General features: G+C 44.1%; 2 protein-coding genes and 1 long non-coding RNA gene across 5 annotated transcripts; 2 read left to right on the forward strand and 1 right to left on the reverse strand.

Annotated features, from left to right (window-relative positions):
* Positions 1-2874: 2874 nt before the first annotated feature.
* C3AR1 (complement C3a receptor 1) lies at positions 2875-9117 on the forward strand. 2 transcript variants are annotated; one of them, XM_079991673.1, is made up of 2 exons: positions 2875-3885; positions 6710-9117. In XM_079991673.1, the coding sequence occupies exon 2, from the start codon at positions 6743-6745 to the stop codon at positions 8135-8137; it is 1395 nt and encodes a 464-aa protein (XP_079847799.1). In that variant the 5' UTR covers positions 2875-3885; positions 6710-6742; the 3' UTR covers positions 8138-9117. The 2 variants fall into 2 exon arrangements, with proteins under 2 accessions (XP_079847799.1, XP_079847798.1); XM_079991672.1 differs by having other exon boundaries at positions 2876-3885; positions 6740-9117.
* A 4192-nt stretch (positions 9118-13309) lies between these two features.
* Positions 13310-44985, reverse strand: FOXJ2 (forkhead box J2). Of its 2 annotated transcripts, none has more exons than XM_079991623.1 (11): positions 44520-44985; positions 28753-29108; positions 27317-27391; positions 26467-26535; positions 24910-25050; positions 24444-24639; positions 21983-22303; positions 20239-20340; positions 19870-20070; positions 18115-18213; positions 13310-15709 (listed from the first exon to the last, which is right to left on the reverse strand). In XM_079991623.1, exons 2-11 carry the CDS (start codon positions 29083-29085, stop codon positions 15630-15632), a joined length of 1617 nt encoding a protein of 538 aa, XP_079847749.1. In that variant the 5' UTR covers positions 29086-29108; positions 44520-44985; the 3' UTR covers positions 13310-15629. The 2 variants fall into 2 exon arrangements, with proteins under 2 accessions (XP_079847749.1, XP_079847748.1); XM_079991622.1 differs by having other exon boundaries at positions 24444-24642; positions 44520-44984.
* Positions 44986-45648: 663 nt separating this feature from the next.
* On the forward strand, positions 45649-46982 carry LOC307224717. The gene is made up of 2 exons (XR_013842716.1): positions 45649-46277; positions 46317-46982. It is a non-coding gene; the product is annotated as an uncharacterized lncRNA (long non-coding RNA).
* Positions 46983-71587: the final 24605 nt, after the last annotated feature.

Here is a 71587-nt window from a genome sequence, read left to right on the forward strand (position 1 = left end):
TAATGAAGTTCAAGATTTTAGCCTGGCTGTGATTGTTCTCCCTGAGCCCCCAACCTTTTACCTGCCACAACCCCCTCAGCACACGACGCGTGCCGCTCTTGGGCAGTCGGGGGTCTTTCTTTAAAAACGTTTAATTACATCACCATCATATTATTTCCACCCCACCCCAATATAAAGCTAGCATTACAAATCGGAAGGATTCCCTTTTCTCTGCTGCCGCCTGGATTTTCATCAGAAAAACCTCACTTCAGAAGGAACCTGAGAGTTTCACCCCCAGAGTTTCTGTCTCTAACAGAGTATTATTGCTTCTATAAAAATATCAAACCAAAGTGGTGGTTTTGAGTTTCAGTCATTGGCAGATGGGATTGGGCTTGTCTGTATCACTAAACTATTGCATAAAATACTGTGTATGCTTTTCATTTCCAAATAAGGGTAATTGCATAGTGACCAACATCACATCTGTGAGCTTCTCTGCATATTATTTCGTGTTTTAGCTAATATCAGTTGAACTCCTGTTAACATTCAGCTATGTGTGTGGAAATTGGCTCTATCTTACTCCAAAAACAACCAAGAAGTATGCCACAAATAGTTTAAATGCTATTTTTATTGTGTTTTAACAGATGTGACCAACATAATAGTTTTCTCTGGAAGTATAATTTAAGTGGGGAGGAACCCCCAGGGAATTTTTTACCCCCAACAGTTTGTCATCTGTGGACAATCTGGACTCCCAAGTTTTTCGGGGGGGGGACTTATTTGTTTGCAGGCGGGTCTTCTGCCTATCATGATAATGATGGCAGAGGCAGCAGCAGCAGTGAGCAGAATTTTGAGCCACCCGCTTGAATTTAACAGTTCTGCAATCCTAATTGTGCCAAGCCCATTCCCAACACACACACCCCGTGTCCAGGGCAGGAGCAGCATAATTCAGATTGTGGTGTGAGTTCAAGCTGATGGCCCACATCATTGATGAATCATCCATCCCCTTTCTGAGACAGGCAGCCCTCCCCTTTTGCTGGCAGCACCGATGGCTGAGCAGCACTGCAGAACACAGCTGTGCACCCAGACTCTCGGTGTCACTCACTGTCTTAATTAAGTCACTCCTGACCTTTGCACACTGAGTCTAGGGGTGGCATCATTAAGATGGCGGTGCATGAGCACATGGGCTGGAGCTATACTTAGCACCACTACCAGGTTGCTCCCCACCCACCCAAGGCCTGCCTGACAGGCCAGCCAGGCTGGCAGCATCTCTTCAGGAGCAGCAGGGAACCTGCGTGACCCTGCAGATGATGCTGGACTCCCAACTCCCAGCAGCCCTTGCCAGCGTGGCCAGTGGTCAAGAGTAGGGGAGTTGTAGCCCAGCCCACAGGTTAGCCATCCCTGCATTAGGGACTGCAGATGCATGTTTTAGGATGCACACTTCCGTTGGGGGACAGGGGACAAGGTTGGCCAAGCCTGATGAGTCTTACTGCCCCCGCCGTATGCACACAAACGCATCCAAACTCCCTCCCAGTAATCATTTCAGGGTTAAGACTGGCAACTTGAGGAACGGCTAAGGGAGCTGGGCATGCTTAGCCTGGAGAAGAGGAGGTTAAGGGGTGATATGATAGCCATGTTCAAATATATAAAAGGATACCACAGAGAGGAGGGAGAAAGGTTGTTTTCTGCTGCTCCAGAGAAGCGGACACGGAGCAATGGTTCCAAACTACAAGAAAGAAGATTCCACCTAAACATTAGGAAGAACTTCCTGACAGTAAGAGCTGTTCGACAGTGGAATTTCCTGCCAAGGAGTGTGGAGGAGTCTCCTTCTTTGGAGGTCTTTAAGCAGAGGCTTGACAACCATATGTCAGGAGTGCTCTGATGGTGTTTCCTGCTTGGCAGGGGGTTGGACTCGATGGCCTTTGTGGTCTCTTCCAACTCTATGATTCTATGATTCTATTCTATGAACTTGGGTTTCTGTTTTGTTTCTTTAAATGGGAGTGGAAAGCAGACTGTGGTTATCTCCCAAGAGACCTCTCTGCATTTCAAAACTAAAGCAGAAATAAAGCTGCCTTTCATTAAGTCCATCATTACTGACCCTTCACATGGAGGAATACAGTGGTACCTCAGGTTACAGACGCTTCAGGTTACAGACTCCGCTAACCCAGAAATAGTACCTCGGGTTAAGAACTTTGCTTCAGGATGAGAACAGAAATCGCATGGTGGCAGTGGGAGGCCCCATTTGCTAAAGTGGCACATCAGGTTAAGAACAGTTTCAGGTTAAGAACAGACCTCCAGAACAAATTAAGTTCTTAACCTGAGGTACCACTATACCTGATAAGCTTCCCTGAAAGACAGTAGGGAAATCACTCATATTACTTATTGAATATGATGAATGGTTTCTTATTAAGATTCATTCCAAACCACGTTCTGACCTGGCTTTTGGGTGAAAACAGACTTGCAACAGACCCTGGTGGATAATGTGTGCTGGGGACTAGGGTGGTGACCATTATGTCCCCACCTGTCCAGCCTAGGTGGTACAGAATGACAATGACTCCAATCCTTCCTTGTTGGTTGGTCTCAGGTGGTGCTGGGTGACTTCTATTCCACCCCATGGTCTCTTCATGGATAAGGGTCCCATCTTATCTATGATCCATCATGCTCTTCAGCATCTAAACAAAGCCAACCAGAGGTTTAGGCAGCGATGTCACCAATATGCAGATGATAGACAGCTCTACCTCTCTTTTTTGCCTAAATCGCCCATGAAGGTTGTGGACCACATGAACTGGGTGCCTGAGATGGATGAAGAGGAAGCTGAAATTTAAGCTGGGTAAAAACAGGTTTTGACGGTTGCTACTCTGGATTGAGCTCTTATACAGGAACACCTTCTAGCATCTTAGACTTTATACCAGCTGTGAACCTAATTAGAGTGGCTAGGACAGGATAGGAACCTCCAAGTTAAGACTGCTATTGTGCCCTATCATGTAGGGCTACCTATGAAACTACAGCTAGTGCAAAATGCAGTTACTCAGATGCGAACAAAACCAGGACACCTGAACATGTGACACCATTTTTTGCACCAACTGAACTGGTTACCAATAATAATTATTATTATCTTATTTAAAGCCCAGGTTAACTTAAAGGCCACCTTTACTTGTCTGATGCTGCCCATATGCCACTACGGAGGTCCTGCTCTTCTACCTCCTTACTGAGAAGATTGGTTAGGCTAGAGAGTGTGAGAGAGAGCAGGGCTTTCTTGGGGGTGGCCCCAGTAATGGAACTCCTTTCTGTTAACCTACACTTTGCCCTTTCAGTCTAAGCCTTTAGAAGGAACTTGAAAGCACAACTCTTTTCAACTGCCTTTCTTTGAGGGCACAAATGGCTTCTGCGATTCAAAGAAGTGTTTTGTTTCATTTTCAGATGGCACCTGCATCCTTATAAGTTACACACATTGCATCTTATGTATATTGCTTTGTGAGGGCTTGGCCTTAAAGGGCACCTTATAAATGCTTCCAATGATGAAATAAATAACTTCACCTCGTTTAAAAATGGGCTTTTGAAGTGCATTTATTCCAAGCAAGTTCTGATGTTCTGCCATTTAAGCTATATGGCTGAAGCGCACCCTTTCTCCAGAGTGATCTCTGCTGTTTTGCCTTAAAAACAAAACTAAAATGCTCTTAAAAGTTTGCTCAGCCTTATGTGGGCACTCTCCTAATCAGAACAATCAAGAAAATGAACTAGCATGTTCTCCCTGTAAAAGTGATTAGAAGTGCAATCTGCAACTTCCTGTCCAGAGCTGCCTTTTCTTCTTCCCCTATTCTTGACCCAGTCGGACAGAAGGAGCTGGTGACCAAAGACTGCAGCAGCAGCAGCAGCAGCAGAAACTACTGTGGAGCCAGTCCTACAGCAAAGGTAGGCGTTAGCTGGGGCAGGAGATTGGGGTTGAGGGCTCCTATATGAGACATATAAGCTTATAGCCAGGATCTGGAGAGGGAAAATAGAAAGTATTGAGTGGGGTGGATGGGGAGAAAAGCAATTCATCATTTTTATGAATTATTCATAGTTGGTGAGCTCTGTCCAGAATAAGAGAGATCTTATCTAGGAGTTTGCTCTCTTTTTTGAAAAATCTGAAGAAGGGAGAGCTGCTAAGGAAAGCAAAAAGCCACCAAATGCGCCCCCCCCCTCTCCTAATAAAAACCAATAAGGATCGAGTTTCCAAAGGGGTAGCTGTGCTTGCTGTTTTTGCTCCAGCAAAAGAGCCACTTTAAAGACTAACAAAAGTATGCTGGTATAAGCATTCATGGACTACAGTTCACTTCATCAAATGCATGGTATGGTTATCTGTGGAATCAGACAATAGTCCATGAAAGTTGATGCCCAGACAAATGTGTCAGCCTTTAAGGTGCCACAAGACTCTTTGTTTTTAATAAAAATCAGTAACTTACAATGCACAGGCTTATATTGTGTGAGACATGCTCTGGAAACTAAAACTGCTATATCAGGGACTACAAATCATGACCCCTCTTGTCAACTCACTTTTTAATCATTAAAACAGTGTGCCTTGATACTATTATAGTGTAGTTGCAATATTTGTCTGATACTGTCTGCGTACTAAAAATGTAATAAAATAAGGGTGTGGATGCACAGCCCTTATAACCACACAATCATTGACTATGGATATGTGCCCTGCTTCAACGACTGCAGTTTTAATAGGTCCATAGTGCTAAAAAAAGAGTAGTCCCCAGACCTGTAAGACAAGGAAACTCTTAAATTTCTGAGGAAATCCAGGTTCTGAGCCCTCACGGTTGTGAATAAATATAACAAATGGTTACAAGAGTGCTACTGTCAAAACTCATAAGCAACCAAATGGTCTGTACATATTCTTTTTTTATATATTCCATCATGTTTGGGGTGGGGCTTTCATTATTACTGACCACAATTGTCACTGCTGCATGGCTGACACATTGGTTATACTGTAATTGCAACATCGCACACGTCATGAAAATATACAAGAGACAAAAATGCTGTCCACTCACAAATTTTCCCCTACTACAAAGGGAACCACATCATTTGCAATGAGAAAAAAAGGAACCAAGCTCAAGTCATTATAGAAAAGGATTTATACACTGAACCACCACCACCAAGCCTTTCAAGGTACAGCCAGGATTATCATAGCAAGCAGGTGCACCCTGGGGGCAAGGGAAAGCCCCTGTCTCACTGGAGCTTAATGTAATTTCCTGAGACTGCTGCTGCTGCATGGATGGGGAGCACATCCAATTCCCTTGCACTGGGCTTCTTTAAAGTTCTGACTAATGCAGACATGGTTACTGATCCCTCGAGTTGGGGCAAATGCATTGGCAACCCCACTCCTCATTCTGGTGATGTGCATCCATGTAAGCAAGCGGAACAGGACAGTGCAGAACTAGCCAGACCACAGAGGTCCTTCATCCTATTGAGATAAGTTTGTTCCAAGAGTATAGAAAAAGCCAGGCCCACATTGAGATGGGAAGGTGGCTGCCTCGATTTCTAGACATCATTAAAGAGTGGCAACAGGCAAGATAGTATTATTTAATTAATGTGTGTGCACACCTGCAGAGGCAGTGGAGCCACTTGGATTTTATGGCACAGGGCAAAGATGTCTTTTGCTGCACCCATGAAGCAGGGAAGAGCCCTCGTGTTCTTTAATCCTGTACAAGGAATAAGGGGTAAAGCGAAGAAGGCTGAGATTGCTTAGCACAAAAAATCTCCAGGGTGGCCACTAGTTTTGTCACCATTTTGTGAGAGAGATTAAATCACATACCAAAAATTTAGGTTTGCACAATTGCAACTGGGGTGCCATTAATTCACTTCTTTGAAAAAAGAAACCTGGACATTTCCCAGTTAGGAAAGTGACAGACACTAAAAATTTGGGATAACCATTGATTCATGGAAGTTGTACAACATCCCCATAAAAAAATTAGAACAGAATTCCACCCACCACCCAATTACTGGAGAACAGGAAGACAACCATTCCCACTTATTAGGTTATAATTAAATGAATTATACAAGAGGACACCAACCTGTTGGTCAAGGGCCTTCCACAAGTTTTGGGTTCCTGCCCCTTGTGGTCCCACCCTCTCATCCTCCAGGTGTTAACATCATCTGAGTTTGCACACTTTTTCTTGATCTTCCATCAAGTGCAGCAATACAATAAGAGGCTTATTTTGACCTTACCTGCCAAATGAATCTCACTGCGTACAAGCAACAAACCAAGAGTTAAAGCTTTCCCTGGACTGCACTATTTTAGGCTGCAGGTGAAGGGTTGAATATTTGAGTTCTCTCCCATCCTAAATAAATTCACCTTCCTGCATGAAGGAACTGCTTCCACCTGTAGCCTGAAGCAGTTTAGCCCCCCAAAATATCTTGCTACTGTACTTGACTCTGCTGAACGTATGAACTATCCCTAGCAGGGTTAACCCCAGATACGTTGCTGCTTGAAGTGGAACATCTAAGCACCACTCCTTCCCACTAATAAACAAACAGGAGGTGTAAGTCACTAGGAAGTTCTTCTGCACAAGTGTGAATATAATAAATGGGAGCGATGCAAGAGCCCAGGGTACCCCTGCAATGCTCCCATGCATTTCAGCAGCAGCTTGTGCTGGATAATTTCCCACTGACTGTGGCCTGATCTCTGAGGCTGCAAACTCTCCTCATTTAGAACAGCATCTAAGAACTTTGGCTTGTTTGCATTTTTCAGGCTTTTCCTCCTTTCTTTTCTTTTTTAAAGAACATGCCTCCATTCATGGCTAATGAGAGTTTCTATGAATCTGAGGACTCCTTCACATTACAACATATTGGATCTCTGCTCATCTTCTCCGTCACCTTTCTCCTGGGCCTCCCTGGAAATGGCTTGGTAATCTGGGTCGTTGCTCTGAAAATGAAGCGAACGGTGAACACGGTTTGGTTTCTGCACCTTGCCGTGGCTGACTTTGTGTGCTGCCTCTCCCTGCCTTTCTCCATTGTCCACCTGGCGCTGCATCAGCAGTGGCCTTTCGGGTGGTTTTTCTGCAAGATTATCCCGTCTGCCATCATCTTCAACATGTTTGCCAGTGTCTTCCTCCTCACCACCATCAGCATCGACAGGTGTCTTGTGGTGACGAAGCCTGTCTGGTGTCAGAATCACCGGACAGTAAGGTTCGCATCCGTGGTCTGTGGTGTTACCTGGTTCCTAGCTTTCATTATGTGTTTTCCTGCTTTCTTCTATCGCGAAATCTCCATTGATGAATCGGGCAATGCCAGGTGTGTCTACAATTGGCACGGTGAGGAATATGAGGAAGGATGGCCAGATTATTTGTTTCCCAGCAACGAAGAGTTTTCTAGTCAACGTCCTACCTTTGTGGCTAGTAGCTATGAAGATATTTTCACAGACAGAATTTTGGATGTGTATTCTGAGTACCATATTCTTGATGCAGACAAAAGCAAGGCTTGGTATTCCAGCACACCAAACACTCTTGGCACTAATAGAGATACAGATTCATTGACGGTGGAAGTCACCAGCCCAAAATACGTGTCACACGAATCTTCCTACCCAGCTACTGCCATATCCAATGTTATTTATTCCGATCTTCCCGACTATTTTCTTTTTGGCAATTACTCTGGCAACCTCCCGATTAGCAATGACTCAGTGGCAATGCCCTTTTATGATGAGCTGCCAAGCGTTCTTGTGTCCATTACCGTCACCCGAAGCATCTTTGGTTTTCTCCTCCCCTTCGGACTCATGGCTGCCTGCTACGTCCTTATTGCCCGCAAGATGCTCAGAAACCAATTTGCAAAGTCCCGTGTGAAGGCTTTGCGGGTGATCCTGCTTGTGATAGTCACTTTCTTTCTCTGTTGGGCTCCTTATCATGTCATTGGGGTGCTGTATCTCCTGGCTAACCCCAGCACAGCACTTTATGAAACACTGGCTTTGTGGAACCATGTTTCCACAGCATTGGCCTATGCCAACAGCTGCATCAACCCACTTCTTTATGTCTTTGTGGGGAAAAAATTCAGGGAAAAAGCACGCCAGACGGTGCAAGGGATTTTGGAAGGGGCGTTCAGTGAGGAAGGAACATGCTCCACTGCCTTCTCCCAGGAAAGAAGCAAGTCTACAGTTGACCATGATATTGATGTTTCCGCCCTCTAAAATGGAGCTTCCAGGCAACTAAACTGTCCTTGCTACTGTGGATTCTTGACTGGCACAGATGTGGCCACTTTGAATTAGTATCTGGAGCTCTTGCATATGCAGAGAGAAGCCACACCTTGTGAATCCCCTTTGTGCTGCGGTGTGAGGGGGTCAAGTGAAGTTCTGGGTTACACCACAGAAGGGAGATGGGGACAACTGCCTATCTTTGCAATATGTGTGGTGGTGGTGGTGGTATCCAAATTTGTCAAAAAATTTCTAGCACTGCAAATGTGCCCTACAGTATTACTTGACTTGTTATATATTTTTTTTCCTGTTGATGAAAGGAAGTAGCATAGCCATGTATGACGAGCCAGAATAAGCTTTAGCGGTGGCACAGAAATCTTGCAAGAAGTGTCAGCAGCTTTGTTTTGTAAGTGGTCTGCATTCACCAAAAACAGTCAAAGAAAACTGGACGCAGTGCTTAATTTCTAAAAGCAAAGCAGGGAAGAGGTAGGCAAGGGTTGAGCCTACGTTCTGCAAGCAGATCTAGGAGGAAAGCCCCTTTGCTTAACTTTAGGTGGGAACGGCTGCTCAACAGAAAGGAAAAGGTAGTCAAAGGGGTGGTGGTGGTCAACAGGCATGGCTAGAACCTGCAGAACCAAGCCAAATAGTACCTGCAGACTTGAGTATCCTGTCCATTTTCAGGGCTACTGGAGACTCCATTCAAAATGTGCTTATTTCCAGAGCATACCTTAGGGGCTGCCTAGTTAATGAATTCTCTCCTACTGCAAATTCACCCAACCTGGGCACCTTTCCAGAAGCACTGTAAGGCCTACATTTTAGTACTAGCACCGGGAGAGTGAGTTAAGAGAAGTGGGGTACAATTTATTCTGTTCAGCTGCAGATGCATTGCTTTTGTCCCAGTTTTTTGCTGTTACGTATTTGGATTGGGGTAGGTTGCAAACATGTACTAATAAATAAGTTGCTTTTAACCCTCTGAATTGACTTTTCCCTCTTCACATTTATCCTATAGTTACTCTCCCTTCCTAGCAACACTAGGTGACTTTAATTTGGAACCGCTTAGTCCTTCTGCCTCAATACTGGGGGGGGGGGGGGAGAGTGTGTGAGAGAAACCAACTAGGGTGACAGAGAGCCTGAGCACCCAGGAAGCAGCCTGGCTCTATCAGTCTCCAGGCATCTCAATAGCAGAACCCTTACAGGCAATTTACACCAAAAGCCAGATCAGAAGACCCAATAAAGACCTGGACGCTGCGTTGCTCTTAGTCTTTTCTCTCTCTATTCCTAAGGGATGGGAGGTTGTTTTTCTTTTCCATCCACGGGTAGAGGTAGGAGGAAGTGGCTCCTTTCCATCTTCTCTTGAAAGCATTGGACAGAGGCCAACAGAGCAACCTCATGATTCCTTGTTGGGGAGGAACTTTCTCCTTTCCTTGACAAATCAAGGGAAACTGCAAGCCAAGCAAGAACATAAAACTATGGTTTAATGTGAGGAGGGGAGGAGAGAGAGAGAGTTCACTGAAGATATAAGGCAGGGAAACTATTCCTTTCCCTTCTCCATAAGGAAGTATTTTCAGTTAAATCTCATCTCTGTCTCTTTCAGAAATATGTGAAGGGAGAGAAGGAAAATTCTAACTTTCATTCCTTCTTGTGGCCCTTTTGCCTCCTTCCCATCCCCTTGCTGTCTTGTTCATGCTTTGTTTTTGGTTATGCTATTCTGTAAAATGTACCCTATGTATTAATAACACACCACTATTACAACAGGGAATTACAAGGATATATTCTATTATGTGTATACAAAACTGCACCTAGCAGCTTGGTGATCAAGCTATTAAGGATGGCCTTGAATTGAGTGACCCCTCTGCATCAGGCAGGGCATAGGCAAGAAGCTACTATTTCTTCCCCACCCGTCCTCCAAGGAGGTCAAAGTCATGGGCATCCCTTTAACAACAACCCTGAGAGGTAGGTTAGCTTGCAAGATAGCAACTGGCCCAGTCACCCAGTGAGCTTTGTGGCTGAGGAGACATTCAAAGCAGGTCTGCCTGGTCAAAGTTTGTTGTAACCTTTGAATCCAGCAGCAGGACAGATCCAGTTGGGGCTGCAGATGCACCAGCTAAGGAGCCAACCAGGAACCACTGTGCCTGAGGCTGTCACACAGGAGCCCCATAAGAACCTCCTGAACCACTGAGGTCTATAGGGACAGGCCCTCGCAGAACACCAGGAACCAAATGTTTCCCACAAGTCCTAATCGGTCTAGTGACACAGGGAGGACACCAGGCTATGGGACAGAGGAGTTTCTGTCTACAGGCCAGGTGGCTGGCCCTTCAAGTGTCTGAGGTTGTCTATGGGGGGCAGCACCAAGAAGAGGCAGTCTGGAGGCAGAGGCTTAGGCCTCACATAATGGGAATAAGTCTGACAGAGCCTCTGTTAAGTGTTCCCCCTTGAGATGGTTAGAGAACTCTGTGCCTGATCTACATTTCTTGACAAATGAGTCAAGAAAATGGACTAGGCCACTGTAGGACATGCATTTCTGGATGCTTCCCTGCATTTGAAAAAGAAAAATGAAAAAAAGGTTCTAGCTCAACCCACTCTCCAGCAGTTTTCTCCTTGCAAGGAAAAGTAACCTAGGGAAACATACAAAAATGGCGCTCCCTCACTTGGCCATTCTAAAATGATGCAATCCAATCATTACCACCTCATTTGTTGTGTGTGTACACCAGGCCCACCAGTATGTAGCAGATATACCTAAAAGGAAAGGTTTGAAGAAAGCCTGTTGGTATGCATGTTGAAGAAAAGGGGGCTACAGAAGCCTTTGCTCATGCCCTGGAGAAAGTAGCTAAGTGCAAAACATGATTCCCTTTGAATGCTGCAGGTCTGATGAAAAGCCCTTTGGGCTCAAATTGTCTATTTCTAAACTCGAATCAGCAAGGAAGTCAGCTGACTTCCATATGTGCATCATGCTCCACCCAATCACTGCACCCAGCCTTTCTCAACTATGCTCAAAAGACCAGTTCCCTTTTGAAAGTCAAAGTTGCTCAATAAATAGCATAGCTCAGCAAAAATAATGTGCCAAAAAAAAAGTCTCCACTCATGACTTTTATTTTGGATCACACTCCGTCACTCCTTTGAAACAAGGAAGCACCCATCACTGACTAATCTAAAAGTTTCCTGCAGCACTGGACCTGAAGGTCTTTGAGCTGTGAAGTTGTACTGAATACAAGAAAATTTAAGAACAAAAGTAGATTCCTGCACTGATGGCTTCTAGAACTCCTGACTGCTGATAGGCTCTTACATCAACTCACCCAACAAAATTTCCTCTACTGAAATTTACTGTGGTGCAATGAATACTGTTAGTGTTGGATCATTCAGCAATGACCCTGGGCACCTCACTCTCTGAACCTCACACAGTTGCTGTGAAAAGAAAACAGGGTTAGCCCAAATATGTTGCCTGAGCTCCTTAGAAGAAGGGTAGGATACAAATATCAAAAACAAACAAATTTAAGTGATTCAACTCAGTTTTAAAATATCTTGGTAGGGCTGTTTCTACACTGCGATTAAGATCTGTTGCACCTAGCCAAGGCGGTGTTAATTACATTATTAAAAAAACCAAACTTCTGGACTAATAAGGTCCTAATTCTATGTCCTAGAACATTGATCCATAATAAATATTTATAAAAGTATGTAATCCTTTATGATAATACAGACGACTTTTAACTCACCAGGGGGTAAGGCCAAAATCATGTACAGCCATATCTTGAAAGTTGAGCAGCTTAGTTCCCAAACGTTTTGGCTCCCGAACGGTTTGCAAATTATTTCCTGCAGCCAATCAGAAGCTGCGCTTTGGTTTTTGAACATTTTGGAAGTCGAACGGACTTCCAGAACAGATTCCATTCGACTTCCAAGGTACGACTGTATAGTCAAAACACATTGGGTTCAACAGTGAGTAGAATTGCCAAAGTCTTTTTTCTCCATACATATATATATTGCCAAGTGTGTAAAGCTGAATGTGCACAAGTGAAACGTGTGTATGTTGTGAGTTACCGGAACTAAAAATCAGGGCCATCCAATTAAACAGAAGGCAATAATTGAGGACAATGTAAAGTACTTCTTTACCCAATGCATAATCAGTTTATGGAATTTACTGCTAATGGCTGTCCGCTTAGGTGGCTTTCAAAGGGGGCTGGACAAATTCATGGGAGAATGATTCTATCAATGACCACTAGTCATGATGTCTGTATAGAAACTCCATGACCAGAGCCGGCATGCCTCTGAGGATGCGCAAGAGAGAGCTGCCGCCTTCATGCCCTGCCTATGGGCTTCCCTGAGTAATCTAGCTGGCCACTGTGGAAATCAAGATGCCGGAACAGATGAAAGTTAAACTTCATCTGCTCTCATAGAGCTCTGTCTAGGTTTGTAATTTATCTCTGTTTACATAAGTTATTCCACAATTTGGAAGAAGGTACAGGGTTATAAAGACTAGGACTAGCTGCCTGAGAAAGTTTCTATCCAAATGCGATTTTGGTTTTAAACACAGTGTAAAGTAGTCTCTATGGGAGTATACTGTATTTAATTATGGGGTATCAGAGTTTTTAGGGGGCTAACCAGGTTGGGATATCAGGATTGTTGGTTTTTGAATGTCTGATGCAGATTCTTTCAATTTCGTTGTTCTGTATGGGACAATGACAATAAAGATTATTGTTTTGTATCGTATTGTATTATTCTGTATAATTTATTCTGCTTTTACTAATAATGAGAAGGAGCAATGCAAGGGCTCTCAAGCCACATCCCTAGTGAAATAAACTATTTTCAAACACCTTCCTGGATTCTAGGATTTCAGCCCCCAATTTCAATAATATCTTTAAAATCATAACGGACAAAGCATTTTTTAAAAAGAAAAAGGATGCAGTGTTTCTCAAAACATTGAATTCTGCACTTTCTGTGCTCCTGCAAAATTCACCGTATAGACACTACTCTGCACGAAGGGATGGCTTTGGGCTCTGGTTGTAACATGAGGTGGTACAAATGTAAGGAATAAACTGGAATCAAGCATATGTAAAATGACAGGCTTTGTTTCAGTAAGAACAAGGCTGTATTTCCTTTGTCCAAATTCCAGCCCAATGATGTGAGTTGCACCTTACGAGTTGCCACAGACAAATTAAAACAGGGGCACCAAAGGGATTAAACCATAAACATTCACTTTTTTAATTAAGAAAGCATGCAAAAAAAAATAAATCTGTGAGGCCACACCCCTCTCCCATCTCCTTGACATAAAGCATTGTGGGCTGCACTGAAGCGGGGGGGCAGGCGAGGAATCTCTCTCCGCGGCAGGCAGGCAGGCAGGCTGGCCGGCCAGCCCTCTGTGCTGCTGACCCTTGTTTTTCCAGGACAGGCTGTGTCAGCTGCTCACAGTGCAGAATTCCAGTGCTGAGTCTATGACTTCATGTGTCCATTCCAATACTAACCCACTTGAGAATGATGCAGTTAATTCAGAGGCATAAGGGAGGATGTGGCTAATTTGCACACTGACTGGCATATATTTACATATGCAAACAAGGCGCCTTTAAATACCTATAGGAGTGATCTTTTATTCCCTCCACCTTCTGTGGATTTTATTCTTCGAAAACTTGTAAAAAGCACCAGCTGGCATCTGGAGGAGAAGTCATCTCTACAGCGTGTTCCACAGACACTCGCCAACAAGAATCTCCTGTTCCTGGTCACATCATTCTCATCTTGGGACAGTGTAGACAACCATCAAAACTCCTCCAGGAATTCAGCTCAGGGATTTTCCACTCCTCTCAGTACACACAATGATGGCCCCATTCCCCAACAACCAAAAATTCCCTCCCTCCAAAATCCAATGGAACAGTGAGTTAAAAGCAGTGCTACAGAACCTTCCCACCCTCGGGCACAGCACTTTCCTATGATGTTTTTTGCTTCCAACTTAAGTTTCTTCTTCACACAAAGCAGGCTTGCAGCTGAAAGAGTATGCAGATTAACAAGAGGTCTGGCAAAAGAGAGTCACACTAGAAACTGAAAACAAAGCAGCAAAGAGGTCACCTAGCCAGATCCAGTTCAAAATTCAATCCTACACTGGCACCCTTCTTCTTCCTTGTCTCCTAAGGACTGCCATACAACTGAACTTCTGCCCTTCCTGACCCCACGTGACTTGGAAGGGCCCTTCCAACTTTCCCTCCTATTCCAGCTATACACTTTCGGCATCTTCTTCACAGAGATATTCCACAATCACTTAGCCTCTACCAGAAAGCTTTAAACCCTCCACCCACCAAGCTCTGCTCAGCATTACATTCCTCCTTTCACCTTAAGTTTATCCACGAAACAGGGACCACCAGTTGCTTATTTTATATAAGGCAGACAAGACACCCTCAGCTCTTACTCTTGCATCACAAGCCACAACACTTTCTAGAGAATTGAGAGGAAGTCAAATTCAGGAGTTGAAAAACAAAACCTTGCAGGGTAGAGAAGTTACTTCTTGATTTTTATGTCTTATCTGCATATTCAAATAAGAGCCTTACTGCATTATGAGAGAAGGCAGCAGGAGGGGGGCGGAACTGTGATAAGACAAGCCCTGAGGATTCTGGTTCGATCTTGGTACCCAAGCCACATGATGCGGATACAAGCCAGACCTGTCAAGCTTTCATCGTCTGCCGAGGGGGAAAGTGCAAAATGGCAGTGATTGAAAAAGGCAGTGTAGAAAAAAGGTAAAGGCCCCCATCATCTATACCAGACACTCAGTCCCTACCAAGCAGCAGACTCGTAACCACAATGTTTCAGCTAGAGGGAAGTCCTCACCTTCCACTAAGGCAAGCCTGTCTCTGTCAAACTCCAATATTCCAGCTCTTCTCCACACCCAGAGCCTCATATTCTGTGCACTTGTTAATCCTGCTGCTCCTGCTGGTGTGAGAAAGTTCACAGACCTCCTTTCAACGCCGGTCTAACCCTCCCCTCCCCTCCCCCCCTTTACAACATTTAAGAAAGAACATAATTATTACAGACTTTCAAGATTCACGGGGCTCTCTCACTTTTGTAGCCAATAAAACAGAGTCACTGGCCACCTTGAAGGGAAAGCGGGATTGTTAAAACGCAGGTGATGCAGGAAGAGAAAGGTGCCCTCAAGAATTCCTCCTTCCGAGGTCTTCTCATGACACCAAAAAACAGTTTTCCTACCCTCCATCCCACACAGGGTGCCAGTAAACACATAAAATCCGAAGCTGGAAGATGGAGCAGAAGGGCTGTGCACTATTATTGATGATGATAATAATAATAATAATAATAAAGAAGAAGAAAATAAGGTAAAACAGGGAGCGCAAGGAAGGATTATCTTCGGCAGCATCTTGCGGCAGCTTCTCTGGCGGAAGTAGAGAATATATATCTATATACAGGCAAGGAAAGAGGCTGGAGGTGCTGGTCTTGTGATCCAAACCCCAGACTCCCCTTCCCATACCCTACATGAGGGATGTGCTATCAAGTCTGTAACTTGCTAGGTGATCAAATCCCAGTTGAAATCATCAGGGATTTCCTCATTGGCACCTGGAGGCGGCCGTGGAACCAGATGATGACCTGAATGCATTGCAGAAAGGAAGAAAACAGGAAACAAGTGGTCTGTTATGTAGAATTCTTGATAATAAACTACTATGATCATTACAGAGCAGCTCAGTTCAGTTGAAACTCTGCACATGCCCCCAAATGGTGTTTTTGGCTTGGCCCTGGTGGCATATGTGAGACTGTCAACATATTCAGGCCCTTAAACAGGAGGCTGCAATTGCTTCAATTAATTCCGGAATCCAATGTCATATCTAATGCAAGCAACACTTTGTCTGTTATCTCTTGTGAGTGAATGGATTGAGCCTAAAAGCATATCCTGCATTTCCTGAGAGGGCCAAGCTGAACCATTTTCCAGCAAAGGTGAGATCACCTCATTAGAATGAGATCTGAGTCGTGGACTTTGCTTTAACCCTGTGGTAAAACAGCTGGCATGACTTAGGCAGACCCAGGAAAACACATTACCTGTGTCTTTCTACTATAATGACTCATTGCGAAAAGCCTGGTTCAGATTGAAGTGAGGTTTACTGGTAAGTTTCCCCTGTTACTGGATGTATACTGTATTCATAGTTTGTACAGCCATTTGGGATCACACCAGAAGGCTGTTCTGCTTTCAGATGCTCTATAGGTGGGTGTCAGAGCTGCCCGAGGTCCCAGCTCACAAAGGACCAACGCCAGTCCGTTGTTATATATAAAAGTCTTTATTGAAGTGCAGTTTCGATTTCAAAGCCGCAGCGCGCAGCTCTACGTCTTAAACTCTAGACCGCTGAAGCTCCGTCTGAGTCTCCTCCCCCCAGACACCAGTTTAAGACTCTAGCCTTGCTCCACCTCTTCCTTTGCTCTTTCCTCCTCTGGGTCCGCCTGTCCGCTGGGGTCTTGCCCTTTCTAGACTCTTCTGACGCTGAGTCCCCTGAGTCTTCCCCCTCCCTCCGGCGGGCTTTAGGACCTGGTTCCCAATCCGGGTTTTCTGCTGTGCCGCGCGCCTGTACATTTGAACTTGGCGCGCGCGCCCAACCGGCAACCTTCCTCCTGACCGTTACACTGCTCCTGTCACTGCTTCCCCCTTCGGAGAGGCTAGCTGGACCTGACCTCCCCTCCGTTCCCTCACTCTGCGATGGAGGCGTGGCCAGCCCTGATTCATCTTCTCTCCCTGCTGGAGGAGAAGCTGGCCCTGATACATGGGACTCTTCCCCCCCCACTACGCTCTGGTGGAGGAGCTGGTCCTGATCTCTCGCTGCTGCTTTGGGAGTCCCCGCTGGCCCCTTGCTTCTGGTGTGTCCCCCCTGGGACCCCCCTTGCCCTGGCCATCGGCGCCCCCCTCTGGGAATCTTCTGATTCGCTGGAGAAGCTCATGGAATCTCTCGGGCCACTTTCATACTCTCCTCCGCTGCCCTCAGATTCTTCCCCTTCGCTCTCCATTTCCTCTCTCCCCTGTGCCTCTGCTCCTGAGCCCCTGACAGTGGGTGTGGAAGATGGCTTTTCTCCCTGTCATTAATTTAAGTTAGACCCTTTCCTTGTCTCAATCTTCTCCATACTCCTTGTATCTGAACTGTGTTTGTCATTTTCTTCAGAATTATTCAGGACTCCTTCATGCAGAGGCCCCTTTCCCAAAGGATAATTTTTTCTATGTTTAAATGAATTGAAAGGTTTGAAAGAACCCAGGATAAAACTGGAGATTAATTGCAAGGAAAGAAGCATTTTGACTAGACTCTGCAAGGCCCTGGTGGATTTTGTTGTCCGGTAGGTAAGAAAGAGAGAGAATGTCTGCAGGGACACTGGGTTTCACTGGAACTAATAAGTAAGTCTGCTCAGCTGTAGACTACTAGCACATTATAGACAGTGCCCCTCTTGAGTTGCAGTAGACAACCCAGTTTTTCACCTTTCCAAGTTCGTTCAACCACATGACAGGTAAATATTAGCACCTCAACTTTTGTACTTCTTTCTATTTTCTGAATTTCCCAGTCCCATGCACTTTTAGTCTTTGCATTCTACACCTGTAGAACAGTGGACCCTCCAGATACGAACTTAATTCGTTCCAGGGGTCCGTACATACCCCGAAAAGTCTGCATCTAGAGGCGCTGCTTCTGCACATGCACGTGGCACGATAGAGCGCTTCTGCACATGCGCGGTGAAACCCAGAAGTATACACTTCCGGGGTTGCCGCATTCATAACCCGAAAGTTACGTAACACAAGTGTCCACTGTAGTAACTAAGCATTTGGGCCAAGCAATGTGTGGGTGGTTTAGCCTGTGTAACTAAGCACCTAACTCAAACATTTGCTAGAAATCATCTGCATATGTTTGGGGAAAGAGATGATAGCAGAAAGCAGATGATTTATACTTGCCAGCTAGACCCTGGAGCAAGCCAGAAATGAAATTATTCAACTTTTTATGTTCAAAGAGTATCTCAAAACTCATCCTTACCTGGACGATTATACCCTGGCGTGTCCTGGGTGGAAATCTGGTACATTGGAGATGGCCCAGAGTAGAGATGGGGAGGCTGTGGCTGACCGTAAGAGTTCACTAGCAGAGAAAAGGGGAAAAGAACCATCAATAGCCCCAGCTACCTGCTTGCAACCTGGAAACACAAACGATTAAGGTGGGATATGTGACTTCTACACATGCTCTCAGGTCTTCCTATAAGTTTATCTGTAGCATCATCTGGGATACAGAAAATCAGGGATGGTTTCTATCATTCAACTGGTTTGGCTCCTTTGCCAGATATAAATATGAAAAACAATTAGCAACTTTCTCAATACATAAAAAAATCAAAAAGATATATGTACAATTTGCATTTTCTACAAAACACAGATCTGTTTTTGGTTTCAGTTTTGTTGTATGTGAATTCATGTACCTCACTAGCCATGGCTGAGCACTATAGTTACAAAGTTGACATAAATTTGCTAGATCAACTCTTAAAGACTTCCTCTTTTTATCTTAATGCTCTTTTAAAAGCATACTAATTCAGCTTTGCAAAGAAATCCACAAAAATTACTAGCCCACTAGGCCAGTTCAGTAATTTTTGAAAACTGTTACAAGTCTTTCATTGTATAATTAATTCCATCATGGATTAACTGGAGGCATTTCTTACAGGTAAGTGGTTATTTACAAACCTATGCTACTCATATGACTTTATAACACTAGAGTAAATGTGGTGGGGTGCAATTTGAGTCGAAGAGGTAACAATATGTAGATGTTTTCACACAATGTGTCATCAGATCTCTATCCATGCAACATAATGAGCATGTGCAGCCCAGTATTCATATTTTATGGACAACAGAAGACTCTTTGGAAATGGCTGAATTGTGGAATAAATTCATACCATGCAATCTCACTCTAGCAGTGAAAAATGGGGCAACCTGAACATCCTTTGATAACTGCAAATATGTCTTTGCATTTGTATAAGCTCTGTGAATTCTTCTGATTCTTTTCAGCAAAGGCTTTCTTTCTTATCTCCATGTGTTCTATGGGTGACTTGTGAATAAGCTTTTGCAGAATGCTTTCTTATAACTTGTTTTAAAACCGCTGTGTGTTGCTAAGAAGTGGTCATCAGGTCCCTGATTGTTTTCCTTGAGTCTTTCACACTAGTCAGAACGATAAAAGCTGAGATAGGCTGATAAACTATGTCTTGGCCCTTTTGAAACAGACACACATGCACCCATTCATGAGGTACATTTTCATCTCTCAGTAAAACACAGTATTTCTCAGTATGCACAGACACACACTTGCTAGCTGTGTAAAGTGGCAAAGAACTGGACATGCTTAGCCATCCATCCTATGCAAATCTGAGCCTACCGTAAGTGGGGGAAAACTCATTTATGGTAATGGCAGTTGCCAACATTGCAGCATGTGTTTGCTACCATCTTTGCATTGCTCAGATATACTCTGGGCACTGAACATTCAGAATTTTTGGCGATGGTACAGGCACCTCAAACACCTCAAACTACACTCTTCTCCCCCCCCCCCCCCGCATACTAAGGGATCAGGCAAAACAGATCAAGGTAAGGGAAAATCTGAGAGACGGAGACCGGATGTGACAAAAACATATGCTTTGTTGAACCTTTTATCCCCATCCCTAGAAATGATGCCACGTGAGGGGGTGTGGCTACACCTCTTTGATTCTGTCTCACCTACTGTCCTGGCATGGCAGGTCCCCACCCAGAAAGCCCTGCTGAGTACCTTGGTTCATGGGCTGCTCTTGTTTGCCACTATTCATGGCACAGGACTCGGAGATTCGGGGAAGCTGCTGTGGGCCTCCCAGGTGAGGGAGCTGACCGGTCTGGGTGAGAAAGTGATTGAGGGAGTCACAGAGGTTGGCAATGTGATGCTGATCTAGAGTCCAGTTCTTACGCTCAGCCTGGCGCAGACTCTCCATCAACTCTGCAGGGGCCAGAGAAAGAGAGAGGTAAGAAACTAGGCGTCACTGTTCTCTACTCTTGCCAAAGAGATCCTTCTCTATATCTCTACTTCCCACTCTAAGCCTTTGAAGGGCCCCTTTCCCCCTCTACCAGAGTGAAGGGTGTAAGGAAATAACATAACATGACCCACCTGAGAACTGGGAGTGCTCAATGCTAGACCAGTTCAGCCGATTCACCATCTTGAAACTTTCTTTTAGGGAATCTATGTTGGAGCACCACTCAGGGGGAAATGCTGAAAAATGGGGGGCACAAAATAGTCAACAGGGTGTACCCCCATACCTTATATTAGACACCAAATACATGCCTAATACATTTATCTCTAAAATCCTGAACTGAACAACCTACCTCCTCATGACAACGTAACTCTTCTCTGTACCCAGCCACTCCCTGTTTTATTCATTAATTCATTCAAAGCTTTCCAAGCTCCTTTTATCATCAATAATGGCTTACAAAAATTGAAGCTAATAAAATAATAGATATAAACACAAACACCCAGCAACTAAAAGCAAAATTTAAAGCCATCTAGTCTAGGGAACCACCCACTAACAGTGCCTCAGTCTTATCTGGATTGAGTTTCAGTTTGTTGCCTCCCATCCTGTCCATTATCAAGGCAAGACACTGGTCCAGCACTTCCACTGCCTCACGTTCGAATGTAAAGGAGAAATAGAGCCCAGTGTCATCAGCATACTGCTGACAAGGTACTCCAAACCTGTGGATAACCCCACCCAGCGGTTTCATGTAGATGTTAAACAACATGGGGGATAGGAGTGAGCCATGCAGGACCCCACATTGAAGGTTCCACAGGGCTGAAAAACATTCCCCAAGCAACACCCTCTGGGAATGACCATCCAAGTAGGACTGGAACCCCCGCAAAGCGGTGCCACCCACCCCTAGTTCGGACAGTTGCTCCAGGATACCATGGTTGATGGTATCGAAAGCCATTGAGAGGTCAAGAAGAATTAACAGGGACACGTTTCCAAAGCCGTTTCTGTGCCTAAACCCCAACTGAAATGGATCTGGAAAATCAGTTTCTTCCAAAAGTGCCTGGATATGGTCTGCAACCACTAGCTACAGAACCTTGCTCAGGAAAAGGAGATTAGCAACTGCTGTAGTGAGTTAGATTTTCCAAATCCAGGGAATTTTTCTTCTGGGCTGCCACCCCACCACCCCAAACTTCTGAGGGCAGTGGAACTAGCAAGAAGGCCCCACTGCTTATCTTAACACCTGAGAGGATCTGAAGGGAAGAAGATAGTTTCAGAAATTTGGGGCTCATGTTGTTAAGGGCTTTAAACGCTAATGTAAGCACCCTGAATTGAACCCAGAAACTATCTGGCAACCAATGCAGCTGTTTTAAAACAGGGATTATATTGGAGTTCTAAATGGAACCCCAGCTGCATTTGGATCAATTGAAGTTTTCGAGTTGTATTCAAGGGCAGCCCTATGGAGAGTGAATTGCAACAATCCAGTCCATAATTTACTGTGTACTGTGACTGTATCATCTCTGTCCAAAAGGGACTGGAGCTGGTGAGCTAGCCTCAGCTAGATATAGGCACTCCTAGTCAAAACCACCTGAGCCTACAGTGATAGTGTTGGACCCTGGAGTAAACCCAAGGCCCAGTGCAGGGTACAATCAAGAGAGCTGCAGTCAGTTCTGACTTCCTGCACAATGCAGGCCTGCACAAGTGTGTTTTTCCACATTCACACTTGACTATCTTTGGTGCACTGCTAAAAATGTAAACTGTGATGTGGCCCTTCATGATTTGCTCAGAAGGAACGTGCCAAAAGCTCCTCAACTCCAAACTTTCAGCCTTGCCTAGTCCATCTGTCCTTCATTCAATGAATATTTCTGTCAGTTTGCCCACTCTGTAACTCACCAAAGCTAGCATTATTCATGGAAGCTTGTGATTGCTGCTGCTGCTGTTGTTGTTGCTGCTGCTGCTGTGAATGGGAGTGCGGGTGGTGGTGCTGATGCTGGTGATATCCTCCATGCTGCATTGAAGAGGGGTGAATGGACATCACAGGTGGGGGGCCATAGCTGTCACCTCCTTGCTGCTTGCCACCCTGGGATGGACAGCCTTCTGAGGTTGGAGTGTGGAGGGGGGGTGCAGCTCCCACCGAGGAGGGCACCTGCTGCTGGTGGTACATATAGTAATTGTGGTTGGAGGGCTGCATGTCACCCAGGAGGGAAGAGAAATCTGAAGGGAGGATTAAGAGGAAAGTATTAAAATGGGTGGCGGGCCCTTTTTAGCCTGGAGGGCCACATTCACCTGTGCCCAGCCCTCCAGGGGTCACTATGACCACCCACTCTCTTATCAGGTACATGCACTTATGCATACACACACAAGACACACACAGGCATATTATGGCTCTCCTTCTGATGACTGGCAGAGGGGGCAGTGAACACCTCTATCTGGGAACTGGGCTCTGCCCACCCCACGTTTTTTAATCCCTATCTCACCATTTTGCTGCGGCTGCCAACATTGGCAAGGTCTTGGACAGCCAGAAAAAACTGTGTGCACGGGAGGGGCAAATCACGCCCTTGAACTGAGGTTAACCACTCCTGCATTAAAATACACAAAGGTAGCAGAAACATCAGTTCTATACCTTTCCTAGAAATGAGGAGAGTACCCCAAATATTATAAAACAAGCCATTAGCACTTCAGTGACCACATTTCTAGCAATGTTCACTAAACAGCAGCTTAGGTCCAGAATTTTTCACCCCTTTTCTACGCGAATAACACAAAAGACAAGATTAGCTTCACGAGATGCTGCCCCCCAGTGGCTGTAACTGATTAACAGAATGCAAAGTACTCTGGAGTAGGCCTGGGCGATATATTGATATATCGCCCAGGACTGTTATGAGGGGCAGACCGCAATGATGGCTTCACTCAGTGGTATATTGTGGGTGACACTGCTGCTTCCAGAGACCCTCTGCTACCAGCACCCAGCACGCCAAGGGAGCAACAAGCTGCAGTGGGGCTGCTCACCCGCCCCGCCCCCCACACCAGCGAAGGCAGAGGGAGTCCTGCAAACGGAGTCCTGTCAGGCTCCGTCACAGGGCTCACTCTGTCTTGGGGAGTCATGGGGCTCGCTCAGCTGGAGCCTTCCTGCCCCTCAGCTGAGCAGCAGGCTGGGGCCAGCTGCCACTGGCCCTAGGGTGAAAGTGTCTCAGCTCCCGCGGTGACAGCTGTGGCAGTTTCACCCAGTGCCTCGCAGGCTGGGGCAACTGCAGCTAGTTTCAGCACCGCCAAACCACAATGTTTAGCTGGTGATACACCACAATGTGGATCGCCCAACCCTACTCTGGAGTTGGGAAACAAGTACCATATTTCACCAAATGACCATCGCACCCTGCTTTTTCAGTCCAAAAGCCAGGTTACCTTTCATTGCATGGTATAATTCTGTTTGTCCTGCCACTTAAACAGAGCAGCAATGTATTCACCAGTGGGATATGGATACACATTTTTCTCTTGCACATTGTGCATTGCAAGCCACAAGCTTAGCATTCTCAGTGCACATGTCAGTATACTATACTGCATTTCCATAGGTGCAAGTGAAGTGTGCAGACGGGCATAGCTGCCTTGAGTGAGGCACATGATATGATAAGACCTGCATCTTCCTGCGATAGCTTAGTGATAATAAAATTTAGTAATAAGATTATTGCTTCACATAATGGTTGCACCCCACTTTGGGGCAAAAAAGGCATAAAATTCCCTATACAGGGAATTACGGTAATCTTTCTCTGCAACCTATTTCTAGCTATTGATCTTTCCCCTTTCCCTACAGCATAGGCATGTCCCTAACCCAAGAGGTCAGCTAAAAACACTCAATCCATTATTGAGCATATAGTTCTGTAGCAATTTTTAATTCAGTATGCATTCTACAAAAAAGGAGGTTTCATTGAAAAAGGGACATAGGATTTCTCTAGAGCAGGCCAACTTCTTCAGTTGAGAAGGGCTCTTAAAGTGCAGGGGCCTCATTCTAGCCTCAACATCAGGAAGAACTTTCTGTCAGTAAGAGCTGTTTGGAAGTGGAAGGGACTCCCTTGGGAGGTGGCGGGCTCTCCTTCCTTGGAAGTTTTTAAGCAGAGGTTGGATGGCCATCTGTCATGGATGCTTTAGCTGAGATTCCTGCATTGAAGGGGTTGGACTAGATGACTCCCAAGGGTCCCTTTTTTAAGTCTACAATTCTATGATTCTAAGTTGATTATCTGGGGTGCAGACACCTCTCCCTCCCTCTCCCTCTCCCTCTCCCTCTCCCTCTCTCTCTCTCTCTCTCTCTCTCTCTCTCTCTCTCTCTCCCAACCCCCCAATCATACCTGGCACTGTTACTCACCATGCTGGGATGAGGAGGATTTCTCAAGCATGGATTTATAGAGATTTCGGAAGGACCAGCTCAGGTCCTGGAAGTTGATCTCAGAATAGGAGAATTTCAAGTCGTTGCTGTTACTGTAATGTGGAGGTGGCACATCTGGACCTTCACGGCTCTGACCGCCAGCCACTGTTGCTGCCACATCCACAGGCCCTGTGCTCTGCTGAAGATAAACAGGTGTATTAAATAGAATTCTAGCCTTTTGAAACCAGGGATTGTATATGTACAATTCCCCCATTTTCAGAGCTATTAGCTCTGGCCCACACCCAAGGCATGCCACTGTGCCGCAGCTCATTTCCCCTTCCCTTCATCACCCATGTCCTTTTTTGCTTTTCAATAGCCTTCTCCCATTTTCTTCCTCCCTCCTCCCAGCTCCCCCTCAGCAGCTGCCTTGTTCCGCTGCTTCTCCCTCTTCTTATCCTCGACTCACCTGACTGTAATTGCCAATAGGCGGTGTGCTTTGCAAGGATAGCTGCTGGGTAGATTCGGGGGACAGCGATGATTCTGCCCCAACAGAAACAGGCCCCCGGGGGCTCTTGCTTGCCTCTTGCTCTGGGGAATCCTGGGACAGCTGAACAGATGGAAAATATGCGCATAAGAAACACATGGGCAGAGAAGTAAAACTGCAGAGAAACAACTCACTCTAGAGTTGACAGAAAAATGATAGGACTAGATAGGGGCAAGTATGGCAGTCAAGGGGAGCGTCACCTGCCACGCAATGTGCTAGAGCACTAGGGAAATTAAAACTCCATGTCTAGTGGTTAAACAATGGACTCACATGCGGTGAGCCAATTTAAGATCGCCAGCCAAGACATAACTATTGAACGAACCTCAGAAACCTCTTGTGAAATAAACACATGAACTTTCCAATTAAATAAATTTTATGTGATTAGTTATAAGTTTTAATTGATTAATTAACTGATCTATCAATTAAATCTGCATATGGGTTAAAACAGTGTTTCTACAGCACAAAGCACTTTCTTTGTTTTTAGATGAGGCGTGTATGTGTTGTAATAGGCATTTCTGTGCATTGTGGCACTCGTCACGGTCCTCCATGCACCAGTAGAGGTTTAGTCGTGCTGGTCAGATGACCCAGAAAGCTGTCTGCAGGCAAACACCACTCCCTCAACCTGAAAAGTGAGATGAGCGCCACACCCCATAGTCTTCTTTGAATGGACTTAACTGTCCAGCGTCCTTTACCTTTTAACAGGCATCTTAGAAGAGGCATCCCCCACACCCACTGAACGCAAAAAAGATGGAATGCTTCTTTTAAGCACTTGTACTAAAAATAATATTTATAAAAATTAAATTGCTGTACAATTAATTGCAGCATCTTTTTGGGTGATTAAGTTTTTTAATTAATTAATTTAACCCTTTAATTTAATGTATTATTGCATATTTACTCTAGAGCCAGTCTCACTCTGTTTAGTGGGGTTTACTCCAAGGCATGTGTGCACAAGAATGCAAGCAAAACATTGCAGCCCTACTGAATGATTTAATAAATCTATGTTGTTTTTGGAGCAATATAGCTAATACAGTTATTAATCATTAGGTTAATAATTTAAAAGAACAAAATTAAAGTCATTTAAATTAAGCACATGTGTATAATTTATTATGTATTTTGCTATTTAAATAATAATAATTCTGATTCTGCTAATAATGGAGCAGGCTGAGGAAGAAAGGGCAAAGGGGGCAAGGCACTGAAGCCTTTCCCTCCTTTGGCTGCTGCAAAGCTTATGCAATTCTTCTCTATTTCCAAATCTCAGCAGACATTGCTCATGCACTGACAAACATTGCTTCAAGCCCATAAAGGCTACAAACTTGCTTTTAAAAAAACATGAAAGTGAAGGCTCGCAGAAGCCTGAGTTTTATGACCAATGCATTACTTCTGTGCCATGTAGGATCATGCCCTTTGGAAAAAGTGGATCTCTTAATCATCTCACAAATGCTTTGGATTTTGAGGGTAGGAATGGGGAGCCACACTCACATCGTCATCTGGTGGGTGACGCCTCTTCCGGGAAATATCAGGGCAGGTATCTATGGTCCAGTAAGAACCCTGCAAAGAATAAGATATACTGGTGAAAGGAGTATAAAACCAACCCTTGATATCAGCAATAGCAACAGCAGCAGTGCAACCCATAATACAAAAGAGCATGCAGGTTGCCACAGCTTATCAATTACTCTTGCAGCACAAGACAGGTCCTTTCTTTACATTGCAACATCATTGCAACATCATCCTTGATACTTTTTTGTGATGTCACAATCCCAATACTCCAATAAACTCTTGGGAAGAACAGGTTGGACCAGAACAGCAATTCTGATGTAAAAGTATGAAAAAGAATGACCAGGGCAGAAATGCAGTAAAATCTTTAAAAAGTGATGTTTTGCTCCTGTTGCAGGATAGTTCTGGGGTCATGCACACGCATATTACAGTCTGGGATACAAAGGCCCACTGCTTTCTCTTAGCTTTCCCAAATGTGCACACACCGAAGAAGTCAGAGCTATTTCATCCACAGTAGAGTTTATTACTTATTACTATTAATATTACTATTACTGAGAGATACAGAAGAACAAAACCTGAATTTTCTTTCCTTGCTTCTTCAGCAGAGCAGTAAATACCTATGCTATACTTTTACACAAACCTTTGCTCTAGCCTGGAGTAGGAGGAGCAGAATTTTCAACTTGCCTGCATATTTTATGTCCTCACTTAATCTGTTCATTCACATTAGTCCAATTTCTGCCAAGAGCAGGAGTGAGGGTTTAGAAGTCAATGCAACATTGGTTTAAAAAACACCTCCCCACCATGATGGTCAAATGTCTAGCTTGATCCCTCTCACCTTTCCAGGGTCGTCCCGAGGGCGAGGCACTTTTCGAAAGCATTTATTCAGAGACAGATTGTGACGAATGGAGTTCTAGGGAGGGAAAAAATGACATAGCTAACAGGCAGGCTGCTCACCCATGCCCTTATCACCTCCCTAGCCCAAATACTGCTGCTTTCCCCTCAGCCAGAGTTCCCAGGCACAGGTATGGTGGTTGTTGTTGTTTTGCCACATCGAGAGGGGGGAGCAGGAGATGGACTACTGGGTGGGATGGGAATGATGTGGCAGGCAAGAACAGTGAGGGCTAAGCAGCCTCTTTCCACCTACTACCACAGCTGTCCTGGAAGTCATCCCACCTGTGGTATTTTGGAGAAGCAGCAGCCAAGCTTCCAACCCCAAAGAGCAGTTCCAGTCTCCCCACCAGGATGCAGATTTGCATCTCTTACCTACACAATGGGAAATCCTGAACAGAGAAAAGGCAAGGTCTTCTCTTAGAACCAATGTTCTACTCCAGGGATGGGGAACCGTAGGCCCAGAAGATGGAGGCATATGTGACTGAAGAAACCCTTAGATTTTGTGTTCCTAGAAAGTAGCCTGCTGTGCATTTCTCTGCCCAATTCTTCCTCTGGCCCTGCACATCCCTGGCAAGTGGCCTCTAGAAGGTCCCCCATGAAGGAACTGAGCAAAGTGCAGAAAGGTCCCCCACCACAGCTCCTCAGACAAAAGCTACAGCACAGACTGCCTCACCGAACCCCAAAAAGCTAAATATCTCCTTTACTCTGCAGGAAGAATTAAGGCTGCATGAAACACATGTGACTAATCTGCAGCACACAGTGGTAGTTATGGCGTGTACCTCCACCTACCTCTAGCATGGTGAAATGCCAGGGACTGCATATTTGCTATGGCCAATCGCATGCTCTGATTTAGCCTGTGGCACAAGCCCCAAGAAGGCTGGCTACCACTGGCACAGAAGAGAGCTTCTGACTCGAAATAGGAATGTGTAGCTCATATTCCACCAAACCTCCTAAGTGGAGAGTATTATTACCATCTTTATCTGCATTGAACTAGAAACTCTATTTATATATGTACTTATTGCTGATGTTTTTACTGTTGACTGCTTCAGGATGTTTCATGGGAAGAAATTAATAAATGAAATCAATGCTATCTATTTTAAAGATACAGAATGGACTTCAAGCGTATAGAAGAGGCATGGAGAAGCTGAAGACTGAAACACTCATATGGGAAAGTTTCACCTCCCCTCTGGTCAAAATTTAGAATGTAAGTACCTTGAGGCGGAAATTTGTTTTTGTGTTACATTCAGTCTGTAAAACACCATGCACATTCATGGCGTGATCATACAATATAACGTTAAATGGGAATGGATTTTCATAGGAGCAGAAGCTGGAACTTCTGCTCCTATGAATGAACTTCTGAGAATGCCCAAGTCTACTTACCTTCCACCCAATGCCAGCATTCTTATAGTAGGGAAAGTTGTCACAAATCCAGCGATAGATCTCACTGAGGGTCATCTTCTTGGCCGGGGATGAATTGATAGCATAAGTGATCAGAGTGGCATAGCTGTAGCGCGGCTTCCCATCCTGGTGGACTGCGGCATCATCTTTGCTCAAGGTGGCATTGGGGTCAGTGGGGGAGCCAGGAGAGCACTTCCGACCGGCCCCCGGGGGACCTGACTGGGACGCACCCCCTAATTTCTCAATAGTGGCTCGCAGAGTGAGCTGTGGGAGCCAATCAATGGAAGTGAGGCTGCTTTCCAGATCAGAGGCCATGATGCTGGAGGCAAAAGTGTCTACTGTGGAGAAAGAAAGAGATACAGATAGATGGGGCTGTTGAAATATGATCACATTATATGTTTTTTTTTCCTCCTACAAGGAAAAAAACCTCAGTACGGCCAAACAAAAGCTGCATCACCAATAGCTCAGTTTCCAAAGCCACAGACATTACTGCATTTGCTTGGTTATGTGTAAGAACTACTGTATATAGGTCAGGAACAAAGATGACAACTTTCTGAGCCAGACTTAAGAGAAGTTAGAACAGGCTTGTATAAAAGTCACTCTTTTCCTTACCTATGGAGAGTAAGCTTCCTCTCCAGGCAACAAGAAAGGGAAGTGCTAAAGAAGTTGAACCACAAATTATTGCAACATGCAGGTGAGCACAGGTAAGCTCATAGAAGTTTGTGTGGGTTAGTTACAATGCATCATAGTCACTTGCCCATATTTGGACATTTAAATTGTATTTCTCAGTGATGTTCTGGATACAGGCGGCAACCATTTTACATGGGGGTTCCGTTCCTGGCCCCCACGTGCATCAGTGCAGAACACATAAGCCCACCCCACCCCACCCCATTAAACCACTGCCCCCATTCCACCCTCTTTTGGGTCCAAAAGGACCCATGCGTCAACTGGACATGCAAAATGGTCACTGCCTGTAAGTATTGTTTTGTTCCGATGCATATCATGACTGCTTTGTTTTACAATTAAAAAGAAGGGGGGAAATACCCCCACCACTCTTATTACAGTGCTTCTGACATGATAGGAGTGAAATATGCCTTGAAAGGTTAAGCCACCATGTTGAGTGCACAAGTCCCATGAAATGAGCAGCAGCTACACAAGAGCATTGCCTGCTAGATTCTACCTCATGAGCTGCATCTGTCTGGCTCTCATTCTTTTGCCCTTAGTGTTAAATAAAATCTACTGCTTGAGGCAGGGATAGCACTCATCCAAAGATTCTGAGATCAACTCTGCAACCTGTGCTATTACCCAGCTAATTTGGGGGAAGGGCACCTCGATGGAAGAAAAGGGATAGCTCTGTAACAACACTTCTCTCCAGTACAGAACTTTCATATACATTTAAAAGACTGGCAGCTAACAAGCTCAGCTAACAGATTAATTAATAAGCAGACAAGTAGTGGCTGAATGACCACCTGGAGCGGAAGGTTTAGTTTACCTTGCAGGTTATTTCTCTTGTGAGAAGTCCAGCTGAGGCTAGGAAACACCCATCAGAGAATGAACATGACAATTAGTTGTTTCTTTTAAAAAAAACAGGTATTCTAGGATGACAGGGAACAGTTGCCCCAATCCAAACATGTATGCACTCAATGTATTCTACCACTACTTTCACAACACAAAATGAGCCTATCTGGTCTTGAAGGACTTACACAAGTGTTCAACAGTACTTGTTCCATTACGCTCTCAAACATGTATGCATCTGCTAGCTTAGACCCGCTTGTCACACTCATAACCTTTAACAGTATTTCACATATGTTTTATCAGTAGTCTTTACAACAACCTTAGAATGGTGGGCTGGTGCTACTGCCTCTGTGTTAGGGGTACATATAGTGAAAACACTGGTCAATTTGACAGTACAGTGGTACCTCAGGTTAAGTACTTAATTTGTTCCAGAGGTCCATTCTTAACCTGAAACTGTTCTTAACCTGAAACACCACTTTAGCTAATGGGGCCTCCCGCTGCGCGATTTCTGTTCTCATCCTGAAGCAAAGTTCTTAACCCAAGGTACTATTTCTGGGTTAGCGGAGTCTGTAACCCGAAGCATCTGTAACCCAAGGTACCACTGTACAATGATGTATGAATACCACTGGCCAATCATTATGTATACCCCGTGAGCCATATCAGCATTGAAGTAAGTTACTATAGGATTAAAAGGTTTATGATGATTTACCAAATCATAATTTCAATGGTGCCAAGTTCTAAAATGGTCTAGTGGGGCTCAAGTCCATCACCCCTAATTCCCCTGTCAGAGGCAAATGCCAATTTTAAAACATACGGTATTCAGGTAAATATCAATCCAAGCCTATTGATATCAGGAATGCTATCTCATTAAGCTAAATATAATCTCTTTCCAACAAATTATTGTAATAGGGTTATTTCTCTTACTAATTCCCCATAAAAAAGCCAAGGACATTCTTGACTTTTCCAGGATCTAGAAGCAGTTTTAGCTTTCAATGTTACAGTATTCTTCCTCTAAGTCGGAGAAGCTGTTTCGGAAGGACTGAAAGGGAAGAGCAGAGAAAGCAATTGATAGCCCTTGCAAACAAAGAAAGAGGTAACCCTTAACCCACAAATAAGATTACATACACATGACAAGATTTGAGGGGAACCAAATCCTTTGCCCTCTACCACATTCTGTGGTTTTTCTACATTTGCATGGATTTTAGCATATATACAACCCTGTTCACAAGGCAATTTGTGTGGTTCAGAAAGGCAATGGGGGGAAAAATAAATATGTCGCTACCTTTCAGCATGAAACAACTAACACATTTCAATGTAAGTGCCATTTTGCTATTGCTCTCCAGAAATCGTGGAGTGCAGTGACTAACATGTGTGACCTTAGGGTGAAAACTGAATCCAGCCCCTAGTCTCAGATTCCCTGCACTGTGAATGCCACTGATTGGTAGAAGGTGGTATTCTGCTTGTCCTGCTCTTCTGCTAAATTCTTTCATCCTTGCCTCATCCTGCCATGGCAAGCCATGCCTCTGAATTCACACAACAGGGTTGGAGAAGCTTTTCACATGCAGTGATGAAAGCATTAAGGTTATAAGCAGGACAGCCAGCCAGGTGCAAAACAGTAGCTGGGGTGGCAGAGCCCATTCAAAATAATGGCTTTGAGGGGAGTCAATTGCCTACTCCACCCGACAGGCCACACACTTGGATGACCTGGACAAAGTACAAACTATACCTGAGTTACTATAGACCAGGGATTTTCAAATTCTAATGTGTGGGGGATGAAAAACTTGTGTTGTTGCTATAGTTAAAAAATTGGGAGTCAGAAATCCTTGCTCATCATTCAAGAAGCCATTGATATATCCTGATCTACCTCCTGCCCACCCCGACTCTGAAGCGTTTTTCTAAAAAGCATTGCTCAAAAAGCAAGCAGTGTAGAAGTTCCAAGTACCAGATAGCTTTATCTTCTTAAAGAAAAAATTCTTCTCATGTTCATGAAAAATTGGGTATAAGACTGAACGTTACCTTGAAACACATTGTTCCAGGTGGATGATAAAAACAAGACTCATCTCTCAACAAGACACATCAAGTTACACTTGCTTTTTATTGTTATAACCTGCCCTGGGACCTTATGGTGAAAGGTGGGTAAGCAATCTAATAAATCAAACAAACAAACCCTTACAAAATATTACATTTTGTAAATGAGTCAATTAACCAAATAGCTCTACACATTTTACCCACTATCTATAAACTTAATCCCAAATCTTCTTTCTTAACTGCATTTTCTAATAGTTATTGGGTCATACAGTAGCTTGTCATCTCTTCAAGTTTTACAAATACATATACATACTAAAAATATAATATTTGACAAGGAAAATAACTATGGCATCTAAACAAGGTGAATTTAAAAGCGAGAAGGGGAGAACACATGGGGTAAAGGACAAGCATCACATGGGGTAAAGGACTTTTAAAATTGGAAACGAATGGATATATGGTTAGGAAGGGGGTTGTCCTACCAATGAAAGACCTACATTGGCTCCCAGTACGTTTCCGAGCACAATTCAAAGTGTTGGTGCTGACCTTTAAAGCCCTAAACGGCCTCGGCCCAGTATACCTGAAGGAGCGTCTCCACCCCCATCGTTCTGCCCGGACACTGAGGTCCAGCTCCGAGGGCCTTCTGGCGGTTCCCTCACTGCGAGAGGCCAAGTTACAGGGAACCAGGCAGAGGGCCTTCTCGGTAGTGGCGCCCGCCCTGTGGAACGCCCTCCCACCAGATGTCAAAGCGATAAACATCTACCTGACATTCAGAAGACATCTGAAGGCAGCCCTGTTCAGGGAAGTTTTTAATATGTGACATTTTAGTGTATTTTTCATCTTTGTTGGAAGCCGCCCAGAGTGGCTGGGGAAACCCAGCCAGATGGGCGGGGTACAAATAATAAATTATTATTATTAATTATTATTATTATTATTATTAATGAAGTGGAAAGAGGAAACAACATTTTTCTTGTCCTTTCCCATTATCCAGAAACCTTGCTGCATGCACCATAGTGGAATCAGTTGCTCAGGTTCAGGGCTGGAAGGCAACCAGCCACAAACCTGAGCCCTTTCCAGAATAGGCGGGGAAATTTTTAAAAGAGTGGGAAAGAAAAAAAATGTTGTCTCTTTTCCTATTCCGTTCCTGAAAACTCCCCTCCTTCTGAAAGTTCTCACAGCACTACAAGGCTGGCTGGCTGGCAGCTTGAACTGCAGCACAGTTGGAGGCTGCGAACAGACTGAAACATTATTTCCTATTTTTTACCCTTTTGTCCCTCTAATATTGGGCACTTCCACACTTATCAGTGTGGAAATGAAATGGAATTAGTCAAAATCATGGTAGTACAGTGGTACCGCGGGTTACATACGCTTCAGGTTACATACGCTTTAGGTTACAGACTCTGCTAACCCAGGAATATTACCTCGGGTTAAGAACTTTGCTTCAGGATGAGAACAGAAATCGTGCGACGGCGGCACAGCGGCAGCAGGAGGCCCCATTAGCTAAAGTGGTACTTCAGGTTAAGAACAGTTTCAGGTTAAGAACAGACCTCCAGAACGAATGAAGTACTTAACCCGAGGTACCTCTGTACTTGCTACATAATGGGGGATTTCCTAGGTAAATTAAGAGAAAACTATTTGTAAAATGTACCAACATCCTGTGAACTTCTAGGAAACTTTGAGAGTGCAAGTCTTTTTTAAAAAAAATGGTATAAGAGGTTATAAGTGCTTGAGCCAATTGCATCTAACAGTGAGAATACTATAGGTGGGGATTTAGGTCAGGGTGGGGGAGAGATAAAGTTCAAACTCTTTTTACAAACACTGATCTCACTGGAAAAAGACTAGAAAAACACCACATAAATATCTGGACAACAACTGAGGAAAAGAACTGGTCTCCGGGTGGGAATGCCTTAAAATGCATTTGGCTGGGCAATACAGTGGTGCCCCCGCAAGACGAACGCCTCGCAAGATGGAAAACCCGCTAGACGAAAGGGTTTTCCGTTTTGGAGGCGCTTCGCAAAACGAATTTCCCTATGGGCTTGCTTCACAAGACGAAAATGTCTTGCAAGTTCCTGCAGGGTTTTTTCCCTTTTTTCCCCCTTTTCCTAAGCCCTAAGCCGCTTATCAGCTGATCCGCTAAAAGCCGCTAAACCGCTAATAGCGCTAATCCGCTAAGCTGTCAATGGGCTTGCTTCGCAAGACAAAAAAACCGCTATACGAAGAGCCTCACGGAATGGATTAATTTCGTCTTGCGAGGCACCACTGTAACCGTTTTCATCACTGGTGTTCTACTGCCTGTGAACACACACATCAGTCACATGCAACTAGGCAAAGACCACTGTAGTTGCTTCATCCATGAAGATGCTGATGCCAAAGAGAATTTTAGCTCTACTTGTGTCAAGACTTCATGGAGACAGCATCCTGGTACCACGCTAAGACATACCTCTTCCAACAGAAAGGTACAACAAGGGGGTTCCAGGCCACTTTCCAGTGGCTTTCCAAATTTCCTTTCCTTTCTACGTAGGATGCTGAAGCAACTGGATGCCCAAAACACAGAATAAAAATAAACATCATTTGATTTTTAAATAGTCATCCATAAAGTATTTCAGGTTGTTTTACAAGTTATACTAAAAATAAACCCTTGAATCAAGGGTTTGAGGCCTGGCAAGTAGGCAGGGACAAAGAGTCTCATATCCTTATTTTGCATCTAAAGTCATTTACTCTTATTCTAGATGAAAAACACTCTCACATACATATTAACAACTACTAAATGCACTTCAGCCACAAGTAGACTGGAAAAAAGAACAACCCTGTTTAACCACCCTCACTGTGAGGACAACACATGTTTAAAAGAAGTTATGGGTAACTAATCTGTTCTAAAGGATCATAGGTATGCTCCATCCTAGGATTCTAGTACATACTCTTAGTGTTCTAGAACTACTAATTTTAGACTGAGAATATAGAATCAGAAATGCAAGATCTTTCAGATATGGTCAAAAGACACACTGGTACTAATCTCAGATTAACAACACCAAATTAAAGAATGCAATTTGAATTTATATTATACAGCTGTATATACAGATAAGACCAAGAAAAAGGTCTTAAAAGTTTGCAAGTTGTAGCTGCCTTCCCACAGTAAGCATAAGATTGTATGGGGTGGGCAGAAACAGCAATGCCTGCACTCTCTTTTTGTGCTATGCCAAACCCTTGTGGCAGTCATGAGGTGACTGGCACAGTCAACAGTAAAATAAGAATATGTAAGACAATTTTCAAAAAACCTTTTTGGACAATATCAAATTCCAACATGAACTTGAAGTCAGTGGTGTCAGTGGCAGCATAGTTAGCTGGCAGGCTACATTCTGAAATGCAGATTGAGGTGTTCACTGATTTTTCAGCTTGGCCCTTCAAGATACAGGCCTCCCTGCACTTATGTGTGATCAACTTGCGTGCAATCGTGTATATGCTTGCTGCCGGGAAATAAATAAATAATTCGCTTCTAACCTGAAATGGCAGGAGAGAGCTGGAAAGCCTTTGTGGCTCTTAAGGAGGCCCTTCCCTGAGCCTGAAGTGGACATCAGTGAGCCTAAAGTCCAGAAAAGAGACTCGTGAGGGCTCCAAAATGGCACATGGGAACCATTTTGGAACCCGCTCAACAGCTGTTGGGTGGGAAGCTATATGTACTGCAGCAGGCTCCCTGCAAAACGTAACCTCCGCCTAAGTTGGGAGCTGCTTGCAATTAGTTACTGCCCAGGAAACAATATACAGGCAGTGACCGTTTTAGGCACGTCCGATATGTGCATAACTGCACACACATGCATCACACCAAACCCAGGAGTGACCCAAAATGTCACAAAAAGGGATGGATGCAGGCTTTTTCATTCGGTGTTCTGATTATATGCAATTTCACGCAAGCATGCAATGACCCAGAACACAACCTCTGGCCTGTATACTTTTAATATTGGGTTGATTAGTGCTGAGCTTTGCCCAACCCTAATTCCACACTAACTCATCTCTGTTTTTCAACACCCTTCCTTTAAAACCAACTAGTATTGCCCTTCTTTTCTAAACCTCAGAAGATACCCCATACCCCCAAGAAAACACCAAACATCAGAGAGATTAGTGGTCATGCCTGCCATACATTTCTATTTTGATATAAAAGATGTTCTATGGCACCTTAGAGACAAACAGATTCATTGAAGCACAAGTCTATGTTATCAGACACTGTCCTGTGTTTACTGTGATGGACTAGCCTAGAATGTTTCCTACTATGGAATTTGTCCCAGTTTCTGTTCAGATTAAATGAACTATTTTGCCCCTTTAGAACTGATTAGGATTAAAGTACTTTGTTATGGGGTTGTGAGATTAGCTATGCTGCACCTTCCAGACTAGCCAAAATGTTTTTGCACTCATTTTGAACTGGCCATCTGCAACCACTGCAGGGCTAGAAGTAAAACAGACTCAAAAATAAAGACCACTAGAGCCTCAAGTGTCAGTTAGCACAGGCTAAAGAAGTCTTCCACATCTTCATTCTCTGGCTGGCTGGGGCTGATGAGAGTTGTAGTTCAAACTATCTAAAGGAAAGCAGTCTGGGGAAGGCTGCCCTAGAAGATGATACAAAAAAGTAAACATTTTTGGGAGAAGTGGATAGTAGGAAGGAGAATTAGTTATTGAAATAAAAAGACTATTCTCAAATACAACAGTGTTATGAATGCCACAAGCAGACACAAAGAAAAAAACCTTGACAAAGGGAAAGAGCTGGGAGAAGCACAACAATGTAGGAAGAAATGAGAACATTAATGATGAAGGTGAGAAATTTCAAGACCCAAAAGATTCAGGTAAGGATTTTGAACTTGATGCAATAAACATAAAAAACCCACTAAATGGAAGGGGGAGATGACATTTGAACCGAGACACTATAGCAGCAGATGAAGATAAAAGTCTCCTCCTCAATGTGTCATGGGAGTAAAAAGAAGAAAACTACTACATGCAGTTCAGTCTGGGAAAACCCCAGCAAATCTACAATTATCTATGCCTATTGTACAGTATTTGCAGTTTGTAAAATTCTGGATGCCCCATGGGGAATGAACTATAAAATATTCAGATAGAAAGCTTTAGTCATTGAGCTACTAAAATGAGTGATAGAGCATATACCATGGATTTTTGCACACACATTATGCAACTTTATCACAAATTATTTCTGGCTTGCATCTGAAGAGTGTGGCCAAACTAGATGCTACACACAGGTGTATGTAACCTCGCCCCTACATTTTTTAAAGTAAAAACACACACCCTAAAAGTAGTGAAATGGTGATCCTGGGGAGCTGCTTAACTCTAGCCCCACCAGCTGTTTTTTCACTCAAAATATAAATACCCTCCCAAGCTACTTTTCCACTTGTAATGTGACGTGCTGTTTTTTTTTTGTTGTTTTTTTGAGGGGGGAATAATGTCTGAGTGGGAAAATGACCTGAGGTAAAGGGTTAAATGGCCCCTACGCCAAGTTCCTCAAATTATACTTTCAGCTTTGTAAAGATACATTTGGTTGGCTTTCATTTTTTTAAGTTGCCAAAAAATTATATGAAACATAATAAATGTGATATCTGATTTCAGAGTACTATGGTTGCAAAAACAACCATCAGGGCCAAACTGCAGAAATCAGTGTTTGAAATTCTCCAGGTGCCAGGTGCATTTTGCTACTGGCATGGGTCCAATTGCAACTATGTGGAGATATTTGGGTGCCAGGTTGTCAACCACAGTTTAGAAACCTTTGCCTTAGTCCACAGTTTCCACTGTGTATGTTTCTTCTTCTTGCATACTGGGACAAGTGAATTGTTATAAGAGCAAGGTACAGTCAAGCAACGTAGTTGAGATCACAGAATTGTAGTGTTGGAAGTAACCCCGAGGGGCATCTTGTCCAACCCCTTGGCGAGTAGACATTCCATTGTGGCAACCGAAACCTAGATTTGAGGTGCCATTTGGTGCCTAGCTTATGTATCTGAGTATCTAACACTGAAAGAAATACCACTGTTGCTAATTTCTGTTAGTAAACACTCATAAAAGGCTGATATTTATGAGCATTTACTCTGAAATCTAAAAGGACAGTTTAACCATAACAAGGGGATGAATGAAAGGGTCCCTATCTCTTTGCAGCAATGGCAAATTAAAGCACTAGAGTCAAGTGTTCAAAAGTTAGAGCCATAATTAGAGCAACACTTACAATAAAAATCTTTACTCCAGAGCAGTGTTTCCCAACCTGTAGGTTATGACCCACAAGTGAGTCACAGGCTTTGTAAGTTTTCACAAAATAATTATTACTTTTATCCCTCTTAACCAGTACAAGGAATACCTCTTACAACATTTTGCTGGCATTTTATAGTGCTGCGTTGGCACTTATAACGGAACAGTGGAAAGGCTAAAGTCTTACATTTTAACACTTAGGAATTACTCTATTGTGACAGATCCAGCAACAGTTTGCCACAAAGGTGTTCTAAGCAGCCCGCACATCAGAGGCAAGCTGTAATAGTCACTCACAACAACCCTTTGTACGAGCGCCTTGTGGTGAACGACCGCTGGATCTGCTTCCAGGGTTAGTTACTTGTTAAGTCAAAGGGGATCTGAAGTTTGCTTTGTCAAAATTTGTCCACAATAATTCTGCAGAAATAACACCAGAAATCTGAATGATGTCACTCAAAGTTGCCTTTATCTGTGCAAAAAGAAAAACAACACACTGAACTGTTGTATGACAGGACCCTCAAATGTAAATTATTGGAACTGAAGTTATGAAAATTTTGGCTTCGTGTTACCAAAATTACTCAGTTACTACTGAGTATCCTGAGCTTCCTGATGAAGCAATATCTGTGTTGCTGCCATTTGGTAGTACATGCAAGACAGGTTTTTCAGCAATGACTGCTATGGGGACAAAAAAAGTAGCAAGTGATGTATCAATAAAGATTTGAGACTGTGTCTAACAACTAACAAACTCTGCACTGACTTGCTCATTGGTAAAATTCAATTCCAACATCCCACTGATAAATTGACTTTATCATGAATAAAACTATTAAAAATATTCATTTGTTTGTTATCTCCAACACCGATTTTGTAACCATATGTTTTTAGAACAATTTTAATAGTTTATGAAGCAATACCCTGCAATCCTATGATTAGTGTTCTTACATTCCCATTTTTTTTAAAAAAAATATGAGTAACTGTACGTACTACACATATTTCAACAAATTCCACATGAATAGGCGCATTAAGGAAATTTTTGCTTGGATGCCTTGAGCAATGGTTATAGAATACGCAAAGCTGAAGTTAAACTGCATGAAACCAACAGTTGCCATAAGGTTCAGAGTTTATGTGACAATAAATTGATGGGTCACCATTATCAAGTAAATTTGGACTTGTGGTTCACCATATCAAAAAGTTTGGGAACCACTGCTCCAGAGCACTATGTGCCAGGTTGTATTTGACTATAGAGCACAATAGTTAAAAGTCCCAGGAGGCACGAGGGTGAGGGGAAAGATATACACTAATAAATAACAACAATAATAATAACTAACAGGTACCGTAACTACTACTAGACAAATAACAATAATAAATACAGTGGAACCTCGGGTTAAGAATTTAATTCATTTTGGAGGTCTGTTCTTAACCTGAACCTGTTCTTAACCTGAAGCACCACTTTAGCTAATGGGGCCTCCCGCTGCCGCCGCACGATTTCTGTTCTCATCCTGAAGCAAAGTTCTTAACCTGAGATACTATTTCTGGGTTAGCTGAGTCTGTAACCTGAAGCGTCTGTAACCTGAAGCATCTGTAACCTGAGGTACCACTGTAACAGGTAACTACTACTACAGTCTGATAAGCCAGGAAAGTCTAGATACTATCAGAACACACATATGATCCACTGGATCCCATTTCATGCCATTTTTTTTAAAGCTGACAAGCCTAACTAACTGTGAACTGCATCCTGCTTCAAATTTCTATCCGCCTTTTTAAGGATTACAACCCATAAATCCCTAAACATTAACTGTCATTCCTGCAGATACCTTCAAATGACAGTCAAGGTATTACAGCACACAGCAATACAAAGGACTTCCTGTATGTTTATGAACTGCCTGCACTTTCCCTCATATTCTCAGACAGAGAAATGGGGGAGAAAATCTTCTGCAGATGGGCAGCATGCCATTCACATTCAGAAGCCATGGTGGCTTTGTACAGATCTCCCTTCTGTACCAAATTCCAGGCCAAAACTAAATTTTCTGACTATATATATGCGGAAACAGGCCAACCTACACTATGGTATGTTCTAAACTCTGCTAGTCAAGTGGATGTAAACCTGCACTGCTATCAGCATTTCTATCATCACCTTGGATCTAATGAAGAACCCTGCATGAAGGAACCAAAGAAGATGAAGACTCAGGCTTGTACCATTGTCATGCACCATAATCAATTAGGTCATACAACATTTTCTCCCATCCTCAAAACCAACTAGATATCTATGGAGCAGCATTAGAAATTCCCTAGGTGCCAGGTGCATTTTGCAACTGGCACAGGTCCAATTAGATCTCTAGATGCCAGATGGGCGACTGACATCTCCATCTGGCTGGCCAGTCTAGCTTTCTTAAGCAGGTAAGCAGAAGAGCTTATTTAATGCATTTATAGCCCACTTTTTTCTCCATGGAGTACATGGTTCACCCCCCCCCCTTCAGTTAATCCCTACAACAACCCTGTGAGGTAGGTTAAGAGACTGTGCCTGGCCCAAGGTCACCCAGTGAGCTTCATGACTGAGTGGGGATTTGAACCCTGATCTCCCAGGGCCTAGTCCAACACTCTAACCACTACACCACACTGGCTTCCTAGAGGACTTCTGCTATGGGGTATCTCTACAAATTAAGTAGGTAAATATGGGGAAAGCAGAATGTCACTTCAAGAAGTCTGTAATATTTTCGTTGAAACTTGAATTTGATTTATTCTGGATTGTTTTATTTGATGTTTTAATGTGTTGTGAACCACTTTGAGATTTTTTATTTAAAATATAAAGCAGTATAGAAACAAAATTATTAATAATTATTAACAACAACAACTTTCAGGGGAAAAAATGGAGCCTATACATTTTGTTGTGGTGACCATAACCTAGATTTAAGATGCTATTTGGCAATTAGCTTATACAGTGGTACCTCTGGATACGCACACCTCCAGCTGTGTATCCTTCAGGATGCGAATGTGGCAAAACCAGAAGTATTTTTTCTGGGTTTCGCCACGCACACATGCACAGAAGCAGTCCCTCCGATTGCGGAAACTTCGGGATCTGACCAGAGCTCTGGAACAGATCCTGTCTGCAACCGGAGGTACCACTGTAAATCTGAGTTTCTAACACTGCTACAGAGGAAACTTTTATTAATTACTATTTTATTTTATTTTATCACACTCATTTTAAAGTTTGCTTGATATTTGTTTTACTATTATATACAAAATGAATAATTTGTACTCAAAACTAGAGTAAGTTACATTTTGTTGTTAAGTAACTTTGAATAACCTTTGAAAAAGTGTGATATAAAAAGTTAAAAGCTCTTCTGTATTATTCATTCACATATTTGAGATATTAAGATGTTGTTTTCAAACCCTCTAGGCAGAAGGCAAAAGGACCACTGACCTAAAGGACTTACAAATTTAATGAAACTAGACAAAATTCAATTAAAAATGGATTTCAAGCATCCACCTATATAAACTGGAAGAACTTTCACAAGAGGCAGAGGTAATCACAAACAGATTTCAAAGTAACAATATTCAGATTTTCAAATTGTTTTTCAATTCTAAAGACCATTATTCTGATCCCTCTGCCTTAGACACATTACTTTTTAAAAACCCTAATTAAATAAACATGCAAAGAACCAGCATCATCTCCAATTATCTTTCATTATTGCTTAGGCAATTTCACCTATAACCATTATTTTACAACAAGCCTTTTTAGACTTTTGGGCCATGATCCTAAACAGACTTGTTTTACTTTTGAGTTAACATGCATAGATTATGGAATTAAAACTCAAAAACCTTGCTAATCATCGTTAACTTGCAAGTTCACAATTCTCAGTGCTATGTAAGAGATGCCAGAGGAAGTAGATTGCTTACTCTGACATATCAAGAAGATGAATCTAGGTAACTTTTAATTAATTTTCTCAGATCTATAAACTGATATTTGGGGGAATTCCTGATTTTCAAGTTGTGGGACATTAATTAAAGTTATGAAGAAGTACACTGTGAGATGGTCCAAGCTTCTTCCTCACATTCCTTTTCCCACCTTTTGCTTACATACCTGGGTCACAACAATTGAACCACTCCACCAAAATACAGGCTGGAGGCATTGATCAGGTAACTGTCCCCCCTGATTTTCCATTCCTCACAGCCAAATTTTATAATAGACAAATTCTTATTTTATTTGCAGTGAACTATTTAGATGCCATATATTGGACATTTTAGCTCTCCAGAAAAATCTACCTGTCCAACTGGGATGCTCCGTGAAAGTTTAAATGTAGGGCTGTTACTCAGCTAAAGAAATCTGAGTCCATTAACTTCATGTGTTTTAGCTCATTAATGACATCTGCATAAAATCTGCACACATGAAAAAGCAGTAGTTCTAAAGAAAAAAAGCATGTTACAGCCTGCCTTGAAAAGTGGTTGCCTCTCTTACAGAGAGAGGTTGGATAGCCCCCTATCAAGGATGCTGTAGCCATATATTTCCTGAAGCAGGGATTAGGGCTAGATGTCTTCTGAGGTCCCTTCTGACATACCTTCTGTTTTCAGATGATGCAATTGCCCATGTCACAGCAAGTGTCATCTAAAAAAGGCATCCCCCCTTCACATAGAAAGGAATACCTTTTTGTCATGTGGCCTTTTTAAAATAATTACTTGAACCAAAAACAATCAATCTGTTCCTAAAACCCACTCCCTATTAAGCAGAGGAATTATGTTCATTTATCAAAATGCTTTCCATTGATTAAACTAACTATTAGTCAATTAAAATACTGAAGGTTAAAAAAAAATCAGGCATGGGCAATTAATTTTAAACGATTGGGCAGTTTTGAATTTACATCGATTACATTCAGAAAAATCCCATAACTCCTCCTGTGAATACTTTTACTGGGAATACTCTAACAGTAATTACAACAAGGAATCTTTTGAATTTAAGATTGCTTTTCAACTGATTTAATCCCAAAGTGGATGGAGATGTCAGAGGTACACCTTAAGTTAGTATTCCTATTTTTTCCTCAAAGTGATCACTGTCAATGGAATCTATAAAAAGCACTATCTGAAGTGGTCGCCCCTTAGGCTTCTATTTCCTACCAGGAGCAGCTGCAGTGTGTAACTTGCTCTACTACGCACTGCTGCCAAAAGGATTCCACGACCTGAGATTTAACTCTCCCATCCCAGGACATGGGCACCAAAATTTGTCTGTAATACTCAGTAAAGTAGGAAGATCAAATCAAGGACGGCACTAGTGGAATGAATGCAAGGCCTTCAAATGCACTTGATTTCACATACTGCAGATGGATTTATCAGTCCAAATCCAGAACATACTCTGACACGAATCAATGAGCAATAGCTAAAATCTCTGGGTTCTGTAGTCCCAATCATTAACATGCATTAGAATCCCTATTATTCCCCTTTGAAAGAATGAAGGAAAGAGAATTAACCTAACATACACCAAAAACAAGAAGATTCACACTTGAGAGACTTAACATAGTCTTATCATCTGAAGCTTATGTCTCACACAGAGTTCAGCATGTACAGGATTATGCTGACACCATCCGAGCACAGTTGCATTAATGGTGTGATGTTATCTCTGAAGTAAATAATCACACACACACACTGCCCATTAACTTTCAGTCACTGTGAATCTTTCCTCACGGACTCCTAAATGGTAAGATATATACATACCCCTGACCCCTACCCAGACCCAACGTGCTGAAAAACAGTGTGTTGCTTACAATTCCTTGAGACAGGCTCTCCACTAGAAAAATCAAACAGGTGAATTATTATTTTTTAAATGGCAAGCAACATATTCCAGAAAGCAAGCCAGCAAAACATACAGAGAAAGGAGGCATAGAGGCTTCTAAGTCAGAATAATGAGAGAAAGAAAATATAACAAGGAAGAATGCTGGGGAGAAAAAACAGAAAAATAGACAAGGCAAGATATGTGATGCAATATTGTCACTCACGTTAAGATTTTCTGCAGTGGATGCGTCTGGACTTATTTCAACGAGAGATGTCCTTCACACTCTGCACATAGGCCTCATGCTCAAAAGTGATGCTGCTGTGGATTTTTCTGAGTTGTGAACACAGAGGTAGAGATCAGCTTTGGGTTTCCAAACCCTTAAGCTACAGGTATATATATTCCTCCTCTCTCCTGCTGACTAGGCTTGAAAGATGTCACGTCTGTTCTCCTCCTTTTTCTTTGTTGGCGAGGAGCTATAAATGGGAACAACTTTCGCCTCTTTTGGTAATTAAGAGTTCCTTATTTTCTTCAAGCCAACACACACCCTATTAGAAATCTTAGGGAACAAGCATCTTTTTCGTTTATCCCAAGGAGTATTTGTTTTTCCTTTTAAACTGCTGCGGGTCCTCCTCTCTGACAGCTGCTGGATACTATCCCGTTTCCTCTGCCTGTCAAGCGTCCCCTTCCCCTTCACAAAATGGGCTGGGGGGGGGGGCTGAAGGCTGCTCCTTCTTGCTTGACTAGCGTGAGGAACTTATTTATAAAGTCGGCGGCTCCAACAGGCCAGGGGGAAATCTGCTTCGTTTCCTTGTCGGCGAGCAGGTAGGTACCGATTTTAAGTTGCAGGAGAGAATTTAAGAGGGAAGTGGTGGCTGTGGCTGTTGTGGCGGCGGCGGGGGGGGGGGGGCGGTTTAAAATAAAAATACGAGGGCGCGAGAGACGAGGTCGGTCCTTGCTCCCTCCCCTCTGGCGGCCGCTACGAGCTCTCCTTCCCGGCCGGGGCTCCTTTCCCTTCCATTCCGCCCCGAGGGGCCTTTCAGTCCTCGGTCGGAGGCCGAGGCGGGCCAGAAGAACTTGCGGGAGTGGACAACTGACCCAGACGCCGCGGGGCCTAGCTGCGCGCTGGCTGCCCTTGGCCTCTGCGGGGGAAGGAGGCGTGGGGCGGCGCGGGGCGGGGGGGGCGCTCCTCCTCCTGGGCCTCCGCCTCCCCGAGATGATCCCCTCCGCGGCGCCGGGAGGGCTCTTTCCCCGCGAGCCTGGGGCCGGGGAAGGGAGGGCGGAAGCGGGAGGGAGGGAAGAAGCGGGGCGGGGGTGGCGCCGCCGCCGCCGCCGCTCGCTCGCTCCTCCTGACTCGCTTGCCTGCCACGGGAGGCCGCGGCGGCTCCTGGGCCTGGCGCTGCTGCTGCTGCTGCCCGGGCTGAGGCCCGCTCCCGGGGGTCTTCCCGAGCGGGGCGGCGCCTAGGCAGACCCTCGGCAGGCCCCGGCCTCGCTGCTGCTGCTGCTGTGCTGCCGCTCCTGCCTCCTGCCGCCTGTCGCTCGCTCCGTGTGCTCCGGGGCTGCGGCTCCACTGCAGGCCCCGGCTCCTCCCCGGCCTCCGCTCCGCCTCCCCCGGCTCCCTCCAGGCCGCGCCACCCCCGCCTCCCCGCCTTAAGGTGGCTCCTCTCGCAGGAGGCGGCGGCGGCGGCAGAGGGGAAGCCAACCCGCTTCTTCCCCATCTCCTGACGGAGGCGCTTCCGTCGCCTCCTTCGCAGCCTCAAACACCCCTTTCCCCTCACGAAAAGCGCCAACGGCCCACACCCCCTTCCACCGCGCGTGCCCCCCCGGCCAGGCGGCGGGGGGGGCTCCGGATTTGCCGCCCCCTCCTCGCCCCCCCCGGGTGTCTCCCCTCAGCTTTTCCCGCGAGTAGACTCGGCTCCCCGGTTTAAGTTTGAAACGTGCAAATGGGGGGGGGGGTCGGAGTGGGGGGGGAAGCTGAGCCCTTGTCGTAAACGAGTAGCTCGTATTTCGGAGTTGTGCCCAGAACTGGGCAGGAAAGACACCATCTCATGGTGGGCAGAGAAAACGCGGACGACTGTGCGTCTGAATGTACTTTGTAAAACCCGCCGTGTCTTTCCATAAAAAAGGGGAAGCAAAAACCACTCCCTGCAGGAGCACCTTGTGGCGAACCATAACCAGGTCTGCCGCCAGAGTTAGCTAAGACAGTAGTTTAAGGGTGATTTGATGCATTTGCTTAGGCTCAAGTCAACATTTGCCCACTGCTGTTACTTTTCTGATGAAGTTTGGGAGGGTGGGAAACCCATTTGCAACTGATGTCACTCAAAGTTGTATTTGGGCAAAAAGGACAAAAACTTTCTGGACTGTCATGTTGCAAGGCTCTCTAAGGTACATCGTTTGCAAGTGTGGTTCTCCAGATTTTGACTTTGTTACCACAATTACTCAGTTATGACGTGAGTATCCAGACCTTACTGACAAAGCAATATCTGTGATGCTGCCATGTGCATGCGTCATTTGGACACGTGTCAGTCGGTTGTTGCGTGTATGTATCTTTGTGAGACAGCCTTTTCAGCACTGACTATCTGACAATCATCAGATCTGACACTGAACTACTTGTGGCAAAATGCAAGCTCAGCCATCTCACTGACGCTTGCCAAAATGGACTTTATCATAAATAAAAGTATTAAAAATATTCATAGCTTGTTATTTTATTATTTTCACATACGTATACAAGAAGCAACAATCAATATTCAACCATCCCACCCCCACTGAAGCACAAAATTTCTACTTAATTACATTTCACTTTCAAGTTATTTTAAGTTTTTAAACAAAGGCATCATTCCACAAGTTGTAATTTGTCCTTGGAGGCCTAGGACATCGTTTTTCAAACTGTGGTCTTCAAGCTTCATTCAGGTGGTCCATTGTATATTTGCATTACATATTCATATTGACTTTTAATTTTATTTCTATTGCTCCTTTTGTTTCTTAGATGAAGTCTATGGAATTCAAATTGTAATTCAATACAATGTTATACAAGAAATAAAATCAGCAATAAATATTCAATTAAAAATCACACAGCATCTCACAGAGTGTGTTACAATTGCTTCAAGAGACAGACAAATGATTACATGGTCCACCAAGAAGACCCTTACCAATATTCAAGTGGTCTGTAGGGGCATGAGAGGGAGTTTGGGAACTGTTGATTTAGGACAGAAGTCTCAGGTGGTTAAAATAAAGCCAATACATGGAGAAAGTGAAGAACATCCCAAATTTTTGCCTGGAAGAAAATTATCTGATTTACGCACAAAATTTATTTCAACAATTTAGCACAGACAAGAAGACCAGCAGGCGATAGCTTGAGAAGCAGCATGAGTGTACTCTCTAATTTTTTATGCCTAACCCTCCATGCACCCATGTTTTGTTATGCCACCACATGACCATGGCAGCCATTTTGTAACTGATGCCCACAGCAGTCTCAAAATTCAAAAAGTGCCCACTGGTCCAAAAAGGTTGTTGACTCCTACTTCACAGTTACTTCTGCAAAACTGAAAAGCGCTCGGCAGGATGCTACAGAGTCCCAGAGGATTTGGGATGAGTAGAAACTTAGTTTGGGGTTCCCATCCCATGTCCCCCCCCCATACCTATAGATAGTTGTGGACCTGAGTGCAGCGCCACTTGGAACACCTTATCACAAAACAAAACTTTAGACCAAAATGATGTTAGGGTGTCTGATGAGACTGTCTCCTTGTGGTATCTTTTATTTAGGATAGCAGCCCAATGCTTATTTTGAGATGAATAATCTCCAAATGCTGATTCAAAAATATGTTGGAGGTAATTGGTATGTTTAACCCAAGGCTGAATGGGATTTATCTGGGGACATAGAAAATTGTTGCTGTTTTTTCATTCAGACTGTTTGGGCAACGGGGAGCTGGGGGAGCTAGTACTGTAACCAGCTTCAGCCTTGTACAGCCACAGGAAGGATTTAGGAATGATCTGAAGGGTTGTTTTAGATCAGGCTTCCTCAACCTTGTCCCTCCAGATGCTTTTGGCCTACAAGTCCCATGATCCCTAGCCAGCAGGACCAGTGTTCAGGGATGATGGGAATTGTAGTCTCAAAACTACAAGGCAGGCCGAGGTTGAGGAAGCCTGTTTTAGATGATATAGGAGCAATAATCATAGGTATTGAACCTCAGTTACAACATAACTGAGTAGTAAGTAAGAATTGATGCTTTTGAATTATGGTGCTGGAGGAGACTCTTGAGAGTCCCATGGACTGCAAGAAGATCAAACCTCTCCATTCTGAAGGAAATCAGCCCTGAGTGCTCACTGGAAGGACAGATTGTGAAGCTGAGGCTCCAGTACTTTGGCCACCTCATGAGAAGAGAAGACTCCCTGGAGAAGACCCTGATGTTGGGAAAGATGGAGGGCCCAAGGAGAAGGGGACGACAGAGGACGAGATGGTTGGATAGTGTTTTCGAGGTTACCAGCATGAGTCTGACCAAGCTGCGGGGGGCAGTGGAGGACAGGAGTGCCTGGCGTTCTCTGGTCCATGGGGTCACGAAGAGTCGGACACGACTAAACGACTAAACAACAACAAGTAAGAATCCCTGAAGGTTTGAAAGCCACTGCCTCCTAATGCCAAGTGGAAACAGGTGGCCTCCTTGACACACAAGGGGCTGCTCCAAACCAGCAGCTACATGAGTGGCAGGGGGTAGAGTGGCCTGTGCCACTTTAGGGGGCACATGGTAGAGTCCTCTTTTGAATGCTCCCTTCACATACAAGAATTCCTGAGGTGAAGTGGGATTCCACCCCCCTTCTTCCCCTGTTGGTCTTGCTTGCAAGGCGTCTTTGAGAGGAGGGGAATCCTTCAAAAATGAATCTCTGGTTGTACCAGTACTTCAAGCACCGCATTCTGCTGCACGTGTAAACAAGGTTATAGAGAGGAAACCGGCGCAGAACAAAGGAGAAAAATAGCAGGGTCGGTGGTGTGTATTGTAAGAGCTGAGTAGGCCAAGGCCAGCTAAGAGTTGCTGCAAGCAGGCAATGACGCACTTTGCACAATGGCAAGCTTGGAGCTGAGTGGGAAGGGAGGCATCTATGTCTCGATGCGCAGATGCGAAGATTCCGCGGCAGGGAGCGGGCCGGGCTCCAGAGGCGAGCACCTGTTGCGATCCGCAGGCCGGCCAGTATTTATTTTTTCCGGAACAATGAGGACTAGGCGCGCCCTTTTGGAGACGCGACGGAAGACACTGACGCCGCCGCCCCTGAATGGCGGAGGGCCGGCTGCTCGGCGCAGGGCGGCGGGCGCGCGAGGCCACCTTAAGAGGACGGCGGAGACGGCGCGGCGGCGCGCAGGCGGCTCCTCCCAGCCCCGTGTCGGAGGCAGCCGAGGAACGTGTCCCGGCTCGGCCGCGGGGGAGACGCGCGCCCGCCTGCCCGCCCGCCTGCCCGCCCGCTGCGCCCTGGCCAAATGGCCGGCGGGGAAGCCGCCCTCCGCGCGCCCCGGGGCGGGCGAGGGGGAGGGAGAGGCGCCTGCAGGAGCGGAAATGGCCCGGGGAGGAGGGGGCCGCCCCTCGGGAAGCGCCGCCGCGGACAGCCCGGCAAAGCTGGCGGGGCGGGAGCCGCGTTGGCCGCTTGCACGGAGCCAGTCCCGGAGGCCAGGTGAGGCCAGCGCCTCAGGCGGCGGCGGCGGCGGCAGCAGCAGCATCCCCGGGTCGCGCTTTATTGCGTCCTCCTTGCCCGTGGCCGAGGGGGGCACCATCAAAAGGCCTGGCCTGGCCCTGGCCAGTCTCGATTTCTGGGGGGTCTGGTGCAGACACCTGCAAGCAGCATTTTGAGGCCCTCTAGCCACACTTTTACAAGAAAGATGCACTTCAGTGGGTTGCCCAGGGCACTACAATGGTACCTCAGGTTAAGTACTTAATTCGTTCCGGAGGTCCGTTCTTAACCTGAAGCACCACTTTAGCTAGTGGGGCCTCCCCCTGCTGCCGTGCTGCCACTGTGCAATTTCTGTTCTCATCCTGAAGCAAAGTTCTTAACCTGAAGCACTATTTCTGGGTTAGTGGAGTCTGTAACCTGAAGCGTATGTAACCTGGGGTACCACTGTACTTTAGTTGTGCACCAGAGGTGTCTCAACCTGGGTTTGAAAGTATAATTGTCTTTGCTGTATTCGTGTACATCTGCTCTATGTGGGGGGCTTTCTTTCCTTGTTGCTTGATCCAGAAGCTGCAGTTAGTGCAGGATGCTGCAGCACAATTGCTGACAGGAGTGAGGCCTTGTCAGCGTGTCATACCTGTGCTCAGAGATCCATTTGCTACTGGGCCAGGGTCAAGGTATAGGAGGCCCTTAACAACTTGGGACCAGTATCCCTACAAGATCGCCTTACCCGCTCAACTGCTTCGGTCAGCGGAATTGGTACCGCTACAGGTGCCACATAATACCTGTTGCGCATTTGTAATAATTTGATCATTTAGTGTGGCAGCACCTACACTTTGGAACCCCCTGTCTGTTGAGATCAAGTAGGTGCCTTCACAGTTCTTTTTTCGGCGCCTGCTAAAAACATTTTCGTTCATAGAAGCCTACCCAGATGTTTAGAAAAGTCGGATAATTTTAACATCTGTAAGTTTTAAAGTATGGTTGTTATTTTTTCTTTATTTTACTGTTTTGTCTTTTGTAAACCACTCTGGAGCTTCTTACAGTCAAGTGGTATATAAATTTTATGAAATAAATTAAATAAAAAGAATAATGTAATGTGCTGAAATAGTCATTAAAATCTACCCTATACCTACATGCTTGGAAGCAAGTCCAGTGAATTCAGCAGGACTTACTTATGGATAGACATGAATAGAATTGCACTGCCATTTGCCTTTTCTTACCTGATAGCAGGTGTGGAGGAGCCCAGCTCCCACTCTGGATGCAGGGTGTAGGCATCTGAGAGACTTCACTCATTCACTGCAGATGGAATGGAAATCATCTTAGAAAAAAGTCCTCACCAGCCCCAATGGAAAACTAGTTTTTCTTGAAACTCCTAGTCACACAGGGGAGCCAATCACTCTTCCTTTTTTATATATTAAAAAAAATCATTATAATCATTCTAAACAAGGGAAGGGGAAACTACAAGCCATATAACTATTTGTAAAAAAAACACCTTAGTTTTTCCCCAAAAAGGCATATTGGCTATGTAAATGTCAGGCATAGATAGCTGAATTACCCTTAGTTTCTATTCGAGAGAGAAATTGGGGGGGGGGGGGGAACAAGGCATTACAACACCATACAGCAAAAACCAAAGGGTATTTATATAATCCATTTCTCTCTCATCTGACCCACTTCCCTGCCACCCAATTTGTACTCTGGAAAAATAAATGTTGGCTGGACAACCACTAAGTGATTGGCCAGAGCAGCTCCAAGGGTTGGGATAAGTAACCTCTGGCCCTCTGAACCCTGTTGGATCACTGCTCCCATCATCTCTGAGTATTAGCCAGGCAGGCTTGGGACTAATGGGAGTCAGAGTCCAGCAACATCTGGATGCCACAGGTTCCCCATTCCTGATTCCAAGGGAGTGGAGTAAGCAAGTTACCTGCAGTTGCTGGTTTCTCCTAAGTGGGGGGGTCTGAGGAGCGGTAGGTCTTAATGGATAACATGGTGTCATGAGTGAATGCTTCCAAGTTTCATAATTCCCTGTCTGAACACAAGGCTCAAGGACTCATCCTTGTCACCTCCAACCAGAGTTGAGTGCTTAAAGATCCCTCAGAAGTTCTATCTTTTTATTTTAGTCAATAACCGGTAGAGAAGATAAGAAAACAGAGCACATGAAACACAATAAAATATTTTAAGTATACAATTAAATGTAGAGTTAAAAACATTATAGAATATTTAAAAACAATGAGAAATATAAAATGATTACCATATTTTTCGCTCTATAACACGCACCTGACCATAACATGCACATCGTTTTTAGAGGAGGAAAACAAGGGAAAAAACATTATGAATGAAACAGTGGATGTATCATTTTTGTGCTTCATGCTGTGGCCACAGACATGTGATCTGATGGTGAATTTGGGGTGACCCAATGCAAAAATCCTGAGAATCCCTGTGGATCCATGCTTTGTAACCACGTTTTTGCACCATTGCAGCCCCAGGCAACAGTGGGTGCGTGATTTTTGGGGGGCAGGCTGTAGCCATGGACATGCTATGTGCTCTGATGGTGAATTTGGGCTGATCCAATGCAAAGATCCTGAGGATCCATGTGGATCCATGCTTTTTAACCACGTTTTTGCACCATTGCAGCCCCAGGCAACAGTGGGTGCGTGATTTTTGGGGGGCAGGCTGTAGCCATGGACATGCTAGGTGATCTGATGGTGAATTTGGGGTGACCCAATGCAAAGATCCTGAGGATCCATGTGGATCCATGCTTTTTAACCACATTTTAAGTGGGGAGGGAAGGAAAAACACAGAAGGGACAAGGAGCAGGAGAGGGGTGTGCAGAGAAGCAGCTGGCTAAGAATGCAGGAGAGGGGTATAACGGGAGGGAGGAAAGGAAGGCAAAAGTTTTCCCTCACCTACCCACCCAAGCCAGCCAGCTCGCGCGCTCTCTCTCTCTCTCTCTCTCTCTCTCTCTCTCCCTCTTGCATGTTTTCAGCAGCACGGAGCACAGAGACGACACTCTGCTTTCCCCTCTGCTTGCCTGGAGGGGAGGGGCTTTCCTTGCTCTTTGTTCCGTTTGAGCAAACACAGCAAGGAAACAGAGATGGGTGGGCAGTAAGACCCTGAGGCAGAATGCAGGAAAGCAGCCGCTTCCTCTTTTCAGGTTTCCCTTCTCCGAGATGCGCGATTTGATTTTTGCCTGATTTTTTTTGCCTCCCCTCGCGCCATTTGGCTCCAGGGACCACACATTCGCTCAATAACACGCACAGACATTTCCCCTACCTTTTTAGGAGAAAAAATCTGCGTGTTATAGAAGGAAAAATACGGTATATTAAAATGGTAAAAAGACAAGATGGGAGCACGTTAAACTTAGCCTGGGAAAATGGTTTCCTAAATTTTGGGATAGTCAAATTGGTCAGATAGCAGGAAGAAGAGCCCGCCCTCTGTCTCTAAAAGTTAGAAAAAAAGAAGCTGCATTTATGCAATTTTGCAACACAATATCCCAAATGGGTTGACGTATATTTTCTTTGGCTTTTGCATAACCTATGGCAAGAATAGCATTTTGTGAGAATCCTAAATTTTGTACTTTCTCATTTACTATCTTTTTCCACCTTGACTGAAATGTGCCAGTAAGGGTCAAGAGGGCTAGGCCTTTAGACATGAATAACAGTTTTAAATAATACATTTATAGCCTGCCCATCTGGCTGAGTTTCCCCTGCCACTCTGGGCGGCTCACAATCGAATATTAAAAACACAATACAGCATTAAACATTAAAAACTTACCTAAACAGGGCTACCTTCAGATATCTTTTAAAAGTAAGATTGTTGCTTATTGCCTTGACATCTGATGGGAGGGCGTTCCACAGGGCAGGCTCCACTACCGAGATGTTTTATCTTCAGTATCCAGATTTGAGATTCAGTAGAAATTTGTCCAGTCTCTAATCATAGAAGTACATTGGGCACACATCTTGGAAGGGCAAGAACGCTACTTAGAAATTTTCTTCGGACAGATTCTAGAGCCTCAAAGTGGTTAAATGTGCATTCTTGTGTTCCGTACAGCATATGTGGTAAGATCTTAATATTGAACACCTGAATTGCTGAGGGAACATGCTGGCCTCCATTGACATAGAAGAAAGAAATTAGTGAGTTATGGCCCTATTGTGCTATTGCACTTCAGTTTTCCAGGAGCTGGTAGCTTGGAAAATTATTCCCAGATATTTTTTAATTTTGACCTGTTCACTTAGATGTCCATTGATTTGCCAGAGATGTTTGCACCGTTTCCAAGTAAAAACTAAAATTTAGATTTATCATAATTAATTGTCAGCTGTTCAGTATTACAATAGGCATCAGAGCTCTTAATAGCTGTCTCAGACCTACACACGACAGTGACAGGAATCTTGCATCATCTGCGTAAAGTAGAATAGATAGGGATCTCCCTGACAATTTAGGTGGATGAGAATTTGTTTCAGAAAGTATCTTAACCAAGGAGTTAATATGAATGTTTAACAGAGTGGGGGTAAGAACACAACCTTGTTTTACTCCCATATATGTTGGTATTAATCTAGTTAAGTGACCTTCATAATAGTGGTTAAAAGTGAGAGCTGGGAACTCCCCAGTTCATGTCTTGCATCATCTAAGAAACTACTGGGAATCTCAGCCCCCGCATGCAATGTGCAGATAATAATTCTGGTTTCTCTTGAAGGGTTGTAAGTATAACTGAACTAACTCACATTCTTGCTCTGAATGAGTAACTCCTAACAACTGCATTGTTGCACAGCAGCAGATCCAGATGTGGAAAAGCATCACAAGGAACAGATCATGCACACAAGCAACCATGTGCCGCATTAGACCTGCTTACAAACCAAGGAGATGCCTTTGTCACAAATTTATAACTTCTGTGGAGTAAAGTCACATGCAGGTCCTGGATTCTTGGTTTAAGCAGTCTTTCTGGAAGAGACAGCGTCTTGAAAAGACTTAGTAGCATAAATAATGTCTGTGGCTCAGCTAAACACCAGGTGGCAGCAGAATTCCATATGAAATTCTCAAAACGGCTTATCATTACTCTCCTGCCCCTTTAGGCTTAAAACTTTGCTGTGTTAAAAGGGGGGGGGAGCATATAGACATAGAAAGGTACAAGAACAATATCACAATATCTGGATGTGCTTTAAAACTGATGATGTAAGAGAGAAGCAATGTAATTGAAGTCTAGGTACAGTATTAGAAACATAAATGGTATTGCTCCACAATAATGGAATCTCAACTGAATTTTGCTAGCATTGTTTCTTTTGTTGGTATTTTGTTAAAATTCCTTCCTAATTATTGTCTCATCTAGAACCATCTTGTTATTTTGAACTGAATAAAATGATGTGATGCAGCAGTTGCTATGGAAACTAGACAACCTTTTTCCTGGATCTTCATTTTTTTTTATAATAATATTTATTAAATTTTTGTATAACCAATAAAAAACATACATAATAACAAAATATTTTCCATTATCCACATTTCATTCTCAACTTTGGACTTCCTCACATCTCTTGTTCCTGCTTTCTAAACATAGATTTTACCAGCAAATTATTAACTTAATTTAATTCATATAATATAATTTTCCAATATTTAATGTCTCAAATTTTGGGATTTAACATACTCTTATTGAAGCTTAATCATAAAATATTGCTTATCCAAAATTTATCTTTTCATCTACCAATTAAATTTAAATTTATATTCTTTATAACTAGTTTGTTGGAGCCGTGTTTTTGCTAATCTTACATCTTTCTTAACATTCATACAATTTACAATATTTTTGTAGATAGTCCTTAAATTTCTTCCAGTCCTCCTCCACCAGTTCTTCTCCCAGGTCTCGGATTCTGCCAGTCATCTCCGCCAGTTCCATATAGTCTATCAGTTGCATCTGCCATTCTTCCAGTGTGGGTAATTCTTGAGTTTTCCAGCTTTTAGCGATGAGTATCCTTGCTGCTGATGTAGCGTACATAAAAAAGGTTCGATCCTTCTTTTGCACACTCTGACCAACAATGCCCAAGAGAAAGGCCTCTGGTTTCTTAAGGAAGGTATACTTAAATACCTTTTTCAGTTCATTATAAATCATTTCCCAGAAAACCTTCACTCTAGGGCAAGTCCACCAGAGGTGAAAGAATGTTCCTTCAGCTTCTTTACACTTCCAACATTTATTATCAGACACATGGTATATCTTTGCAAGCTTGACTGGGGTCATGTACCACCTGTATATCATTTTCATAATATTTTCTTTCAAGGCATTGCATGCCGAAAATCTCAAACCTGTGGTCCATAACTTTTCCCAGTCAGCAAACATGATGTTGTACCCTATGTCCTGTGCCCATTTTATCATGGCTGATTTGACCGTTTCATCCTGTGTATTCCATTTTAACAGCAAATTATACATTCTTGAAAGTATCTTAGAGCTGGGTTCTAACAGTTCAGTTTCTAACTTTGATTTTTCCACCTGGAATCCTACCTTTTTATCCAACTTAAAAACTTCTTTAATCTGAGCATAATGTAGCCAATCTCGCACTTTATCTTTTATTTTCTCCATACTCTGCAACCTCCAGTTATCTCCATCTTTTTCTATTATTTCCCAATATTTCGGCCATTTGGCCTCCATATTGAGTTTTTTCAAGGCCTTAGCCTCCATTGGTGATAACCACCTTGGGGTCTTATTTTCCAATAAGTCTTTATTTCAACCAGACATTAAAACTGCTTTTCTGACAACATGGTTCTTGAAATTCTTATGTATTTTAGCCTTGTCATACCACAGATATGCATGCCACCCAAACGCATTGTTGAATCCTTCCAAATCTAAAACATCAGTGTTCTCAAGAAGTAGCCAGCCTTTCAACCAGCAGAAAGCTGCTGATTCATAATACAACTTTAGGTCTGGCAGGGCAAATCCCCCTCTTTCTTTAGCATCAGTTAATATCTTAAACTTAATTCTGGGCTTTTTGCCCTGCCAGACAAATCTTGAAATATCTCTCTGCCACCTCCCAAAACACTCCATTTTGTCCACAATCTGCAAAGTTTGAAACAAAAATAACATTTTTGGCAATACATTCATCTTAATTGCAGCAATACGTCCTGTCAAAGAAAGTTTCAGTCTTGACCAAGCATCTAAATCCCTTTTAATTTCAGACCAACATTTTTCATAATTGTCTTTAAATAAGTTCCTGTTCTTCGCTGTTATATTTACCCCTAGGTATCTCACTTTTTTAACCACATTTAATTCTGTCTCTTTCTGAAACCTTTCTGATTCTGAAGAAGTCAAATTTTTTTCCAAAACCTTAGTTTTTTGCTTATTAAGCTTAAATCCCGCCACTCGACCAAACTCATAAATCAGTTGTAATACCCTTTTAGTACTGGGCTCTGGCTCCTGTAGGGTCAAAACTAGGTCATCTGCAAATGCTTTCAGTTTGTATTGTTTCGCTCCGACCTGGATACCTTCCACCCACCGGTCTCCTCTGATCATATTCAAGAGCACTTCTAGGACCGATATAAATAACAAAGGGGATATAGGGCAACCTTGTCGTGTTCCTTTTTCAATTCTAAACTCTTCTGTCACCACATTGTTGACTATCAGTTTTGCCTTTTGCTCTGAATAAATTGCCTCTATCCCATTATAAAACCCCCGCCCCACTCCCATTCCTTCCAAATTTTTCTTCATAAACTTCCAGGAGATATTATCAAAGGCCTTCTCCGCGTCTATAAATATCAAAACTGCTTTTGTATTAATGTTTGTTTGCAAGAGTTCCAAAATATCTATAATGTTCCTTGTGTTTGCAAACAAATGTCTACCTGGGAGAAAGCCTGCCTGGTCCTTGTGAATTACTTCATTTAAGACTTTTTTAAATCTACTTGCTAAAATGTCTGCAAATATTTTGTAATCCACATTTAGGAGGGAGATGGGGCGGTAATTCTTAAGTTGTGTCTTTTCAGTTTCTAGTTTAGGTATCAATGTGATGAAAGCTTCTTTCCACGACTCCGGTGCCTTCTTCCCCTCCATAATTTCATTGCAAACCTCCATTAATGGATGTATCAAATAGTCTTTCAATGTCTTATAATATTTGGAGGTAAGCCCATCTGGCCCTGGAGACTTGCCCAATTGCATGTTCTGAATGGCCTCCTCGATCTCTAATTGTGTTATTTTATAATTCAGGATTGTTCTATTCCGAAGAGTCAACTTTGGTAAACCATTCTTCTTTAGAAACTGTTCTATCTCTGATTCATTTTGCGGCCCTTGAGTATATAGTTGTTTGAAATATCTCTGGAAGGACTTTCTGATTTCCACTGGGTTCTGAATATTTCTTCCCTCAATTTCTAAATTTGTTACTGTGTTCAGCTTTTGTCTCTTTTTCAGCTGCCATGCTAGCAGCTTTCCACATTTATTTGCCAATTCAAAGGATCTTTGTTTCATTAACTTAACTTTCCATTCCACTTCCTGGTTTATCAGTTTTGAATATTGTGCTTGATAATGTTTGATTTCTCTTAATATCTCCTTTGATTTCGGTCTCGATCTTAACTTCTTCTCGCCTTCTTTAATTTTCTCCGAGAACTTATCTTTCTTATCATTCTGTACTTTTTTCTTGATAGTATTCTGTTGTATCAGAAACCCCCTCATGACCGCCTTACTTGCGTCCCATACAGTTCTTTTTTCCACCGTAGTATTCAGGTTTATCTCAAAATAGTCCTTCAAAGCTTTTTGGGCCTTTTTAATAATGTCCTGATCTCTAAACAAGTTGTCATTCATCCTCCATCTAAAGGAGCCGGTTGGAATTAATCTCATATCCATCTTCACCGCATTATGGTCGGAGCAAGTCTTTGGGCAGATTTCCACTTTTTTTATCTTGGGTGCCAGGCCTCTGGTTATCCAAATTTGGTCAATTCTTGTCCATGTCAGTTGGGCTTCAGAAAAGAATGTTCCTTCCCTTCCTAGAGGGTTCTTTGTTCTCCAAATGTCAATCAAGTCCATGTTGTCAATCATGTCAAAGAATGTTTTCGGTAGTCTGCCGTCTTTTGTCACGTTTTGGCTATGTGACTTATCCATATTGGTTGATACCACTCCATTCGAATCTCCCATCATGATGATGTTATCATAGTCCAGATAGTCCAGCATAATCCCATGCAGCTTCTTGTAGAATTCCGATTTTCCCTCATTTGGCGCATAAATTCCTAATAACAAAAACTTTTCTCCTTGGGTCTGGATCTCTATTGCCAAAATTCGTCCTTGTTCATCTTTAAATAAAAATTTTGGTGACAGGCTCTCTTTTGCGTATATCACCACACCTCTTTTCTTTACTCGGTCCGATGAAATAAATTCTTGGCCTAATCTTTTGTTTATTAACACTTTTCTATGTAGCCTAGTCACATGTGTTTCTTGCAAGCAAATAACGTCCAATTGTTCTTTTTTCAAGATATGAAATATCCTTCTCCTTTTCTCCAGAATGTTGGCGCCATTTATGTTCCAACTCAGAAGTTGCAGAGACATCCTGGTCAAATCTGTTATTGTTCTAGTGGTGGTATCTTTTTATCCTGGTCTACAGACCCCAAAGATGTAGATGTGGGTTCAGGCTGTGGTCCAGCCCCTGAGGGTCTTCCAATCCCTTTCTGAAGGTCCTCTCCGTACGAATTCAAAAATTTATCTCTGTCTTCAGCTGTTTTAATTTTAATCTTCTTCCCCCTGAACGTAAAAGATAGTCCTTGTGGAAATTCCCACCTAAAGATAATCAGGTTGCTCCTCAACAGCTTGACTAATTCAAGGTAGGTGGATCTAAGAACCAAAAGTTGTTTAGGAATATCCTTGTAAATCTCTGCTCTTTTGTCCAAAATTTTGAGTGACTTTCCGTAATGTAGTCCTAATATTTTATCCCTTTCCTCCTTGGATCTCAGGGTAATCAAACAGTCTCTGGGCTTGTCTTTCCTTGTAAGTTTTCCAAGTCTGAAAGCAGTCACAATTTTAAAGTCCTTTTCCTCCTCCAAAGGCCACCACTTGGAAAACTCTTTTGTTAAAAACTCAGTTAAGTTCCCTTGTTCAAGTTCAAGTTCTGGTATAAACCTCAATTTTAGGTTGTTTTCCCTGGCCCGAAGTTCAATCATAGACAGATAGGCCTGTTGTTCCCCAACCTGCTTATGGAGTGGTCTCACCTCCTGCTCCAATACTGCAGTTCTCTGAATGGCTTCCTCTGCCAATCTCCGATTTTCTACAGTGGATTCAGATAAATTGCTAATTGCTTGAGCGTTCGAAATAACTTGTTCAGTTAACTTGTTAACAGAGTCTCTGGTCTGATCAATCTTTGCCGTTTGTTCATCCACCTTTTTATCTAAGCCTTCCAATTTTTCAAGTATTTTGTCTAATACTGAAGCAGTTCCACCTGCTGCCATATCTTCACCCGACAGCTGCTCCCTTTCTTCTAGTTCCAAAACAGCAGGGACCGATGATCTGCGCGGCTGGGAAAGTAAATTCAAAGTTGTTTGCTTTTTTGCTTTACCCGCTCTTGTTTGTCTCCCAGTGCCGCTCATTCCACTTCTGTCTACGAGTCAAGGTCAAACTGAGTATGTTCTCATGGGAATCCACAAGCCCATGAGATAAACAACCACATAGGAGGAAAGGAAACCAAAAGAAAAGTCACATATAATTGTAAATCCAAAGATCCTCTAGGGGGAGTTCACTTGTATTGTAGGGAAGAAGTCAAATTAATTAATATCAGTTATTAAAATTTTCTAAACTTCAATACTTTAAAAAGAATGTCCAAACAGCCTTTAATTTCTTGAAAAACCTTTAGCAGAGTTGGTCTCAATATATAACCATGTCTCAATAAGTGCAAGATGTAACAATTCAAAGCAACAGTTCCATTTAGGCTCAGCTAATACTAGCTCCAGTAACAAAATATCAAAGTCTTGCAATCTGACAGTTCTAGTGTCTAGGCAGTCCGACTGCCTGGGATTCTTGATCAATTTGTAAATCCAACAGTGGAGGTATCAGACAGTTCATAAATTAAAATAAAACTTTCAAAAGTTAAGTCCTGAAGTAGCTTAAGTAGATGTAAGAATTGATTGTCCTTTGACACCTCTTCAAAGGCTCCAAACGTCAAAGCCTTTGCTTTAGATCTTAAGCAGTGGCAAGAGACGGACTTCCTGGTTGCGTCTCTCGTTTTTAGCCAAATTAGCGAAAATTTTGGTCCCAAACCTTATCTTTCCTTGTCTTACTCACGAGTTGTTGGTTCCGAGCCGAATGATTCCAGGAAAAGAGGACAGCTTCACTCCGCAGAAAGAGCGATTGACTCACAGCACCGCACCCCCTTCTACGTTCCGGAGCCTCTTACGAGGTCCCTTCAATGTTTCGGGGAGCGCTCCTGGTGCCCGCCGAGTCCCATGGCCACAGGCTTACGCTGCCTGTGGTTTTCCGGTGTGGGTCTCCGCTGCGCCGTAGCGGACGACCCGTTCCTGCGGAGCTCCCTCTTCGCAGTTAGAAGAGGGCAGCCATTGCCGGACGCGCCGCCTCCGGAAGTCCCTTTTTCCTGGATCTTCAATGGCCTGCCATGTTCTTCTCTAACTGCTCACTGTCATGCTGCATGTTTAAGCTCCATCCCAGTTTGTACAGTTTGGCCTTCCCTGCTTCTCCTTTATGTCTCTTTAACTGGACCCAGTCCTCGATTTCACCTCGCTCAGAGCAGCTTACTACAATGCATTTATAATTAGGATTGCACAGAATTAGGGACAGCTGGGGCTGGATTATACATTCATGTTAGGGCTGCTGACTTTTCAAACACTCTCTGTGCAACAGCTGTTAGAGGTGCCTTTTTTCTGGTAAGTTAACACCCCTAATTCATATTCATCACTTGATGACTGTGGAATCGGGTGAAGACTCATTATGTGAATCAGCCAACAAGCATCAGAGACCACAAATGGAACTTCCATGTTAATTTACCTCAAGGACATCACTTTTTCATGGTGCAAGTTCTTAAGGGATACACAAACCAGCCTCCTGTGGATTGCAGTTAGAGGGCTGGTTGAGCTTGGAGGGCAGCACGTCTGAGATCCTCAACCTGGGGTCTGCAGGTGCACAATCACCCTTAAGGACTTCCCTTGGTGCCCATGAAACATCTGATAGCCCCCACCCCCCCTTCATTTTGAGGTGGTGAGAATGAATGAAAAATGGGGAAGCAAGCAACACACTTTCTCACTCCCTCTTTCAGCTCTATGTGCTTTTCAAGGCTCAGATCAACTCCCAGGCAGCTGAACAGAGAGAAGAGTAGGTGGAAGGGAAAGAGGAACAATCCGCGACACTGGGAAGGAAGCTGAATGGCTGGGAGGAAAGGAGAGAGGAGAGAGTGACACACACACACACACACACACACAGAGAGAGAGAGAGAGAGAGAGAGAGAGAGAGAGAGAGAGAGAGAGAAAATGGAGTGCCTGAGAAAGGATACATGCAGGTGAGCATCTTGGATCAAGGAAAGCATACCATCTTGAAACTCTGTTTCCCATGGGCTGTGCCCTCAAAAATCAAATCACAGACTACATCTGTCTCCATTGACTGAATTGCAAATTGTTATGAATCCAGTACTTTCCAGCACTGCCCTGGCAAAAAGACATGGATCTGTAAGGTGGGTGAGCAAAGGTGTGAGTTTGTTATCTGGGGCTGGTTTGCCATAGGGCTGCTCACATTGGGCCTTTAAATTCAGTTACAAGCCAATTGCAAGCCAATAATTACTTTCTGGCCTGCAGGTGTGATGTGGATTTTCAACAAGTTTTGATAGATGCTGCTGAGATTGCAAAGGAGCTAGAAATACAACCAAGCCCTGAGGCAGAATAAGTTAGAAAAAAAGAGAAGGAAACCGTGGTTTCAGAATGAGGCCCAAGAGGCACCACAAGAGCCAAATTAGAAATTCAAAGTAGGTTACTACTATGCTGTCTTATACATGGTCATACAATCTGTCTTCTGGGGCAGTTTGTCCACCTTTGGTCCCCATCCTGCCCTCAACTCTCACCTGTGGCTCCTGTCCACAGGCGACAGTAGCCATACCCCAGGAACGGCTTCGACTGGCTGGCTAAACGAGGTGAGGGGAGCTGGTGGGTCTCAAACTCTGAGTGAGTTATGGACTTCCCCTGCATGTGAAGACAGGCTCCAGCAGATTGAGCGGAGGAGACCAAGAGTGGGTCCATTGGTCAAGAAGCTGGTTTCTGCATGTGCTGTAGAGGGGAGGGGAGGGCAGATGGGGCTCGTCAACCTGGGAAGGTAGCCAACTAGCAAAAGGAAAACTGATATCAAAGCTCCACTGCCTCGCAGAGGCTTCTTCAGGAGAAGAAAAGGCTAAGGAGTAAGCCCTACGCAAATCTGGACTGGAGTCCCTAAGACGGTTGGGTGGTGCCTTGTATGCAGGGGTGTAGGATGGGCTGTGTGGCCTGCCCCAAGTGTCACCTTGAGGGGGGTGACAAAATGGCGGGCAGCCCTCACTGCGGGGCCTGCAGCACACCCTAGCCACGCGTCTCAGGCTCCTGCAGGCTCCACGCTGTCCGCCTGCTGCCTCCCCCCCAGCTGTAGGGTGGCCAAGGGTGGGTGCTGCATGTGCACTACCAGACGGTTTGCCCCGCCCTTGTGGATGGTTTGCCCCGCCCCTTGACACCCTGCACTGGGTGCTGGAGAGACTTCCTCTGCCACTGCTTATACGACTCCTTCCAGCAACCCCTGTAGCCAAGCTGGTGCCAGATGCATTGCTCTGCTTTCCTTTGGACCACAAGAGTGAGGCCGGGATGGGGGTCTTGTCATCTGGGCAGCCAGGACCTCCAGACACATTACCAAGGCATGCGTCCTGGGGAGCTCACTTTAATGCTGCTTCCCCCCCAGAAGCATAAGTGCCAACTCCTAGGAGCCCAGGTCATTTTGCCCCACCAATAAAATATTTGAGGGGCATTGCTGCCTTTCTTTCTTTTCCATGTTTGAACTTCGTTTCCCAACAAGCCCTTTAAACAAAATTGTAAAAATGCTTCTGGATGGCAAGAGAACTGGGATTGGGCAAAAACTTCTGACATCATTTCTAATGATCCTTGTGACTGGAGCCTGGTTTTTTGGGTGGGGGGCGAGAGACAGAGAGAAAGAGACAGAAAGAGAATGCTAACTGGCTGCTTGCTCCACAGGACAGGTTCACGGAGCTCTGCCAGGACAAGAGAGGAAGCCACTCCTGGCGGCTTATCATTTATAAAAATTAAACTAGGAGTGCCTAATTCAGATGACTTGGAGGATAAAGCTCCCCACCTAAACAGTGTAACTGGAGGGGGCGGAGTGCCCCCAGCGGCACTTACCTTTGGCAATGGCACGGCCAAAGGCGCCACAGAGCGCCACTCCCCATAGCAGCGTGGCCCAGGGCTAGGCTCACCGCGTAGCAAGCTGGTGCATCCCCCCCAGCTGCCAGAGGTCAGCCAAGAAGGACACACACTGGAGGGTGCCTGGGAGGGACACAGCTGCTCGGGCGCCACTGGGGCTCCCTAACGCCACTGCCCCAACTGTTGTTGTTCTTGTTGTTCTGCCCTTTACCCCAAAACCCAACTGAAACACAATATTTAAAAGCAATTTAAATTTTGACAAAATTAATACTTTCTTGCTGACAACAGCAGCAAGAATGTTCCAACCAAAGAAGAATGGTTGAATAAATTATGCGAATACTTGGGAATAGCAAAGTTGACTGATTTGAAAAGACAAAAACCAAAAAATATAATCCAGAAACAATGGAAATGTCTAAATCATTATTTATGTAGACAAGGATTAAATGTAAGGTATTGGATGTGTTTAGAATAAATTTATGAAAGATTTAGAAAACTTATTGATTAGAATTATTTGTGTGAGATTGTATGGGAAAAATACAGAATAGCAGATACAATCTTGCTTAAAATGTTTATAGGAAGTGCAGTGTAAGTGATGGAAGTCAATGAAATTTTATTATTATATTCATGTTGAGATATTTGTAGAATAAACTTGGAAGAAATTCTTCCAACTTTTCTTCTTCTTTTCTCTTTATTTTTTCTTCTTTTATCTTTTCTTCTTTTTTTCTCTGTTATTCCTTTTTTCATATATATGTGCTTATTTGAAATATATATGTGTGTATTTGCAATATTTTGCTTATATTTTGTAACAATTATGTTAAATAACTTAAAAATAAAAAAGCAATTTAAAATGACTTACTATCACAGAAATAAGGTGGGTCCTAAAAATACCCCCAAGCAGACAAATGCATACTTTTGCAGCCAGCCATCATTGATTTTTTTTTTTTTGGGGGGGGGGGGAGGCAACCACGTGCCTAGAAACTTGGGCTTGGGGAGAGTTGGATTCTAGTCCCTTTTCAGATTTAAGAATTCAGAGTAGCCCTGGACCCAGTCACTATTTCTGAGACCAGTCAACCTCACAGAGCTGACAAGAGAGACAGATGCCAACTTTTTCTTCTTTGGCAATCACTGGTAACCAAGTAAGATTGTCTTCCATGAACATGGTCTTAACAGTGAGTCCGTAAGTGATAATTCTATATCCACACGTCCTTCCATAGTAGGGACATAAGTTTCCGGGCGGGAGCTGATCATGGTGAGGGTTTGCCAAACATGCCTTCCTCTTAGCACGTTTCTCCCTTTCCCCCTGAGTTTGAGTGTCTTCAAAGTCCATGACGCCTTTGCCAAAGGCTGTTCTCCAATTGGAGCACTCGCAGGCCAGAGTTTCCCAGTTGTCAGTGTTTATACAGTGGTACCTCGGGTTACAGACGCTTCAGGTTATGCAATTTCGGGTTGCGCACCGCGCTGAACCCGGAAGTACCGGAACGGGTTACTTCTGGGTTTCAGCGCTCGTGGATGCGCAGAAATGCTAAATCACGTTTTGTGCATGCGCCAAATCGCAACCCGCGCGTGCGCAGATGTGGTGCTGCGAGTTGCGAACGCTGCGGGTTGCGAATGTGCCTCCTGCACGAATAACGTTCGCAACCCGAGGTTCCACTGTACTACTTTTTTTTTATTTGCCTTGAGAGCAAATTAAACCTCTTTTCTGACCACCAGCATTACGCTTTCCATTTTTAAGTTCAGAATAGAGACCAGTCAACGTCATGGAGCTGAGAGACAGACAGATGCCAATAACAACACTGAATATTGACGTTTGTAGTGAGGCGGAGTTGTTTTCTAGCCCTTGGTCAAGTATTTTCAAGTTGTTAATCTGGAGATTCAGCAAATCCTACTGCAGTCACAAAGGAACAGTATGAATGATAGCGCTGGGGGAAGCCCAGCTGTGTGTCAGATTTGCTGAGGCTTAGGAGCTGCCTGTGGGTGAGGCTGACTTTTGATGAGACAAAGGAATCATGTGGAAAGATCCTGGCTAATGAAACCTTTGATGTGCAAAGAGGATGCTTGTGTACAAGGCCTTGTTTACCTGGACTGATGTGAGAATGCAAAAGCCCTGGGTAAACTCTCTGATAAAAAGAACAAAAAACCTCTTAACTGATCAAGAGCATTAGAAAAACCAACTCTGAGGACAGAACAGTTGGTAATGTCCTAACTGGACTGGCAGTGATGGCATTTGTTTATGGGATGATGCCGAAATGGAATGTGCTTATATAACATTTGAAGAATTTACAGGGACACTGGTGACGTTTCCCCCGATAAAATTCAGGAAAGTAGAAAGTTCTTTTTGCTCTTTCAGCTGACCTGCATATGCCAGTAACTAATATGAAACCTCCAGGGTGCCTCTTCCACTCCTGCCCCCCGCCCCCCCCTTTTACTTCCTTTCCCTCTTTTCTGCTATGAGCTATGTATTTTGGTAACTCAGAATGGATGTTTTAGCTCTTAGGTATGGGTGATGGAGAAAGTTTAGGACATGGGTAGGCAAACTAAGGCCTGGGGGCCGGATCTGGCCCAATCGCCTTCTCAATCCGGCCTGCGGACAGTCCGGGAATCAGCGTGTTTTTACATGAGTAGAATGTGTGCTTTTATTTAAAATGCATCTCTGGGTTATTTGTGGGGCCAGCCTGGTGTTTTTACATGCGTAGAATGTGTGCTTTTATTTAAAATGCATCTCTGAGTTAGTTGTGGGGCATAGGAATGAATTCATTCCCCTCCAAAAAAAATATATAGTCAGCCCCCCCCCCCCAAGGTCTGAGGGACAGTGGACCAGCCCCCTGCTGAAAAAGTTTGCTGACCCCTGGTTTAGGACAGTACAGTGGTACCTCAGGTTACAAACGCTTCGGGTTACAAACTCTGCTAACCTGGGAGTAGTACCTCGGGTTGAGAACTTTGCCCAAGGAGGAGAACAGAAATTACATGCCGGCAGCGGGAGGCCCCATTAGTGAAAGCACGCCTCAGGTTAAGAATGGTTTTGGGTTAAGAACGGACCTCCGGAACGAATTAAGTTCGTAACCTGAGGTACCACTGTAGTTGAAGACAGTATGAAGGGAGAGGCTTGACTTCATTTCCTTGATTTCCTTGGTCCTTATTTGCTGCATTATATATTTCTGGCCATTTCTGTATTGTCTTTATTTGCTTTACAATTTCTTTATTCCCTGCCCTTGTGGGGCACCGGGGGGGGGGGCGGGGAGTAATGTGAATGACGGTGAGTCCACTTCCCTCCCTCAGGTCATTAGAACCCCTTTTTTGAATGCCTGGATAGAGCTTTGTGGTTATTTTTATTGGTTCACCTTACCCACTATGCTTTGATTTCAAAGCCAGGTTTCCAAAAGTCACCTCCCTTGTTCAAGAGGTCCTAGGCAAGATAGGCAGGAGAGTGAACATTTGGGCCAAAAACATTTACCAGTGCTAGAGTTGTTGGGGCATTTTCAGTGAGTAGAATGATAACAAAATCAAGCACAGATCTTTTGTGGATTAATGTGGCTAGTGTTTTTGGATTGTTTGAAGCAGCACTCGGGTGAGCTTCCCCTACTCTCTTTGCAGAATCTTTATCCTTTGCTTAGAATCAAGCTTCTTATAGCAGGGCTATGTGAACCTTCAAACAGTCCAATTCAGAGAGAACTTGCTCTCTTTTATTGGGGTGCCCAATCTCCAGACATTCTATGTAATATTTAAGGATACAGTATGGAGAGTCATAAAATGTGGGAAGTGAGTTTTGTAGAAAAATTGGTGGTTGGCTTTTGCTGCCCAACTCCCCAAGGGGTTCTGAGTCCCCTAAGTCCATGATCGATCAGAGAAGAATGGATGAAGGTTCCAGTGAAAGCAAGGCAGATCTTTATTTTTCTGTTGCAACAGAGTCCCCCACCCTCCACTCTTTGGAAGGAGGTGAGAGACCAAGAAGAAAGTATGCAGGAACCTTTAAAGACCTCAGACATTGCCCAACCTCTTAGCCAAAGACCACCCTAAAAGCATCATGCAAGCATCACAGAAAGAGGTGGTCACACAGAAATTTGAGAGTGTGGTTTTTCTCCTGTCTGCCAGGATATCTGATAATGTTTTATGGATTGCATTACCTGGGCAGTTTGACCATTCTTTTGAAATGGTAAATACTTTAGTTCTCGAATCCAGGTCACAAGCCCATCCTATTCATACACAAATATGCCCTCAAGACAGGATTTCTGGGTGAAAAGATATACTGGGAAAGGTTCCTCCCAGACATTTCCTTCTGCAGAGGAAATATTTGGGGCTATTTAAGAGTCAAGAATGGGACGCAGGTGGCGCTCTGGGTTAAAGCCTCAGCGCCTAGGGCTTGCCGATCGAAAGGTCGGCGGTTCGAATCCCTGCGGCGGGGTGCGCTCCCGCTGCTCGGTCCCAGCGCCTGCCAACCTAGCGGTTCGAAAGCACCTCCGGGTGCAAGTAGATAAATAGGGACCGCTTACCAGCGGGAAGGTAAACGGCGTTTCCGTGTGTGGCTCTGGCTCACCAGAGCAGCGATGTCACGCTGGCCACGTGACCCGGAAGTGTCTCCGGACAGCGCTGGCCCCTGGCCTCTTAAGTGAGATGGGCGCACAACCCCAGAGTCTGTCAAGACTGGCCCGTACGGGCAGGGGTACCTTTACCTTTACTTAAGAGTCAAGATGGCTTCAGGATTGCTCTCCTGTGCTATTTCAGACATGTGGGTTATATATTCTAGATGTGTGTTTACCTTGTGCATTTATGAACATTTATTCTATATTTGAGACCTTATAATTCTTATAACATGAAAAAGGAGAAAAAAGGAAGTGTAGGTAGGAAATGTTGTCCCTTGCCATTCCACATTGTTCTCTGCTGATGGCCATTTGAGATGAATTCAGTGCAACAATGTGGTATTGTCAAAGGGTGGCTCTGTGACAGCCTCCAACATGAGGTGAAGTGAGTTTGCATGTAGGCGATGGATGTGCTTGCCAAGGGCACTGGGGCAGCCAGAAATTGCAGCTGCATTGAGTCATGACAGAAGGGAAGGGGGAGGAATCAAAACCTAAACCAGAGGAAGTTATGTTACAATGCAAACATTGAGGGGGTGGTGGGAGGCTGAACTTTGGGGTGGGCGGATGGGAGAGACAGAGAAAAATTATCCTGAACAGCTTGTTGAGAAACATTTAAAAGCACAATCCTATGCATTTCTACTTGGAAATAAATCCCATATCTCCAGTAGGGCTTAAGGTCCCAGCAACTGGAGTCAAACACAGGTTAGGATTAAAATAATGTCCCCCATGTCAGTGAAGTTGACTCAAGTAAAGCAAAATACAGTTCAGGCCTAGTGGTCTCAGCAACCCTTCCTAATAGGTCTTGCCCTGATGTCACAGTTGTGAGAACTGATGGTCCCCACCTCTCCACCCTCTCTAAGGCTCCTCCTCTCCAGGCTTTTCCCCAGGCAGTCTCAAACAGTGTCTGCGCACAACTAACCTCTGCTCTGCTCTTTTCATTTCTCTGCATGTTCTTGGAGACCAGCAGGGAGGGGAGTTGGTTGCAGCAGGAGGTAGAAACTCCCTGGATTCTTCTGCAGCCTATTGTTCCCCCCCCCCAGCCTCTGCTTTAGTCTCAGAGTCTGAACTGCACTCTGCCACAGACTCTTCCTGCTCACTAAACTTTGTTGCCCCTTTTAGCGGACCCACCCGATGAACACCACCAATTAATAGCACAGTGGATTGACTCCCGCTACCTGCCCCCTATTAAATATAGTGCACCCAAATCACGGTACACCAATTACACAAATTTCTACAATTTACCACAGATTATCTTGCACGGGTCTTGTGTGAGGGAAAACCTAATGATTGAAAATATCGGGCAGGAGTTGAACAAACAAACAAGAAAAGTTTGCTGAACAAACTCCCTGGTAGAAGTTAACTTGTTTAATTTAACTAACTCTAAGATGTCTCAGGCTTAAACACAATGCTATAGGCACAGCTCTTCTTAAACTTCAGTTACTAAAAATCAGGTGTTATACTTCAGGTGGTAGACGTTCAGGTTTCTAGAATAGATGGTAAGATGGTAAGAACTCAGTTCCTGTTATTTATATATTACAGTTAAATACTTTCCACACCATTCAGCTTCCTTCACAGCTTAATCCTTTGACTCGTGAGCAAGGGGCACCTCTCCTCAGTTACCCCTCTCTAAGCAATCCCACACCTGATGTATTCCAAATGCTATAACAGACCCATTCTGTTATACCTGGCTAAGCTCCAGGTAGAGAGAGGCAGGAGGAGGTTCTAGGGAGCTCAGGGGAAATAAAATAGGAAAGTAGTTTTAAAGAAAGAAAATTCACCACAAAAGCACAGGATCAATGGTTGCTCCTTGAAGGAGGTACCAGGAGGAGACCAAGAGGCCCTCTCTACTTGTAGGGAATAGTCAGCAGCTTGAGTCAGAGGTTTGCAAAGCATGGTCAGCTGAAGCTTGGACTACTGCCATGCGCTCTACGTGGGGCTACCTTTGAAGGTGACTCAGAAACTGCAATTAATCCAGAATGCGGCAGCTAGACTGGTGACTGGGAGTGGCTGCCGGGACCACATAACACCGGTCCTGAGAGATCTGCATTGGCTCCCAGTATGTTTCCGAGCGCAATTCAAAGTGTTGGTGCTGACCTTTAAAGCCCTAAACGGCCTCGGCCCAGGAAACCTGAAGGAGCCTGTCCACCTCCATCATTCAGCGCAGATACTGGGGTCCAGCACTGAGGGCCTTCTGGTGGTTCCCTCATTGCGAGAAGTGAGGTTACAGGGAACCAGACAGAGGGCCTTCTCGGTAGTGGTGCCCGCCCTGTGGAACGCCCTCCCTTCAGATGTGAAGGAAATAAGCTGCTATCTTCTCTTTAAAAGACATCTGAAGGCAGCCCTGTTCAGGGAAGTTTTTAATATTTAATGCTGTATTGTTTTTAACACTTGATTGGAAGCTGCCCAGAGTGGCTGGGGAAACCCAGCCGGATGGGCAGGGTATAAATATTATTATTATTATTATTATTATTATTATTATTATTATTATTATTTCTGAAGCATGATGCACAGAAATTGTTTGCAAGAGAGCAGGAATCCCTTTCTTTATTTCCTTGGGGGCGGGGGGCAAATGTCAAGGTTGGCCCTGACTAGGCTGTGGTGTCTATCCCTTCCCCCACCCCCAGTTGGAGCAGCACTGCAGTGGCACCGGCCCCAGCGCATCAGGAGCACATAGGGTTCCCTTAGATACAAAGCTCTGCCTGTAGCGACTCAGACCATTGAAATCTGAGAGGGG

Source organism: Podarcis cretensis, assembly GCF_951804945.1.
Source record: "Podarcis cretensis genome assembly, chromosome: 9".
NCBI classification, from domain to species: Eukaryota; Metazoa; Chordata; class Lepidosauria; order Squamata; family Lacertidae; genus Podarcis; species Podarcis cretensis.

Excerpts from the sequence above, each read along its gene's own strand:
- C3AR1 (XM_079991673.1), top strand. The coding sequence starts at position 6,743 with ATGCCTCCATTCATGGCTAATGAGAGTTTCTATGAATCTGAGGACTCC.
- FOXJ2 (XM_079991622.1), bottom strand. The coding sequence starts at position 29,085 with ATGGCCTCTGATCTGGAAAGCAGCCTCACTTCCATTGATTGGCTCCCA. Across the intron at positions 25,051-26,466 it reads GTCACCCACCAGATGACGAT|CTGTCCCAGGATTCCCCAGA; the intron begins GTGAGTGTGGCT and ends CCATCTGTTCAG. Across the intron at positions 18,214-19,869 it reads AGAGCAGCCCATGAACCAAG|TGAACTCTTACGGTCAGCCA; the intron begins GTACTCAGCAGG and ends TTTCTCTGCTAG.